The sequence below is a fragment of the Lissotriton vulgaris genome, chromosome 6 (assembly GCF_964263255.1).
Source record: "Lissotriton vulgaris chromosome 6, aLisVul1.2, whole genome shotgun sequence".
Classification (NCBI taxonomy): Eukaryota; Metazoa; Chordata; class Amphibia; order Caudata; family Salamandridae; genus Lissotriton; species Lissotriton vulgaris.
The window spans coordinates 5,830,798-5,902,886 of record NC_141694.1 but is presented as its reverse complement, the minus strand read 5'-3'; the positions used below and the strand labels follow the sequence as shown (position 1 = coordinate 5,902,886).

Sequence of the window (72,089 nt, the reverse complement as noted above, 5' to 3'; positions counted from 1 at the left end):
GGTCCGGACATCAAAGGACTCCAGACCTATATCTGGGGCAGCTCTGGACTGGGTCAGGAGTTGTATCCTGGAGTCGAGAGCCCTGCAGGTGGAATCACGGCAGACCCTGAGAAGAACTCGCTACTTTGAACCCTGAAACCTCGGAGCCCTGCTGGCGCTGCCGCGGCCCGAACTCTCTGAAACCATCTTTGGAGCCCTGCTGGCGCTGCCGTGGCCCGACCTCGCTAAACCATCTTCGGAGCCCTGCTGGCGCTGCCACGGCCTGACCTCGCTAAACCATCTTCGGAGCCCTGCTGGCGCTGCCGCGGCTCGACCTCGCTAAACCACCTTCGGAGCCCTGCTGGCACTGCCGCGGCCCGACCTCGCTAAACCATCTTCGGAGCCCTGCTGGCACTGCCGCGGCCCGACCTCGCTAGACCATATTCGGAGCCCTGCTGGCGCTGCCGCGGCCCAACCCCGCTGAACCATCTCGGAGCCCTGCCACGACGTCGGGGCTCGACCTTGCGGAACCCCCCAGCTCGAGGTCCGAGAGCTGAGCGTCGGGTACCCCTGTGCCAGGCTGGTACTAAGACTGTCCCGCTACCCTATTCCCACAGTTACCGAGACATTAAGGATCCCTCGATCCGTTTGTACATATTGCTGAAAGAACCTGCCTTGATTGCTGATCAAGACTCTAAGAATCTATCCTTGTGTGGTGTCCATTTGTAGTGGTGTGATTGCTCGTCTGTACGATTCTAGGAGAGGAACCTCGTCAGGAGGCCTCTCGACGGCGCTCGGCCAACTCCAGAAGGAGAGGTGGGTCTCGGGGTGGTCGGCCAGACAACTTCTGCCTCCCCCTAGGAGCACCTTTCTAACAGGCTAAAATCTAAATTTTCAGGATCACCGTTAGCACAGATTTCTTAGGTGGCGAACCTGAAACGTTGATGAGCCTGAAACCGGCATATGTTAAGGAAGGAAACTATAGAATCGCTTGGAAACACTTCAAAATTGTTCCAAAGTTCTTTTTGAAGGAAAACCAAAATGATTGAATCCCTGAGCAAATTGATTAATTTCCCACGGTTTACTCTGACTAGTTCACAGAAAGGGAGTCTAAAGTTGAGCACTATGACGTACGAGTCCAGGAATCCGCACAAAATCTTAACCCTCTTTGGTTGTTTAAATAGGGTGGACCTTGCCGGGTAGCAACGCAGCACTCGAATTGGGGTTTTGGGACACAATACGGGTATCATGCAGGTTTGGTGAAGATGTTCACAATTGCATTGAATTTCTCAAATTTTGTCACAGGGTGGTTGTGGTTTGCCCAGAATCACACTATTTCAATCACGTGCTGGAGCTGGGATTACAACCTATGTCCTCAAACTCCATAGTGTTCAGCTAAAGCCAGAAGACTACACCTTCTGCTGTTCTTTACTCTAACTAAACCCATTACTCTTAAATCTCAAACCTAACCCTAAAATTTAACATAGGCCTTTCCCTTTCAAAAACCACAACACTTTTCTTAGCTCAGTCCCTAATGTTTGTTTGAATCTAGCCCTAACATAAACAACAACCCTAACAAAACACTAAACTTTGGTAACCATATTCCTGATAGATCTATAATCTTACCTCAGATTCCTCTCATTAACAGTTTTCAGCTCCAGAATAGTCTGGACATCTTTTCCCCCAGCAGTGTCTCTCCAGGGCCACCGGGTGACGTCATGTGGTATCAGCTGTCACTCAGCCGCCAGGCCTGATGACTGTGGAGTGTTTTAGGTGCCACCTGATGCGCTGGCATCAGTTACTGAAATCTTTTTTTGCACCCCATCAAGTTAGGCTTAGACAAACCAAAAGAATCACTGATCGCAAACTACACAGCACGTCAACACGCTGCTGCACCTTGGGTTGTTATTAATCACAAAGGAGGAGGGCGGGCAGTGCGGAGTCTGCAAGAAGATTATGTATCCACCAGAAATATTGTTACAGAAGTTAGGTCACCTTTACTTCTGATATATACATCTTACCACAGTTTCTTCACCTTCTGAATAACTCCTTACACAGTACCCTCAGGAGGTGGGATGGAGCACTGTGCCAGGCGGTAGTGCTTAGCAAAAGTATGAAAGGATGTCGAAATGACTGCTGGGCTAAATAAAAAAAACGAGAGACGTGGTGAGGACCATGGAAGCGGCCATGGACCTGGTGGAATGGGCACAAATGCCATCCAGAGTATCCTTTTGGGTCTAGTTTTGACAGTGAAATGGAGGATTTGGTTACTGTGTTGGATCCCTTGGCAACGCCTACAAATAGTTGATCATTCACTCTACCATGCCATGTGTGCTTAATGTAATATAAAACTGCACATTTGTGGTCCAGTCTCTATAAAATAGTGTCTCCCTTGTTTGTATGAGGAGGAAGTAAAAAAAAAATGGAATGGTAATTTAGTGATTCATATGAAAACACATGCTACCTTGGGTAAGAAGGACCGTTGGGTGCGAAAGACCAGCTTCTCTGTGTAGAAAGCTGTGAAAGGCAGAGGAATAGAGAGAGTCGGAAATTCTCAGACCCTAAAGGTGGAAGAGAATGCTACCAGCAGCCCTGTCTCCAAGGTCAGGAGTTGAACCAGCAACTATGTGTAGGAAGGTGGAGTATTATGTAGTGTGGCAGGTTAGGCTTCTCTCTGCAATACTTTAACAAAACCCCACAGATGGTCCTTGGATTCACGCTAATAAATTCTTAGCTCAGTCCTGGTAGCGCGACAAAGAGCAGTCGGGCTTTACTAGAGAGCATTTCAGAGTAGCAACATTGACGATAAGGAATTGACACAACTTCAAAGATATCTGACACAAAATTTTTAAAATGAAGTAGATTTGTATATAAATGTAGACTCCAAAACGAAGTAAATCTGATTAGAACAACCAGCGATATCAATGGCCTTTTGGTATCCTGTGGTCCAGATTACATTCTTGGATGTAAGTTCAGTGAGGGGGCCACAATGGTCCTTGGTGAGGGAGAGGATGAGCTGAGTGTCGGTGTAGGAGATGATGTTGAGGTCGTGCTGGCGGGCCACTTGTGCGAGGGGGGCCATGTAGATGTTGAACAGCGTCGGGATGAGCCCTGGGGGACGCCGCAGATAATGTCGGTGGCTTCGGATCAGAAGGGTGGGAGGCGGACGCTCTGGGTTCTGCCGGAGAGTAAGGAGGTGGTCCAGTCAAGGGTCTTCTCTTGGATACCGGCTTCTAGGAGGCGTGTCTTTAGAGTGCGATGTCAGACCGTGCCGAAGGCGGCCGAAGGGTCCAGGAGGATGAGGGCCGATGTTTCGCCGTTGTCTAGTTGGCACCTGATGTTGTCTGTGGCGGCGATGAGGGCTGTCTCTGTGCTGTTGTTTCGTCTGAATCTGGACTGGGACGGGTCCAAGATGTTGTTGTCTTCCAGGTGGTGGGCCAATTGCCTGTTCACGATTTTCTGGATAACCTTTGCCGGGAACGGGAGCAGGGAGATGGGCTGGAAGTTCTTGAGGTCCTTGGGGTCCGCCTTGGGCTTCTTGAGGAGGGTGTTGATTTCGGCGTGCTTCCAGCTTTCCGGGAATGTTGCTGTTTCAAAGGAGATGTTGATGACCTTCCGTAGTTGGGGTGCGATGGCTGCGTCTGCTTTGTTGAATACGTGGTGTGGTCACAGGTCTGACGGAGATCCTGAGTGGATAGAGTTCATGACCTTGCATGTCTCGTCGTCGTTGGACCAGGAGGTCAGGCGGATGGCGCTGCTGGTGTTCGCTGGGGAGGTGGAGTCTGGCATAGTCAGGGCGGTTGTGGTGTTGAAGCTGTCGTGGATGTCAGCGATCTTGTGGTGGAAGAAGATGGCCAGCAAGTCGCACAGTTCTTGTGAGGGCGGGATGTCGTTGGCGCTGGGATTGGAGAGTTCCTTTACGATGCTGAAGAGCTCTTTGCTGTCGTGTGCGGTGTTATCCAAGCGGTCTTTGAAGGAGGATCTCTTGGCTAATCTGATGAGGTGGTGATGTCTGCGGTTGGCGTCCTTGTGGGCTGCGAGGTTGTCTGGTGTGCGTTCGTGGAGCAATATTTTCTCCAGTTTCCGGCATGCGCGTTTGGAGCTCGTTGGTGACTCTCTTGCTTGCGTGACTGTTGGAGGGTTTCTTGAGCGGGGTGAGGGTGTTGGCGCAGTCGTCGATCCACTGTCTGAGGTTGCTGGTTCCGGCGTCTGGGTTGGTGGGTGGGTTCTGGTCGAGGGTGGTGATCAGCCGGTCTTCGGTGACTTTGATCCAGCAGCAGCGAGGCAGCTGTTGGGTGCGTGGTTGGTTTCTTGAAGGTGAAAGGAATGTAGCGGTGGTCGGTCCAGTGGAGTTCGGTGGTGTGCTCGAAGGCGATTTGGGTGCCTGTTGAGAAGACGGGGTCCAGCGTGTGGCCGGCGGCGGGGGTGGGTGCGGTGACAAGTTGTTTGAGGCCGAGGTTGTCGATCAGGGTGGCGGAGTTGGCGTGGTTGTTGTTCTCGAGGTGGAAGTTCAGGTCCCCGAGGAGAATGTAGTCAGTGGAGGCGAGTGCGTGGGTGCTGGCGAGGTCGGCGATGGAGTCGCTGAACTGAGCCCGGGGTCCGGGGGGGTCCTCTGAGGGTAGTGTTGGGGTCAGTGGTGTGGAGGGTGTCGTCTGCGTGGGTGGCGACCTTGAGGGTGGACTTGTGGACGATGGCTATTCCTCCTCCGGTTCCGTTGGCGCGATCCCTGCGGGTGATCTTGTAGCCGTCCGGAATAGCTATGGAGATGTCGGGTGCCGAGGAGTAATTCCACCAGGTCTCGGTCAGGAAGGCCACGTCTGGGGCGGAGGTGTCGAGCAGATCCTAGAGCTCGACGGCGTGTTTGCGTGCGGAGCGGGTGTTGAATATGCTGCGGAGGTGGTTGGGTCCAGTCCTTGGAGGTTTGGTGGCTCTGTCGCAGGTGAAGCTCCAGGTGCGGCAGGAGAAAGGCCCGTGTGTCCGTTTTGGGGTGGCCTGGAAGCAGGTGTGGTTTTGGCCGGCGTTGAGTGCGTGGAGGCTGCTGGCGTCGTAGTGCAGTCTGGTGTCGTGGCGTTTGCGGGGTCCAGGGGTTCTGGCACTGGGTGCGGTCCAGGCGCAGACGGGCTTGCCTTAGGCGCAGCTGCAACCATTTGGAGGGGAGCTGGGAGGGAGGAGCAGCTGGGAGGCGGGAGGTGAGCAGTGGGCACGGGGCGAGGGAAAAATCAGGGGCAGCTAGGGGGACAGAAGGCAAGAAAATGAGCACAATCAGGGGCAGAGGCAGGTAACACTATCACAATCATGGAACAGAGGCAAGAAAAACCAGCACAATCAGGAGGGCAGAGCCAAGAAAAACGAGCACAATCAGGGGGCAGAGGCAGGAAAAACGAGCACAATCAGGGGGCAGAGGCAGGAAAAAACGAGCACAATCAGGGAACAGAAGGCAGGGTCAGGATACACAGGCGGAGCTGTGTGGTGGGGGAGCGACCTACCAGCAATGTCAAGGGTCGCTCCTGTAGTACCCAGTCAAGCCAAGGAAAGCCCTGACTTGGCTCTGGGAGTCTCCAATCCAGAATGGTCTGGATCTCTGGCTGTAAGGGTTGCACTTGGCCCCCACCTAGAAGGTGGCCCAAGTACACAACGGAACTCGTCCCTATCTGGCAATTAGTGGCCTTGATAGTGAGGCCTGCAGCACCTGTGTTCCGGTGATCCTCCCAGATGGAACTAAAGACCGCTATATCATCTAAATATACTGCACTGAAGTTGTCCAGACCTGAAAGAACACAATTCGGCAACCTTTGGAAAGAGGCAGGTGCACTTTTCAGTCCAAAAGGCATTGCCTTAATTTGAAACTGGCCTTTGAGTGTTGAAAAAGCTGAACTCTCCCCAGGGTGAGCTTAATCTACCAGTGCCCTGATGTTAAATCAAACATGCTCTAGAATTGGCTGCACCCAGCTCATCAATAAGCTAATTTGTTCTTGGAATGGGGTGTGCATCAGTTTTAGTAACTGCATTTAAACCCCTGTAATCCACACACAACGGCATCTCTGGTTTTCTGCTCTTTGGTTTAGGTTTGGGGACCAGTACCGCTGGGCTTGCGCAGGGAATGTTAGAGTTCAGTCACCTCTAGCATCTTGCCGACTGCAGACTGACTTTATCAGACAGTCTGTATATTTTATTTCTGCCGTCACCAGTGTCTACATCATGGTTAGACCAAGTTGTATGACCAGAAGTCAAGGAAAACTGGCCTGGGACTTGTCTGCATTCAGACTGCCGTTGGGCAGTACGTCTGATAAAACAACCTCCTTAACGTGACCCCTCCGGTGGGTTGTGTGACAGCAGGTCAGGGAAGGGCTCACTTTCCTCCTGGCCTCCATCAGTGACCACGAGCACAAACATGTCCGCTCTGTCCTGGTGAGGCTTTAACTGATTGATATGGAGAGCTCTGTGCGGACTCCTAGAGGTGCCGAAGTCCACCAAGTTGGTGACTTGCGCTTTCTTCTCCACATTGGGCTCGGGCCTGGTCCACTTGTCCTGGCCTGGAGTGCCCTGGGCGCCACAGGCTCCAACACCCACACCAGCTGACCTGGTTGGTACTCGATCTGTGCTGACTTTTGGTCATAACAGGCCTGAGAAGCATGTGTATGCAGTTTTAAACTGCCATTTCTACCTGGCAAAAGTTTCTTTTAAATACATATGACACCCCTAAAGTAGGCTCTAAATGTTCATAGGGCAGGGTACATGTTATTGATTAACTATACCGGATTACACCTTGATGGGAGCAGGCAATTGTGGAATCCAAGCCTTTTGGACTATATATGACGATGCCTTTTTTTGAATTGTAGTAGAAACATTATTCAGCTTTTTGGGAACACACGCTCGTGCATGTGGTTTTGCTTTCGCCGGCTGCCATTAGCTTTAGCGAGTTTTTTAACAAAAAATAAGCCACGCAAATGGGCAAAGGCGGGCGAATGTCCGGCCTTTGTTACGTCCATTCCCAGTGGTGTCTATTACGCCTGGCACCGTGCGCTCGTCTTGCTGCCGCGCTCCCTCGCCCCCACTCCTCTGTGGTTTAAGCTTGTTTTTAAAAATTGTGGTATTTCAATCTGAAACCAGATAACCGATGGACAGTCTACACCGTTGGCCCCCAGCTAAAACTTTATGCCATAGTGAAAGCTCACAGGGTATGCTGGCGTCGTGCTATGTTATGATTTATGTCTGCTCGGCGCCGAGGATAGTGGCGGCACCTGATATACATCACTGTCACACCTTCTGCAAAGTGCACGTTACCTCCGTATGGTGCCCTTCAACGGTTGGCCAGATATGTATGTGGTAATTTTTTGCGGCATTACTGCTCTCAGCGTGCAGATAGCGAAGCAGCGCAAGCTCTCTTTTTGCTTCCAAAGCCATGCAATGCATTTCAAAACAATATAAATTGACTCGGTATGGCACTTGTGGAGGCAGCAGCGTGGCTGTTACCTTGTCAAGCGTCTGCTTAACACATCCCGGCTGCCGTCAACGCCTGCAATGAGATAAAAGAAAACACTGCAGATCCTGGTCTCTTTGAAGCCCAGTGAGTCAAATGTTACTGCTATTTCAGTCGGCAGGGCACAGGGAGGGCAACCCCCGTCAATACACAGCATTTGCTGCATTCTGCGCCGGGTTTTGCTTCTGTGTATATATTATTTAATCTGCGTTTATGTTTTATCACTTTGCATTTGTTATTTATTATAACTTCATTTAACACAGTGCTTCAAACCACACTTTCTGTTTCTAAGCTCTGTGAAAAGCAAGATTACGACTCAATTTAAATAGTTAAGTTACAAACTTAGTTAGGATGGAAGATTGAAAAGGCTTGGCAAGATTCGAATTTGTGAGTTATGACCTGAAGATGACAGCATGTTTCCGCTTGCGCTTCTTGTTCAAGCAGCCCATCATCAAAAGTGCAGCGCTGCTCACTGGAGAAAAAACAGCACAGAGAGGGCGGTTACTAAAAAGACCGGACTTCTGCTGGTGTCATCGCGTGCCCTGGCTGTAGTGTAAACAAGTCTTCTGTGTGCAACGCAAAACCGCATACCACCACGGTGTAGAGTGATTGATTATTATATTGTATTCGATATTTGTAGAAATCGCCTAAGCCGAAGGCCCGTGGCGCTGAGAGACACCAGAGAAAAGAGACAAAACTATGCATTGGATATGTGCTGAGCTCTCTAACCCACACGGAAAGCACCATTTTTTTTAAAGACATTAACACATTTCCCCTTGTTTGCGCCTGCTTGAAGTTGGTGTTAGCTTTTAACACAAAGCTCGGTCTATCGTAAAAAAATTCCAGCTTTGCGTCACTTCTGGGTTTTCATGCTGATTTCTAAAATGCAAGCCTCACCCTACACCGTGTTGCACACTACTAAAATAGTTTCTGTCTCAGAGCCGCCGCTACAATACTCTACTCATGGTTTACCTCCAAACCCATTAGCTTTTAAAACCAACGGTGAGCTGGTTTTTAAACTCACCATTACAGATCAGCAAAACAATATAACTTTCCCTCCTATAACCTGCTTTAGACATGGAACGAGATATACGGATTTGGTGAAATGTGAGTTTTAATCTTCTATAAATGTGTGGGGAAACAATGGTTCTTCTTTATTTTTAACAATGATGGCATTTACATCGGCTTGTAATTGCTGTGCATGAAAAGTCATGGTTCAAGAATCCACCGGGGTGAGATTTGAGATTTAAACCAAAGGTTAATGTTTTAACACCAAAAAGGTTGTTTACCTCACGTGAAACTCCATCAAAGTCAACAGAGTGGAGCCACAGGAAAAGTGCCTACAAGGTTTTTTTTGCTGAACGCTGAGGTTCACAGAAACGGGATTCCATTAGCTATGGCACCCAGTTCACCATGTATACATTATATGACTTATCTGCCAATGCTTTTGATTTACTCCTCACCATTCATTGTATTTCCATCGGTTTGCTCTCCTTGCCTCCCTGCCTCTTTTTACTGCACGCCATTCGTCTGCCTTACCATTTCCCATCCTGATGCAAAGTGCTCTGATGGCTTCCTGCCAATATTATACTCTATATGCAGACGGCAAATATAACCTACAATGATTGTTATTTAATTCTGGAGGAATAAATTGCCATCTTAAAAATAAGTATGAATAAACGTCCAGTGCCTATTATTGTAAATCCCATTTCACAATCAACCATTATTCACATTTGCAACGAAATAGGTCTTGCATTTATGCGAGTTTGACCTATTGGTATTGTAAATGACAATGTCTTATTTATGTTTTGGTTTTTGAAACATAAATAAAAGGCATTGTCATTTACAATGTCAATAGCTTAAACTTGAGTAAATGCGAGACCTATTGCATTGCAAATGCTTGTTTTTTTCTTGCATTTGGCTGCTCTTCAGCATGGCTAAAAATGTGTAGCAAAGAATGGGGTGTTGTAGATTGGCTCCAAGTGCAATAGAGTGGAGTGTCATGAATTTGTTTAGAGTAGCACAGAGTAGACTGGAGGGACACAGATGCGTAGCACAGAGTGGAATAAAGTGCCAGAGTGGTGTAGAGTGTCATGTCATAGAGTAGAGTCTCATAGTAGAGTGTTGTAGAGTGAAGTGGCGTAGAGGGGAGTGCAGTGTCTGGGCACAAACTGTCAGAGTTAAGTGGAGTACTGTGTAATGCTGTAAATTAGCATGGAGTTAAGCGTCATATAGTTGAGTGTCGTAGAGGGGCACACAGTGTTGTGGAGTAGTGTAGTGTGTTGCGGAGTGGCCTACAGTGCTGTGGTGCAGAGGCGTGGAGTATCAGAGTGGGATTGGCGCTTTAGAGTAAAGTAAAAAAGGAACAATAACAGGAGTAAGGCACGTTAACCCAGATGAGACCGGGCACAATTTATATCAAAAACAATGTCTCAGATGGACAATATTTAAAAGCAAGACAGTTTTAGAGCACAATTGGGGAGGGGAAAAATAGGAGAGGTAGACCACAACGTTGGTAAAGAAAGTGAAAATAAACTATAATTTCATGAGTAGTTAAGCACTACAGTACATAAATACATAATGACCATAACACACAGGATAAGCACTGGGCGTGTAAGTGAGAGAGTGGAGTGGCGCAGTGACAAAAGAGTGTGAAGTACAGCGAAAAAATTACAGTAAAGTAAAGGTGGTCAAAACTGCACTTTGTATAGTGTTTTTTGGTTTTCAGGTAAATAGATTGACCACAACAGCGACTGAGTTCTAGGCTGGGTAGTCGACGGCGTTTCAACCTGAATGATTGCAGGTCATCATCAGGACAACGGCCATACAGTTTAGGGTTGTGCTCTGATGGAAAAGAAAGGAGGGAATGTGGGGGGCGCTAGAGGGCGCACTGCGGAATGGCCGCACTGTCGTGAGGCTCCCGCTGCCCGGAGCTATTATCCGCCTAGAGATCCTGATGACCATCGCTGCGCCCTGATCTGACACCACGGATCTACTGGGATACCGACTGACCACCCACGGTCCAATTCCTGGGCCGTTTGGAGGTTGCTGGCCGAAGTTACGGGGACCCCAAGTTTCCCCGACTTGCGCTCTGGAAGTCTGATGCCCCTTGGCCCGGCGTCGTTGCTCATGCCAGTCCGGGGCTCTGCACGTGTGTTGTAGGCCTTGCTCCGCCCCTCTTCATCGGGGCCCGCTCGCTCGCTGGGCAAGCAGTTTGCTGTCGGACTTATCTCTTGGCTCCTGCATCTGCCTGCCCGTATACCATTGCACACGGAGGCACCACGGATCTTCTTCTTGGTTTCTGGGGGCTCGCTCCTTGGGCCTTGGAGCGGGGACGGCCATTCTCTCGTCGTTGGGTGTGGCGGGGCGCGCTGGCCTGCTCGTGCCCCCACGATTCGAGCCTTTTGCTTGTGGCCTTACCCTTGGTCCGCTTTTGACCCTATTTGCTCTTTGTCCCCCATTACAACTCTAGCGCACCATTATGGGGAAGCCGGACACTAAACAATCCAAACTGTCCTTTGATTCTGGAGGGGCTAGGCGGGCGACGCGATTGCTCCAGGACGCTGGAACTTCGCGGTCCCCCCCCCCCCGAATGTCGCGGATAGTGTCCCGCAGCCGCCGCCGCCGGACTTTGCCCAAATGATGCAGGAGATGAGGCAGGGGTTTGCCACGATAGTGGACAAAGTGGACAAGATATCATCGCGCATGGATGCGGTTGTCCAGAAGTTGGATGTGCACGAGGAGCGCTTGACGGCGGCGGAACAGCGCATTTCGGACCATGATGACACGGCGACCACCCATACCACCCAACTGGCGAGAATGGACAATATCTTGCGTGTCATTGCCGCTAAGAACGAGGAGTTGGAGGCGAGGAGTAGGCGCAACAACGTGCGCATTGTAGGTGTGCCGGAATCCACGAATGTGGGCAAAATGGAGACTTCTGTGGAGAGGCTACTTGTGGGCGCCATTGGTGCGGAAGTGTTCTCATCCCAGTTCATCGTTGAGAGAGCACATCGGACACTGGGACCTAGGCCGGCTTCTGGGGCTGCACCGCGCCCCATTATTGCGCGCCTTTTGAACTATCGAGACCGGGACGCCGCCCTCCAGGCCGCCCGCACTAACAGGGCCCTCTCATTCGAAGGAGTGTCTTTCACCATGTACCCTGACTTCACGCCGATGGTGCAGGATCAGTGTCGTAAGTTCCTGGGGGTGAAGAGGAAGCTTCGGGACCTGCAAGTAGACTACGCCCTGCTATACCCTGCTAAACTTAGAGTGACGCACCAGGCTAAACAGCATTTCTTCACCAACCCACAGCATGCTGAGGATTTTGCGAAGCGCCTCCAGCGCGAGCGGGCAGCTGCGGACCGGGGAGGCGATCGAGGCCCTGAGGACGAACATTCAGCGGCTGAGGAGGAGGTCGCCTGATTGTGGTGACTTTGGACTTTGGCTCTTTTTTTCCTGTTTTTGGAGTGTTCTGGTCGCGTGTCTTTCATATTTAGTTTTGTTGCCCTCCTTCTCCGCATTTGCGGCCTTCCTATTGCCCGCTTTTACTTTTGTTGGAGCGAGGGTCATGTCTTTCATGAGCTGCGTGAGTGCTTGCTGTTTCCTGGGGTCGGGGTGGCACCGCGGGATGGTGCTATCTGATGTTGCGCTCCGGGCACCCACCCCCCCGCGCGGCGCCTGGGGCCGTCTGACGCTTGTTGGCGCGGACACTGGCGTGGCGTGGCGTGAGGGAGTGGTGTCGTGCACCTCTGGAAGGTTCCCCGGAGGGTGTGCCCCATGTGTACCTTTGGTTTGGATTCTAGTCCTTTGTTGTTTGACTGGATGTTTGTTGGGGAATGGGGGGGGGGGTGGGGACGCGTGTGGCCTGACTGTTGGGGTGATCTCAGGTGGGTGGATGGGGCGGGAGTGAAGTTGTCCATGTGTGATTGCTCGGAACCTCTGGGTCGGTACAATAGGTGCTGCTGCTGTCTGGATGTATGGGCGTGGCGCTATGTCTGCTATCTAGGCTGGTTCATTTCTTCATCTGGCGGCACTGATCATGTGGTCCGTTTTGCCGTCCAACTTGGGCCCGGATGCGTTGGCCGCCATTTTAGGCTGCCACGTGATGGGGTGTGCTATGTAAGAGAAACACGTGTGCTAGTTGTGGGTCGCGTGAGATGGATTGGTGGCATGCGGCGTGCAGTATGTTCTGAGTGCGTGTTGCATGGGCGGTTTGGCTGGGGGGGGTCGTTGTGGTTTTGGTTGATTGGTTTGGAGATGGCTGGGGACTGTGCGGAGTGTCTGTGGGGGGGTGTCTGCGCCCTAGGGTGTGGACCTGTTTTTGGCTGTTGCTGGTGGTTGGATGCCCTGTGTTTGCTTATTGGGTCCCGTTGGGCCCTGAAATTGGGTAATGTCGACTGCTGTTATAGATCAGATATCGATTCTGTCCTGGAATGTACGGGGACTTAATGATGCCAGGAAATGTCGTAGTGTGATCCAGTACTTGGACAGGCGTGCTATTCATGTTGCTCTCCTCCAGGAGACGCATCTGCGTCCCGCTCCTTCCCCCAACTTTGGCGGGAGGTGGGCTGCGGCCAGGAGGTTTGCTTCCTATTCTTCTTATGCTCGGGGGGGTTGTTATCCTTGTTAAAAGATCGCTCGCATTTCAGGAACTGGGATTTGTTGGGGACCCTGAGGGGCGATATGTGCTACTGTGGGGGCGGCTTGGGCAGAACACTGTCTTGTTTGTTAATTGCTATGCTCCTAACGTTGATACGCCAAGTTTCTTTGTCACTTTGTGGGGTCATGTTCTTGCTGTGGATGCCACTTACATTGTGTGGGGAGGTGATTTCAATCTTGCATTTCATGCCCCGTCGGATAGATCGGAGGGGAGCCCTCAGTATAATGTACAGGCCAGAGAAGTGTTACGTGGGATTGTGGAAGAGGCCGGGCTGGTCGATGGCTGGAGGTACGCCCACCCTGCCACCAAGGAGGGCACTCATTACACCACACATGCTCGTTCATGGGCAAGACTGGATTATGTGTTTCTCTCTAGGGGGCTGGGAGCTGGCCTACGGGAGGCTACACATCTGGCTCGGACGTATTCTGATCACTGTCCGGTGAAGGTTGTACTATCCGTCCCCGGGTTGCATAGGCCGCGCCCACCTTGGCGTTTGTTTCCGACTGCTTTGCTTGACCCGGTGTTCAGGGAGGAGCTTGGCGTGGAGGTAGAGGCGTTCTTCCCTAGGAACAAAGGCTCTGTGGACAGCGTCGAGGTCATTTGGGAGGCGTTCAAGGTCACTATCCGGGGTGTCACTATTTCTAAAAGTTGTGGAGTACTTCGGCTGATTGTTCGGACCCTCGAGGGCTTGGAGGCAGATTTGCGAGATTTAGAACGCAGGATGCAGGTTGACTCTGATCCCGACCTTCTGGTGCAGTTCCGTACTAAGCTCTCCGACTATGAGGAGAAAGCTGCTAGAGAGGCTAAGCATAGGGGGAAATACTGGACGGCGAGGCGATACTGTGAAGGGGAGCGGCCCGGTAAGGTCCTCGCTGCCCTTACTAGACATCCAAGGCATGGGTCTGACGTGCTGGAATTGGTGTCGCCGGATGGCACTCGCTGCCGAGACACGTCGGAGATCCAGCGTACCTTTCTTGACCATTATAAGCACCTTTACACGACTCAGCAGACGGGAGAGACTTGATACGGCGGATTTCTCGATGAGCTGGCACTCTGTTGGTTATCGGATGGCCATCGGGAGTTCTTAGGCAGGCCCCTGGAGGTGGAGGAGGTCAGGAATGCCATCATGTCTCTGTCTAATGGGAAGGCCGCCGGTCTGGATGGCCTTCCTGCTGAATTTTATAAGTGTTATGTGGACATCATGGCCCCCGTGCTGCGTGAGGTTTTCGATGAGTCCCTGGAGGAGGGGCGTTTGCCGGGCTCCATGCGCAAGGTCGCCATTACGTCGCTGCTTAAGCCGGGTAAGGATCCGTTGGATGTGGGCTCTTATAGACCCCTCTCATTGCTCAACTGCGATGTCAAAATTCTCGCGAAGGTATTGGCAGTGCGACTTGCCGAACTCATGCCCGTTATTGTGCTGCCTGACCAGTCGGGATTTGTGCCTGGCCGTGCTACCTCCCACAATCTTCGCACCTTGTTCTCGCTTGTGTCAACCATTGATCCTACTGTCCCGGTCGCCGCCATCTTTCTCGATGCCACTAAGGCGTTTGACTCTGTTGAGTGGGGCTATCTAATTGATGTTCTTTGTCGAATGGGCTTCCCCAGGATCTTCATCTCATGGGTTAAGCTCTTATACACTGATCCGATGGCGAAGGTGGTGGTGAATGGGGTGCTGTCCCCCTCGTTCCCTCTTACGAGAGGGACCCGACAGGGATGCCCCCTCTCGCCCCTCTTGTTTGCTATAGCCATTGAGCCACTGGCCTGTAGGATTCGTCAGTTTCACCAGCAGAGCGCCTTTAACTGTCTGCAGCGACAGGTCGGTATTTCTTTATACGCCGATGACGTTACGCTTTATGTCAAAGACCCTGAGAACAACCTTAATTCGCTCTTACGAGAGCTGGTCGCTTTTGGGGGGGGTCTCCGGTGTCCATATTAACTGGCGGAAGTCTCAATTCTTCCCCCTCACTGCTGCTGTAGCTAGGTTTCCCCTTGACTACCCTCTGGAATGGTGTGACTCGGAGTTGCGTTATCTTGGCATTGTCGTGTCCTTGGACAGAGAAGAATCGGTTCGGCTTAATTATGGGGTGGCTATTACCAAGCTTGCAGATGATGTCACCAGGTGGATGTCCTTGCCTCTTTCCATGGCCGGTAGGGCGTCCCTTATCAAGATGGTGGTTTTACCCCGCTTTCTTTACCTCTTTCAGAACCTTCCGTATCATCCGGGTGCTTATTTCTTCCGCAGGCTCCGTTCCGAGCTATTGCGTTTGGTCTGGGGGGGCAAGCAGCCACGGGTGGCGTGGGCTACCCTTACGTTGCCCTATGCTGATGGCGGATTCGATGTCCCTGACTTCGAGCTTTATTATCTCAGCGCTCAGGCGCATTACGCTTATCACTGGATGCGCCCCACGCCGTTCATGCCCCAAATTGCTGCTGAACATTGGGTTGCCCACCCGCTCCCACTGGAGGGGATGGTTCTGGGCAAGGTGTCCGACGTGGAGACACCTCGCACGACTGTGACGTGCACGGTGGATGCTTGGAAGCGGGTGGCTCGATTGCTGGGCGTCTCCTTTCTTTATTCGCCGGCTCTGCCTCTGTCTTATCATCCTGATCTGTCGCTGTTGTTGGAAACGGGGTTTCAGCGAATGTGTAAGCGTCTGGGCATCCTCACGTGGGGCGACCTGTTTCATGCGGGTGCCTTCCGTACGCAGGCTCATTTCTTTGGAGCGGCTGCTTGCTCCCCTCTAGAGCTGTTCTACTTCATCCGCTTACGGCAGGGCATGCGTGCTCTGCTTTCAGATTTCCCTTCGGAGCCCGGGGTTACCCTCCCCCTCCACGTGTTGTTGGTCTCAGATGGACGACACCTGGTGTCGAAATTATACGGGGCTATTCGCAGACAGCGTTCGGTCCCGGCCAATCGGGTGCGCGAGCAGTGGGTGGCCGAGTTGGGTGCTCCTATCACCGACGAGCAGTGGAAGTACTGTTGTGGGCTCACGGCCAATGTCTCTTCTAGTTGTCGCCTTAAAATTATTCACTACAAGTTTGTTCAGCGGTACTATTATACCCCGGCGAGGAAACTACGGTTTCATTTGGCGGAAGATGACAGGTGTGCTAGATGTCGTGCGGAAGGCGCTGACTTCCTGCACTTGGCTTGGAGTTGTGCGGGTGTATTAGAATATTGGACTCAGGTTCATGAGGCCCTGCAGATTATGGCGGAGGATGGGGTAGTATTTGACCCCTTAGTGATGTTGCTGGGCTACTCTAAGGACGTGCCTGCCTCTCACCGTAGATTTGTTGACGTGGCCCTGTTGCTGGCTAGGCGCAGGGTTGCTTGTTGCTGGGGTCGTGGCAGGGTGCCGCGCTTTCAGGATTGGGTGACTGACCTCATATACTGTCAGGATCAATACAACATCTATTCTGACCTTATGCCTGTCCGATGCAGACCGAAGGACTTTTGGAGCCCGCTCCAGGTGTACCTCCTGTCCAGAGCTGTGCAGGACTCTGATTCTGATTTAGGGGACCGTGAAGGGATTGGTTGATGACATCTTGATGGGCTGGGATTTTACACTGCACCTGCTGATCTTCCAGTGTTTGGGGTGAGGCTCCGCTGTCTCCTTTCCGTGCGAGCTATTGGGGGCTGTAGTTCCCCTTCTGACAAGTGTATGGATGGTAACTGAGGTCGTATCCCTGTCGGGTACCCTTATTATATGTGTCCCTTGCATCTGCGTTCCCTTTGCTTTTTTTTATAGTGCGCTAATCACCTGTGTCCGTATTGTATTGTTTCATTAGCTTGCCTGTACATGCTGGATCATTGCTCACTAATTTGCACTGTGCATTCCGATGTTGCTCCTTGTATTGACTGGTATGCTGCCCTGTATTGCCTTGTATATCATATTTTTTGGTTCTGACGTACCATTGTAATGGCCATGAATGTCTGTATGTATTGTGTATGCACTTCCCTTGACCCTGCTTGTCTCCAAATAAAGGTTTAAAAAAAAAAAAAAAAAGAAAGGAGGGAATGTGAATAAAGGAGCGGTCCCGGGAAGGTGACTAGAAACGAGAATTAAAACAATTGATGCAGTGGAAATCACCTAACTAAGAGAGGAATGATATCAGGGAAGTTCAAGTACGGCGGGGCATCTGCCCACCCACCAGCTCCCCAGTTTGGCCGAGACAAGTTGATTTATTTACAGGTGTAACGAGTGCTCCATTATTTCTTGTTTGATATGACCGGAGTGACTCCCAGGGACAGTTGGCTCACCTACTGTTTGAGCTGTATAGACAACATGCTCCAGAGGCCTCCCTACAACTTCCCAGCTGCACTGGATCTGCAACTGGGCATGGCTGAGCCCTGCTGGCCTCTGCTAGAGTGTCTTCCTGATCCGCAAGCGGTTCCTCGCCCGGTTCGGACCTTGAGTGGCGTCAGTTTGAATTCCTCCTAAGAAGAAAAGGTGAAGTCTGCTGTTTGGGCTCAGTGACCGAGCCCTTTCGTGCCGGGACTTTGCCACCCACCAAAGCGAAGCGCCAGGGAACCTGGCTGTTTGTGTTACAGCCTTCACCAGGGATGACTGGCAATGCAAGATATGCACTCCAAACAACAGCAACAACAGTCAACGGTGACTGTCAGTGTGAAGCTCCAGCAACGACTGTCCACGACACCCAACCGGCCACCTCTTTGTGCTACATCGAAGACCGCTCACACCGCCCGGCTTCACTTAAAACTTTAAAATGTAATATCTTTGATTCTAATGATTGGATATTTGTCATTCTGATATAACTGTTTTGCTATTTTTTTTATTGGTTGAGGATTTTTCGGGCATTGTGTTTTACATTTATTGCTGTTTGTATGCTGCATAAATATGTTTACACATTACGTCTAAGTTAAGCCTGACTGCCTTTGTGCCTCGCTATCAGACGGTGAAGCACAGGTTAATTTAGTGACTTTTGTAGTTCACCCCGACCAGGACTGTGGCTTTTGTCCGAGTTGGGCTTCCATCCCCCTCAATAGATAACCCGAGTTCGTACAAGCAGACACCTGGGAAATTAGACCACCATAAATAGCTGTTATAATACCTTTATTTAGGCAACACTGCCATAAATGTATAAATAATTTATAGAGATCATTGTATTAGAATGGTATATTAAAAAAATTATTGAAATCATTTACACATTACAATATACAACTGTGCTCCGTTCTTGACCATCAGCAGGATAGAATAAAAGTCAGTGTAAAAAGCTGAATTGTGATTTGTTGCATATACAATTCAGTCAACATTGTTCCCTGCTTAATATGGCCTTTCTTCTCATATTACAAATTCGCCCCAGGAATTTAGCAACAGTACATGCATACAGTGGGCGGGCGTCAGACCGTAAGATTTTAAGAACACAATAAGCGCATATGCCCAGTTGTTGACACAATGGCCTGATGAGGTCCAGCATATGCAGAGCAACCAAAGAGAACGTGCGCAACGGTTTAATCAGCATTGTTACAGGGCGGGCGCAGAGTAGAGTCATTTGGTGCCCATTTGCAGGTAAAGGTTCTCAAGGGGAGCGTACCCACTTTGAATTGGAAATATAATTTTCTGTCCATTGGGACAGATAACTTTTATAAAGAATTCACAAACACCAGTGCAATTCAAGGAACTTCCCTGCCAACCTAGATCTGCGGCTGTGTGGGCATCGACCTGCAGCACCCAGGCCCCGCGCTGCTTTTTCAACTGCTCTCATGATGGCATTGTATGGAAGATGGTAACTCTGAAAGCTCCCTTAAACACAGCGAAGACAAGAGCTTCCTAATATGTGTCAGCCAGCTAATTATATTAAACCGCTCTACCTGCATAACTTCCTGCAGGGCAATGACATAATAATTAAGTTCTAGAGTAAACCATATCCTCCTTCAGAATAAAATACGGGGCAATCTTACCTTGTTGCCTATAACCCTTAACCTCATATCAAGCCACAAAGGAGTGCTGGGCGAAAGGTGGGCAATATTTCTTATAAACTTATTCTTGGAGAGTGTCCGGCCAGAGCACTTGATAAACCCCAAAGTTTGGAGCCATACAGGGCAGATCCCACAGCTTTTGCCTCACATCCTGAGAGCCGGGACTGTTGGTTCATTGAAAGATGCAAAATGCTCTTTGCACATTATGCCAGTGATCTGTCTAGATTTTAAAGTCTTGTTGTCCACATGTTTTTTTCCAGGTCCTAGTTGCAGATATATTAATTCCCAAGTAGTTATGAGTCCACCCTCTCTAAGCACCCTAAAGGTAAGTTGCCTTTAAAGGATTTATACTTATTGAATAACAAACTTGGTCTTATCTGCTTTAATTTGCAGCCCTCTAGCACAGTAAAACTCCTCAAACCAGAGTAGCAGACGTAGAAGCCCACTAGGGAATTTGGAAATTAATAGGGTATTATATATTCACAGCACCACATATGAGGAAAAATGCCATCTCCCTACAGTGGAGCAGCCTCTGGCTCGCCAAGAGCTGTCACTTAAGCGTCCTCCTACCCTGTCAACAATCCAAGAGCAGCCCACTACAGGTCCATAGCCACACCAGGTCCTGCCGCCACCTGCACGACAAACCACCCCAGGTACCAGCCTGGCCTTCACACACTAGCCCCTGAGTGCAACTCTCCACATGGCCAGGACTGATTTCAACGCGCCCACAAACCTTCAGTTCCTGGCAGGACGGGAAAGGTGGTTAATTTCTAATTTAGATCAGGCTCCAGAAGCAGAGCCGCTCTCTCAAGAGGACATCTTGGATAATGGCTCTCTGCCCCCGCCCCTCTTATGCTCCAGCGCCTAGAGCTTTTCTGCTTTACTATGTTTGACTGGTTGACCTGTATCAGGCTACGGCTGAAACGAGGAGACTATTTTTTAAAATTAGCTTTGATTACTGCATGGGAGTACATCAATTTCCACGCTCTCTCTATGAAAAACAAACACCTCGCAAATCCAATAGCTTTAATGGCTGAGACCTATTGGCATTGCCGGTGTGTGTTCCTTTTTGCATTTCTTAACTTGCAATGTTCAGGTGGCTTATGTTGTAACGTAATGAGGGATTTCGTTTTTCAGCCAGGGGGAGAGAAGCATTGTTTTGCCGGATGCATAGAGATAACCCCCTCTAGTGACCCTCACTGATCTCATGGGATCTAACCCTACCTACTAGGGGAAGTTCTACTCCCTTCGTTTTTCCAGGAGCACTGAAAATTTCGAGCCACTGTAGATACAACTTACTCTGTCCTGATGAAGCGCCCTGGATCTCCCCTGAGACCACTAAAGTGCGAAACATGTTGACCAGAACATATGCCCACCAGGGACATATAGTTACTCAGCTACCAAGGGACACACTTTGTTTTAATAATCAAAGAGCGATCCCCTTGATAAAATTAATCACTCTCCCTCCAGCCATTTTTTTAATACACCTTCTAGGACTTCACTGCCACTTACACCCACGCACCCATACGGCTTCATCAAATGATCTCTGAAAAAGAGACGCTTCGGGGGACCCGTAAGGCATTGCAGCGCCAACCCAACGTGGAGCAAAAGCCCAAGGATGAAGCATGACATCCTTAGGGGTGTCTGAGCGCATCAAGATGAGGACACACTGACCCCCTCAGATAGAGTAGCACACGACGAGAGTACCTCTTCCCTTCTTTCTCTACTTAGGAACGGCGACTCCCTTTTGATATAAATTCCTTGGAACATATACAGTTTAGCATCAGTGATTTCTCCCTCACCAATATCAGCTGCTATTACATGTAATGATAGCATATTCACACTTACAGTTTGCTGTTGCCAATGTGGAAATAAAAAATCTTTTCACTTGAAAGCCTTGTCACATTCAGAACATCAAAGTGGTTTCTCGCCATTAAGTGTTAGCTGATGGATTGATAAAGGCTTCTTTTTATTAAATGCCCTACATTAGGAACATTAGGAACACTCACATGGTTTCTCGATAGTATAGTTTTGATACTATTGTTTCAACTGTGGTCCTGAGGTGAAAACCTGATGGGTTTTGCGATGGTTTGACAGAGCAGAACTTTGTCTGTAAGCTTTTTCACATTCAGAACATTTATATGGTTTCTCACCAGTATGTATTCGCTGATGCTCAGCTAAAAACAGTTTTATCTTGAAAGCTTTACCACATTCAGGACATAGATATGGTTTCTCACCGGTATGGGTTCTCAGATGATATGAAAAATCAGTCTTTTGACTGAAAGCCTTGTCACATTCTGTACATTTATATGGTTTCTCACCAGTATGTGTTCGCTCATGTACTGATAACTGGTGTTTTGTAATGAACGCTCTGTCACATTCAGTACATTTATGCGGCTTCTCACCAGTATGTATTCGCTCATGCTTTGATAAATGTTCCTTTTTCTTGAAAGCCCTTTCACATTCAGAACATTTATACGGTTTCTCACCGGTGTGAATGTTCTGATGTATTAATAAATGAGGCCTTTGCCTGAAAGCCTTGTCACATTCAGAACATTTAAATGGTTTCTCACCAGTATGTGTTCGAAGATGAATTATTAAAAGCTGTTTTAGACCGAAAGCCTTGTCACATTCAGAACATTTATATGGTTTCTCACCAGTATGTGTTCGGAGATGAATTGATAAAAGCTGTTTTAGACCGAAAGCTTTGTCACATTCATGGCATTTATATGGTTTCTCACCGGTATGTGTTCGCTGATGGATTAATAAACGGTCATTTGTCCTGTATGCCCTGTAACATTCAGAACATTCATATGGCTTCTCATTTGTGTGAATTCTCTGATGGACTAGTAAATGATGCCTTACTGCAAAACCCTTATAACATTCAGAACAGGTATTTGATTTTTCACCAGCGTAATTTTTTAGGTGAAGTCGTACTTCCTCCATTTTGTGGCTCAGATCTTCAAATGTTAATCTTCCAATAAAAATTCTATGTGTTTATATTATAACTTCTGCCATTATCTCCTTATTTATCAGTATTTTGATGTTCTGTTTTATATCTTTATGGTGAAAGTTTGGTCATTCAATACATTTGTGTGGCCTGTTTACTTAGGAACTTCAGCTTACAGACTCCAAATTCACTTCCTGTTCGAGTTTTGCTAAAAACATACCAGCTCTTTGGTATACAGTGCCAGTGGCCGCCAGGAAGAGATTCTTTTCATTGGAAGCTGCATGCACATTTATGAGAAACACAGGATCTTTGGTAAATTAAAATATTCAGTTTCTCTTTCTTTTCAGGCTTGGTATCTCCAGGTTGAGGCTCTAGTTTGAGATGTCTGTGCATTGTCTCCTCCGACCCTAGATTTCATCGAAGATTTCCTTGTTCAGTGTTTTTACATCTTTTGGCACAGAGGACTTCTTTACAGGCATTGATGTTCTTTTTTACTTCCTTTCTGTGTTTCAATCACCTGTCGGAATAAAAAAAGAAATCTGGCATCAGTGCTGCATGAGCAAAAAATAAAGGAATCACTGGGAACCCCATAACAGACTTATCAGCAAACATTTAATGCATACATAAACCATAAACTACGACTATGGACCCGAATTACAGTTTGGTAGACAGATGGACACTCTTGTCACAAACCTGACAGGTATCTGGTCCACCTTATATAAGTGCATTATGATATAATGAAGTAATAAGAGACATGAGGTCCGTCAGCTTTGCAATGGAATACCCGCCTGTCAAACTCTACATCAAGGGCTATGTTCTTCATGTTAAACAGAGACAATGAGAATTCACAGTGCATTGTGAATTAGAAGACACCAAGCTAATACTTCCCCCTTACGACCACATAAATTAACCAGTAGAAGAAAAAATTATGGGGCATATTATCAAGGGTGGTGATAGGGAATTATCGCTGCTTTAGCTGCCGTTTTTGGCCGCTAAGCTGCGATAATTCTATTGCCATATTAGCAAGCTGCGCTAACAGCAGTTAGCGACAGCTTTTAGGTGATAGCGAGCGGTTTGGGGACCGCTTTGCATGTTAGCAATATTTATCGCTAATGACATGCAAAGTGGGCCAATGGGAGGTGGATAACATGGCTAAGAGCATTTTGTCGCTAATGCGTGAATATCGCTGTATTGTCAGCGATGTTCACGCATTTCGCCGGAAAATTTATCGCTTTGGAGATAAGCGTTGCTAATAGCACGTTATGTCAGCGATAAATTCCGGCGATGCTCAGCGATAAAAAAAAATTGTTGCTAAGCCCATTTAGCGATAAATATCGCTACTTGTTGGTAATATGCCCTTATGTTTTAATGCTCAGCCCACCAGGGTTCATGCCTTGTTCCTATACTTTTGGGTGCATGAAGCCAGATGAAGAACTGTAATTTTTGGCACACACCAGCCCTCTTCTGCAGATCCTGGACACCACAGGCATGGCTTGCACACACCAGCCATGCCCCTGTATGCATTAAATGTTTTCTGATAAGACTGTTACGGGGTTCCCAGTGATTCATGCGCTGGTTAGAGATGAGAGAAATGCCCTAAAATTACAAGGAAATAATAATTCATTCAAATCTGCCCAGCGAAATTTACAGGCACTGAAAAACTTCATCTTGATTCACAATTCCTGGTGTGTGAATTTCATGTTTTGTTGGGATTTTTCACTGACTGCTATACTGTAATTTTCTATATGTGCCATCTAATTTACAAAACCATTTTCACAGTGAACGAAAACACTAAAAATATTCCTCACCGTAGAAACTGCCAATTAGGCTAAATGTTTGAATGTGTAAGTTTAAAAGGTGGACTAATATAACCCTTAAAGATAGTGTTGATTCCGTTTCTCTTCTGGGTATTTATAAAATGCATACCTATCCCTCGCGATAGCAGAAGAATGTACCAAAGTGTTGAATCAGTAGGACAATTGGTACTACGAGGACTAGAACTCCCAAACCACTAGACTCACCTAGGATGACAACTGGCTGAGGCTTGGCATGCCGCAGAAGGGAACAGAGTGGGACCCCCATGTAAAAAAGAATTGTATGCCATGCCCACACTTCCTTTTATTGCAACCCTGCAGGATACAATTACAATATCTGCATGCCATCAATTTTTCCTTCAACTCCTCTTGTTCATATTAGAAGGAACACCAAGTGTTCAATAGAGAAGCACAGAACCAGGAAGCAGTGCAGAGGTTTCCTTAATATTACACATCCTTCCTTACTAATACCCCCCACCCACAAAAATCCCCAGGCAAGCTCTCCTCAATAGAAACATTTTCTATTTACATACATCATGACACACCTCACCCATAATAGATATTATCAATTATAGGGAAAAGCTTTCCACACATGATCCCCACTTAAAGCACTCTATTCCTAATTTACTCAATTATTTACAAATGAATTCCTCAGACTTCTTTGAGGCAAATAGGACTCTTCCGAGCCGGTTCACCTTACCTCTTTTCTTCAGATTCATTTGAGGTTCTACTTGCATGCAGATCGGTTTCAGAAATTCTCCAATATCAAGAACCCAAACAGTTCCATATCGCCTTAACCGCGGCGCAAATTCCGCCGCGGTGCGGGCGGTCCATTGAGTGGGCAGGGCCACGTCGGCCAACAGACGTGCGCAGCACTACCGATGTAGTGCTTGCGACGGCTGTTGCCCGACTAGCTCACTTAAAGGGGTATTCTTTTTAAGAGCCAAGCATTCAACGTGCTACTATATCTTTTCCTTACGTTCACACCATCCATATACGTATGGAAGTTCTTTACCAGCCCAATCAATGACTGCCAGACATGTATAAAGCATGCATGGACTTGTCAAAGGACGCAAACGAGGCATTCGCTTTGCCTGGGGGCTGGTCAGCCTTCTCACATTAGATGCTCTGTGTCTAAATCAGGACCTACCCACCAGTACAATTTCTTAGCTCTGGTCTTCGCATGGTCATCCTCATGGCTCATCTACAAATCATACTGCCCAAGACCACCCAGAGAATGTCTTTCCTTTTCCTAAACAACCATCCATTCCCCTATTCACAAATTACTGATTTCCCAGACTACTCAAGTTTTTTTTAATGAAGATTCCTCATTCAAAGGAATTGTTACCTCGGACAAGACTTTTCCCTCCACATAGTCTTCCATCATTTTCATAGTAATAGCATTTTGCCCTTTATTGCACAACCGGCAACTTGGCATTTGTCTAATCGGTCAATGACACTCCTTCACTGGTAAGGGTATCCTAAATCTGCAACTCCATTCTCATCCCCGGACACATACTCAACTCTGTATAGTATTGAAGGCTCATAGACAGTCTGCCATACATGCAGAAGCATTCTGCATGCTACCTGTTGTAAGGAGATAATACTATGTTATGTTGCTTTGTAGAGTGCAGCTGCACACCTGTGAGGGCATCCAGGTGCTGCACACCCGTGAGGGCATCCAGGTGCTGCACACCTGTGAGGGCATCCAGGTGCTGCACACCCGTGAGGGCATCCAGGTGCTGCACACCCGTGAGGGCATCCAGGTGCTGCACACCCGTGAGGGCATCCAGGTGCTGCACACCCGTGAGGGCATCCAGGTGCTGCACACCCGTGAGGGCATCCAGGCACTTTGTAGGGCAGGCCTGAGGGTGGAGGAGCTAATGCTGGTTTTGTCTGGAAGAGCCCTTTCTTGTAGGGTTTTTTCGAACGTCCATGAGGGAGGGGGAGGTTCTGAGTTGTTTTGGAAGGTCGTTCCAGCTCTTGGCTGTGAGGTATGAGAAGGAGATTCCACCGCTTCTGGTGTTCTTAAAGCGAGGGAGGTGTGCTCTTGCCTGAGATGCAGATCAAAAGGTGTCTAGTGGCTTGGTAGAAGTTGAGGCAAGCTGGACTGGTGTTGTGAAGAGCTTTGTAGGTGTGGGTGAGTAGCTTGAACTTGCGCCTTCTTGGACCGGCAGCCAGTGGAGAATGTGGAGGTGTGGATAGGTGTGGTTGTTTCATATGATGTTCGGTGGAGTCTGGCAGCGTTATGGGTGATTTGGAGTGTGCACAGAGCATGGGCTCAGATTCAGTTGTAGAGGGCATTTCTGCACTCAAGTCCACTTAACAAACTCTTTCCTCCAAATAAGCTGGCAGAATTGTTCCAAACCCTTCATATGCAAACCAATGTCTCTTGCTCAATTAATAAACAACTTTCTTCTGATGGAGAAAGTGTCATGTGAATGCTACCACCACTCCTGTTCGGCTCTCTTTTTAGGTCGAGCCTTGACGCAAGCAATGCGAAGCATTGCTTAGTCTGCTCGACAACTATTGTCACCCGTTTCTGGCAATGTGGACACGAGATGGGCACAAGCACAGATTTTACCTCGTGGGCGCGCACGGTGCCGTGCCCATCGCCTGCCTCAGATTCCCGTGCGCAAACACACACACAGCCACACTCACGCATGCGCACATACACACCCACACGCATACACAGGCACACACACACACTGCATACACACACGCACCTCCCTTAAACAGACACACGCGCACACAGACAGACACACGCACAGACACATCAAACACACACAGACACACGTGCATACACCCCCCCTTCCCCTCCACTCACCGGGCTCTTTCCGCGTGTCCCTCAGCAGCCAGCATTCAGCGTGCAGGGTTCAAGGACGTTCTCCCGGCAGCTCCTTCCTGTTTCTTTCAGGCCCCGCCCATGTCCCAACGAAGGCTGCCTGACTTCCGCTAGCACTCTGTGGCATCACGCTGAACTTGGCTTTCGGTCACAAAGCAGACAATGCCGGACACGGGTGAGTGACGACAATGGTTCCCTACAGAGGTGTTTGGGTGCTGCTTGTTAAAGAAAAGCAGGCAAAACGTTTCACCAGGAAAACACACAAAAGGTGTTATAGTATGCTGCGTTGGAGGTAGAAGCAGCGAACAATTGCTTGGCACCCAGCACACGACGCAGGAACAAATCATTAGCTCCGCGGAGCAGAGGATGCTGTCATCATTAATTTATTGGGCACGGGTCGGATTGTTAAATCTGAATGCACGTAATTGCAAGGCGCTGGAGGCACGGTGCGGTTGGCGCTGCCGCACACTCACATGACTTGGAGCCATTTCAGCCCAAGACTGTGCAATTAGAGTTTTTTAACGAGTTTAATAACTAATTTTTCTTGCAGCTTGGGTGGTCAAATGTTTGCTGCAGTTACGCCACATCGATACTGCATTTTACAACATTTTTTATGCACGTCGATGTTTGTGTGTGTCTGGCTGCAAAGTAGGGACCGTATTATAGCTCCAAATTTATTGGCCCTTTCAGGGATTAGGTGTGCCATCATTTGCTGGCACACTCTTGGAAGGTTTCAAATGTTTCAAAATATTTCACCAATAATAGAAGGACAAATAAAGCCTATTGCCTTTAAATGCTGGAAGTGATGGGAACACATATTTTGAGTACGATTCTAAACACAATATGACCCATTTAATGGACTTCTTCTGATGTACATAATACTAAAACCACTATATTTTGTTATTGGCATCTTCGCAGACCCACAGATTAATGTACTGTATACCATCCTGGGCCGCTCTATTGTTATGGTATGCTACGTTAACAAACTTTAAGCTAGACTGTTGTTTTGTCCTTTGTGTTCAGTTATTTTTAGGGCTGTTCTGTACCCATACAGGACCCTACGAGGACACCACACCATCCACAGTTTATTTGTATTCTTCTCGTGGTGCTTCCTAATGGGTCGAATGAGTACATTTGTGTAGGTGCAGATACCAGTTGCAACTGTGAAACTTCTGGCAAATGTGCAGAAATTCCACAGTTGTGGCGGCCCTATCGCCCTCACTCTTTCTATCTATCTATCACTCTATCTATTGCCATCCCTCTATCTATCTATCGCCATCCCTCTACCTATCTATCGCCATCCCTCTACCTATCTATCGCCATCCCTCTATCTATCGCCCTCACTCTATCACTCTATCTATTGCCCTCGCTCTATCTATTGCCCTCCTTCCCTCTAACTGTCTATCGGCCTCCCTCTATCTGTCTATCGGCCTCCCTCTATCTATCTATCGGCCTCCCTCTACCTATCTATCGCACTCTATCTATCTATCGTACTCACTTTATCGCACTCACCCTATCTATCGCACTCACCCTATCTATCGCACTCACTATCTATCGCACTCACCCTATCTATCGCACTCACCCTATCTATCGCACTCACTATCTATCGCACTCACTATCTATCGCACTCACTATCTATCGCACTCACTATCTATCGCACTCACTATCTATCGCACTCACTATCTATCGCACTCACTATCTATCGCACTCTATCTGTCGCATCACCACAGCATCACTCAGGGGCACCACAACATCACTATGCGCTACCACAGCATCACTGAATGCTACAGCATCACTCAGCGCCACCACAGCATTAATCTGTGCATCCATTCAACAACAACTGGTTCAAATATGTTCTCTCAATGTTTCAAGCTTTATTACAAATGTCACAAAAAAAGTTAATATTTCACTTCTATTCTAGGATTTTCGTCACAACAAAATACACTGAACATAATCTTCACAAAAGTTATTTACAAAAGTTTAAGCTATTGCCATTATAAATTACAATCACTTTAATTTAAGTATTAATTTAAAAAAATTAAAAGCCATTGTTATTTATAATATCAATACATCTAAGTCACATAAATACAACACACATTGCAGTACAAATGCTATAGGTGTCACATTTGCTAAAGTTAAAACTATTGGCATTGTAAATGACAAAGATATTAATTTAGCTATTTTCAAAACCAACACATAAATAAAAAAAATGTCATTTACAATACCAATAGCTCAAACTTTCCTAATGCGAGACCTATTGCATTGCAAATGCTTGTTATGTAAGCTGTTACTACACCCTTTAATGTTAATTAATTAATGTTTGAGCTTGTAAAGTGTACTGCTACCCGTAGGTTTCCTGGTGCCGTATAACGCTGGGGAACCCGTCCTGGCTTTTCCCTGTGGGATGGTCCCTGCTGGGAGTCTCCAAGGTGGAGCCAGGCATCCCCGGCGTTGATGGGGCCGTTGTGGAGATTAGGCAAGCTAATGTCCAGAGTTGCCGAGTGGGACCCCTGATAAGAGTAGGCACCGAAGCGAGAATTATCGAGTCCGCTGACCCAAGTCCACGACCCTGCCACGTCGGGAATTGAACCCTGGTCCCGGCCGACTTCTGCTCCTGGGTCTGCCGCCTCTAACCAGTGAGCCACACCAATCCACCCTTTATGCTAGCATCCTTTGTAATTATACTTTGGACCGCAAATGTCCTTCTTTATAAAAAAAATTAAGCTACCTGCCACTCTTGACTAAACACACGCTGTAACAATTGTCGCTAACTTTTTTGTAACGTTTGCGCTAGAAACAAGACCTTTTTTGTTCAAATCTGCAGATTAGGCAGCCGATGATGGATTATGTGTCTAATGCAGAAAATGTATAATTGTGCAAAAGTCGAAGCAGCCAAACAGTCGCATAATTCCAGTGTCCCTGCTCATACTTCCGACTAGGTCCACAAGTGCTCCTCAGCGATTCCTTCTTTTTGTGTCTAATGGAGTTTATAGTTTAGCGAAACAAGGAAGACTAAACCTTAGGTTACAACCTCACAACACAGACTACCATACCACATAATTACTCTCCATAACACATAATCCCACTCTACATAATTCCTATACACTAAATACAAAATACTTTCTATCCACATTTCACTGCACAACATACTACATAATTCCACTACACACAGTACATCCCCTCCACAAAACATTAGTAAAACACTTTTACAGTTACAAAGCAAATAGCTCGGACTCTTGCAAATGCGAGACCTATTACATTACAAATGCTTCTTTAACTGGTAGTCGTGTTTGCAGAGTGGTGGAGAAAGGGAGCTGGGCCTCCAACCAGCGCTCAGGAATTACGCTGCATAGGACTTACAGGAGGTACCAGAAGGGCTACCTGACCGCCAAAGTCCCTCAGGAGTAAAGTGGACTTCATCCCCCAACCCGTAGTCTGCCAGGAAGCACATTTGCAGAGTGGTGGAGAAAGGTGAGGTGTGACCTCCGAGGACCTCTTAGCAATCCCACTGTGTGGGACTTACTGGATGTAAAAGGTGAACCTTGGGGGCCAACTACTGCGCCTATTACCTCCAGTAAGTTCCACACAGCAGGATTGCTAAGTTCTCATAGCGGGCCACGCCCCCTTTCCCCACCACTCTGCAAACACACTTCCTGGCGTGCTCTTGGTTGAGAATTCAAGTCCCCTTCGCTGTAGGGGGTCCTTAGGGGCCAACTAGCCTACCTGAAACCTCCAATATGTCCCAGATAGTGGGATTGCTGAAAGGTGGACACAGGCCACGCCTGCTTTCTCCACCAGTCTGCAAACGCACCTCCTGGCACGTTCTTGGTTGGGGGATTAAGTCTCATGGAATCTTGAAGGTTCCTAGGGGCCAATTAGCCCACCAGGTACCTCCAGTAAGTCCCACATAGCTGGAGGTACCTGGTGGGCTAGTTGGCCCTCAGGATTCAAGGGGACTTAATCAACCAACTTAGTGCACTGAGCACCCCCGCCACAATGGCAGGAAGGCATGCTGTGCACTTCCATGCACAACATGGCAGGCACTGCGCGGTGCCTGCCACGTTGTCAATGGAACTGTTGGGGGGGGTACCATAGGTACCCCCCAGGTGCACCCCCCACCCACCGGAGTCCTTGGAGGCCCGCAACGGGCCTCCAAAGCAGACTCTGCATGGCCCCCACAGAAAGGCATTGCAAAATGCCTATCTAATATGGCTGGCGGTGTCTGATAGACACCGCCACCATATAAACCCTGAAAAGCGGTGGACGGTCTTTCCGTCTGCCGCGGAACCCCCAGCCATGCTAATATGGCGGGGGGTCATTCTGGTTAGGATGGCGGGCGGATCGCCCCCGCCAGGCCGGCGATCTGCCCGCCATCCTAATGGGCCCCCTAGTATTAGCACACCCACAGCCATGCATGTGCTATGCTAATTTTCAGATGCGTGCTTGGTTCTGCTTAAAGTGTTTGTTTAAAGTTCATTGCATGTGGGCAGTTGCATCTGGACCTGTTCATAGAAGGATGCACCGCTGTGCTGCAGAACATAAACTATGAAAATCACGGTTGTTTTGGATCCATTTCAACAACACCCTTTCGGGCAGCAGCTACGAGTTATAAAAATCATTAACATATCCTGGGCATACCTCTGACATTCGTACTCCAGGTGAAGCATTTTCTTTTTGAATAATTGAACGTGAAAAACTTTTTCACCCTAAAGAACTGCCTAAAAATATTTTTAAGGATTTCTTTAGGATCCTATTAACTATTTGCACACTTTGTCCAACTATGATAACTTATTAAGTTGTGTGTCCTTACATTGAGGTTGAAATGTCTAAATCCTGAGATATAGGTTCTCCGGTGTAGGTGTTCGGATTAATGTCAATAGGTCCTACTTGGGGCGTGGCTTGAATGGCGGCCTGACCAGACGTGGGCTCCGGGGCTCCCCGTTCCTGACCCTCTAGACCCGACTTACAGCTGAGCAGACCCCCCAAAAAGTGGGTGGCTAATCGGCCCTGAAGTGTTGGGCGAGCCACCAAGGGTCCGGAGAGCTGCAAACCCCAAGCGGCCGCTTCCAGACGGCTCTCCACGAGTCGGTCCGGAGGCAGACTCTGCTCCGGAGAATGGCGGCGGCCCTGCCCGAGGCGTAGCACTGAGCCTCCGAGCGACATGTGGCCCAGACAGGCACTCCAGCATCTCACAATCCGGCGCGGCCCAGCCGGATCTACCGCATCGGGAAGCCCGGAGGGCTCGGTTGCAGGCGAAGAAGTGCGGGTGACGGAGTGGAAGGCAACCGCGACTCGGCGCGGGGAGCCGCTAAATTGAGGCCCAGGATCGGGGCCTACTCTAAACCACCGGCGGTCGGCGCCGGCGAACCAGCATCCACAGCGGAGGCCCCGGCCGCGCCTGCGAGAGTCCAGGGTAAGCTGTGGCTTCGCCAGAGGGTCTGGCGGAGTAGCGGTGAGGCGAGCGAAGGCGCAGGCGGCTGGACGGAGGCGGCCCCTAAATCGAGCCCCCGGCTTGAGGCCTGGTGCTGCCGGACTGCGGGAGGCCTGCTAACACAAGTGTGGGCGGCGGCGCGGGAGAGAGCCTGCTGGCGACCCCCAGGACAGCGCAGGACCCCAGTCGCACCCGGCTACAGGAAGCTGGTGCCTCCGTGTCAGCGCTCGCAATCGACCAGGTCATCAGGGAGGACAGGCAGCACTGAAAGTCGGCGCAGGACATTTGGCGGGAGGCGGCGCAGCCGGGACCCGGGCTCAGTGACATTACACGTGCGGGCCCTTGGAGCCGATAGAGGGCCCTGTATTGGAGCAGCAAATAGGGGCGAGACGCAGCCACTACGAGGGGGTTCCCAAACCAACTGCCCACGTGGATGGCGTGATTCTACCCCGGAGGGGACCCCAACTCCACGTCTGGGAGGTTAAGGAGCCTGGCCCTGACTGACTGGAGAGAACTCTTGCGAGCTGGTGTCGCTGGATACCTGGGGCATTGACGGTGGGGATCCGAGACGCTGGACCTCGGGGGTACCTGCCGGGGGACTTGTCTCGGACACTGACTACACCGGAGGGTCCAAGCTGTGACTTAAGCCAAGGAGGGGCGTGTACTCGCAGTCCGCAGCATCACCCCCTTGGATCACCGTTCACTCCGAACGTATTGGAGGACTCATACAAAGCCTTTTGCCCCCTGCTGGCGCCGTTATTAGCCAGACTGTTCAACTCCTTCCAACGTAAAGGCTCTATTCCCCAGGACATGCTAGAGGCCGACATCGTGGTCCTTCCCAAGCCAGGCAAAGACTCGTCCCAATGCGCGGCCTATAGGCCCATTTCGCTACTGAATCTGGACCTTAAGCTATTCACTGGCATATTGGCGGCGCGACTAGGCCCCTGTTTGCCAGGCATCATTGAGCCAGATCAGGCGGGCTTCATCCCGAACAGGCAATGCGCGGACAATACCAAACGCCTGCTTCACGTCATTGACAAGGCCCCTTTCAATAACTCTGATGCGGCCCTCCTATCGGTCGACGCAGAAAAAGCGTTCAATGGGGTGGATTGGGGGTACCTTGACGCAGTCTTGACACGGTTCGGTACCTTGACGCAGTCTTGACACGGTTCGGGATGGGGGACCGCTTTCGCACGTGGGTCGCCAGTTGCTACGCAGCTCCCCAGGCGGTGATCAGCGTTAATGGGGTGCACTCCCAGCCATTTGACATCCATAGGGGTGCCCACTCTCGCCCCTGTTGTTCGCGTTATACATCGAACCCTTCGCACAGAAGGTCAGGGACAACCCGGCCATTGTCGGTATCACGTTTGGCGGGGAACCGCAGACCATAAGTCTTTATGCTGATGATATCCTCGCAGCGATAGAGGACCCCACGAGGTCGGTACTGGCATTCCTGACGGAGATGGAGGCGTTTGGCAAAGTGTCGGGTTTCAAGATGAATGTCGAGAAATCGGTGATCCTACCTTTGGGGCGAAACGCTCGCACAGCTTCGCGCGCTGCTACGGTGGCCTCTCATCCCGTATGTCATTACCTTACCTGGGCATATCCTTGACACCAAGCATGGCCCAAACGGTTGAACAAAATTATATGAACCTGCTCAATCAGTTGCAGGGTGATCTGACACGGTGGCACCAGCAGCCACTCTCTTGGCTGGGGTGCGTAGCGGCCATCAAAATGTCATTGTTGCCGAAAGTCTTGTACTTGTTTCAAACCATCCCGGTGACACCGCCGATAGGACTACTCAAAAAACTACAAGACAGCATACGGTAATTCGTCTGGGCTGGTAAAAGGCCGCGTCTTCGCTGGGACCTGACCATGCGCGCCACGTCGGAGGGCGGCCTCGGTGTTCCCGACTTACTTCGGTACTTCCAAGCAACGCAAGTCCGGTACCTTCTGGAGTGGAGCGACCTGAATCAGAAAAACGATGGCTATTCCAGGACTGAGCTGTGGCCCAAATGTCTTTGTGGAAGGTTCCGTTCCTGAAACGTACCGACAGGCCTTCGTACCTCAAGAGATCGCCCATCACCCGAACAGTGATGCAAGTGTGGGACAAGGTAGCGGTAACAAATGGCCTCACTACCTTTCCGTCTCCGATGACGCCCCTGTTTGATAACCTGGCCTATGAGCCGGGAACGGTCCCTGGGTCATTCCCACAATGGAGGTCATCGGAGTGCAAGTCGGCTGGTCATCTCTTCGACCTTGACGGCTTCATGCAAATGCACACCTTACAAGACTTCTACACGCTCCCCCAGATTTGGCGTTTCCAATATTTCCAGATCAGGTACTGGCTCACCGCAAGGGAGGTGCTGCCCCATGTGAGAAGACATCTCACAGCTTATGAAAAGTGGCTTCACATGAAAAGGACGGATAAACAGGTGATCACGGACCTCTACAAAATGCTCTGTCCGTCCTCATCAACCACGCGCTCCGTGGGCCATAAGCGATGGGAGCGAGAACTGGATCGCTCCTTCACAGACAAAGAGTGGCAGGACATTTACTTCAGGGCCCACCACACTGCCAGAAACGTAGCTAGCAAAGAATCAGCGGTAAAGATAGCATATTACTGGCACTTGACGCCTGCACGATTACACCAAAACAATCCACGCCGGGACCCGACATGTTGGAGAGCGTGTGACCAACCTGGAACACTTACTCACATACTGTGGGAATGCGCTGACTTAAAGGAGTACTGGGTACAGGTGCTACGGGATGTAGATAAATACTAAGACAGAGATCCCCGATTTCCAGCATACACACTGTTAGGTCTCCCCAAAACACTCACATTCCCCCTCAAGTCACTCAGAGGGAAGCAGATGGGACTGGCAATGGGGGCAGCGACACAACACATCCTGTCACTATGGGGCACCACTAGATCACCCACAGACATGGGGTGGCTTCACAGGCTCTGGTACACCATGGGCATGGAGCGGATACAAGCCTCCCTTACTCAGACACGGGACACCTTCCTGGATAGGTGGCAGCCCCTGGTCTCTCTCGTGTCTGATGAATTTAATGAACTCACGTGCCCAAAATACCTAAGGGTGCTGCGCCTAGCAGACGAATTCAGGTGGGACACGAAGACCTCGACCTAACTCTCACACTGTATATGTACCTCACGACGCTGGATAGCTGCATATTGACCACATCAGGGGAAGGGGCACGGGGCAGGGGAGCGGGGGGATTGGGGAGAGGGGGGGGGGGGGAGTTCGTTGTTGATGGGGTTTTTTGATTGCATTGACGGCTGGAATCGGGCCTTTACCCACCCTCATGAACACATTACTTTCCGTCAACGTGGGGCTCGCCCTCGGGAAGGACGGGAGGGAAGCCGGGTAGATGCTTTGGGTGTTCCTTGCATTACTCATTTGCCGACTTGTCATATGTTTGATGCCACAAAATTCAATAAACCTGATTTAAACAAAAAAAAGGTCCTACTTTTTCCACCCATTTTTCCTACAAACTTGTTTTTCTAAACCTCTTCCACCACAACAGTGTAAGACATTCCCAAATCTGTACCTCATGGTTACTCCCCGCGCCACTCCACTAAATACTCCGGTATGACTGTGACCCTTCACCTCCTCATGACCCAATAGTGCCATTCAGCAGCACTCCATCTGATCCGACAATAACCCACTGCAGAAGCCCAACTGACCTCTGAGGGTCACCCCCAGCACCATTTCCACCTGATCCCAACAATTCCCCCAGCAGCACCCCTTCTGACTTGCCTGTGACCTCCCAACAGTACATGAACTCTAACAGCACCGCCAGCCACACCCCGCCCTGGCCACCACTCCCTCAGCTCCAGGCTTCACTGAAACCCCCTGCCGGACGTGTTTGGGTCCACGCCACTCGGCCAGTCCGAAGTTCTCAGGTTCCATTCCATTGGTTTATCACTGAAGTCGTGGCCGGCTGTATGCAAATCCGCTGAGGCTGAGATCCGGCCGCAGGCAGCTCATCACTCTGAACACAGCAGCCTGCTCCTCTCTCCAAATGATCTTGCCGACTTCACCCCACCCTGAAATCTGACACCTACCTTTCCCTCACCCTGAGAGCCGTCAGCCTCTCTCTCCTGTCCCCCTCATTCAAATCTCACGGGATACTGCCCAACTCACACGGAGATCTGACGTACGGTTGCCCATCCCCCAACCGATACTGAAAAATTAGTCTGCTGCACACACCCCCTCACCCTAAAACCTAACCGCTGGCAACCCTACCTCTGATACCTGACAGCGTGTCTTTGTCAGGAAAACTGACAGCCTACTGCCCAACCTCATCCATAGAACTGAGAATCCCGAGGTGAGGTTCCGTGACAATTGTAAGTGGTGCTTTCGACTCGCACGAATATGGTCGAGTCTGGTATCTATGAACCGCAAATGACGAGTTTAGTAAGTGTGCGCAGTTTCGCTGTGCTAACTTAAACCGTTCGTTTGTTATGTGGGTTTTTCATCTGTACCCACGGGTTCCATCTTAGATACAGCATCCATTTTGTCTCTTGCCCTCAAGTAGCCAGCGAACGGACGTTGTCCGCTTCGCGACCCTGGGACTCCCAAGATATTTGCGGAAGCCACATGTTCTTTGTGAGTGTCTTTATGACGAGGGGGATGTTACTGTAAGGCAGATGACGCCGCTTGAGGCTCATCTTGCCGCATGGGCTTATTGTCTCAGCCGTGCATCTCATTAGGCACGTCCCTTTGATGCCTGCATCTCGTGTTTCCCGTTACCTCCCCTTTTACACCCTTTCCGATCTCCCCACTGTCTCCGTCTTCCTCTACACCTGTCCTTGTACCAATTTCGATCTGTTTTACTGCTGATTGGAATTTGCTAATGGTGGGAAGATGGGTTTTTTACAGTTGGAAATCGCCAAATGTTTCCGCACTTATGTTTCGGACCTCATGTGTTTCAAAGTGACCAAAGCGACCCCTCTGGGGGATAATTGTGGGAACCGGGTTGTAAACTTTTGTGTTCAATGTTGTCTTATGGGTAAAAACTGTATAAAAGGAGCGATCTACAGAACCAATTTGAAGCAGTCTCCCCAAGTTGCACGCTGTGTACTTGTCGTGATCTCTGTGTTCCCTGCAGCAAATAAACCTTGAATCGTTGACGCCGAAGGAAGTGTCCCGTGTCTCTGTGACTTGTACGCCGGAGCAGGTTACCCACGAAGGTTTCAGGTGTTGTGCCCTGGCACCGCTGGGTCTTACAGAACCCAGTCCTTCAGTTGGCGCCCAACGTGGGGCTGCATCAGTGGTACCGGTCCAAGCCCGACGATCGTGAGGAACTTCGTGTGAAATCTCCGAGGGAAGGTGCACTCCGCTTCATCGATCCTGTTGTCGAAATAAGTGGCCCGAAGACTTTTCCCGCGAAGATTCCCGCCTCCGGACGGCTGCGACGGACTGCTGCCCTGACTGTAGACCTGTTTTGGCGCCTGGCGTAGACCTTGGTATAGCGAGACGATTGACGGGCCTTCCTGGTGACGCCATCGATTTTTGAGTTAAGTATTTGTGGGTCGCTCCCATAGCTCTTGGTTGTTGACACTTTAGCGAGTGTTTTTGTTGTACACGCTGTGTGAGTGTTTTTGTCGGTGACACTTTGCTAGCGTACTTTGTTGTGTTGTTTGACGACTGCAGCCGCCAAAGACCGAGGGTTTTTGTTCTTTGCTGGGACTTGGTAAATCCCGTAACACTTGAAGTTTGTGAAACTCGGCTAGTGTGCAAGATGCCTGGTCGCAGTACTTTGTTTAGTTGTTTCAGACCTTGTGGTGCGGATTCCCGACTGGAGGACTCGTGTCCGATACCTCCGGTTGGAACTCCTACTTATGACCTATATAGCAAACATGGGCTAGGCCCGATTACCTTTAACGATTATTGGATTAAATATACAAAGAAGGACGGCGACCTTCGTTGGCCACCTCATGGTAGCTTCGAGGCGTCAATCTTAGATAATCTAGAAATGAAGTTGTTCGAACGAAAATCAAGGCCGGCCATGTTTGATGCCTTTCGGTTGTGGCGCAAAGAAGCCCGACAGAAAGAAATCAGACAGACTAAACGTAATCAGCGAGATAATGTTGCTACTATAGTGAAGAAAGCTGAGCAATTCCAGCGTGATAAGGAGGTTAAGGATAAGGAAGTGTTTGAGAGACTACAGCGTATGACCATAGATAAATGTTATCCTGCTTTGCCTACGGAGTCGGATAAGAAGGAAGAGGCAGTTGAGGATCCTTTAATGTCTTATCTTATGAAGTCGCCACCTCCGTACGTACAGGGTACCGCAGCTCCTGTGGTCCCTGCCGTACCTGTTCTTCCACCTATTCCTCCTCCACCTGTTCCTCAACCTGCACCCGTTCTTCCGACTGTTCCTGCTCCTTTGTCTGTTTTTATTCCTACTGCTCCTCCGCTTCCTCATACTCCTGCTCCCGCTACTGCTCCTGTTTTGTTAACCCCTGCTGTCGCTACTGTTTCTACTCCTTCTCTTGTTAGCCCTGTGTCTTATTCTTCTCCCTCTACCCGTAGTCGCAATTCTCCTCTTGCGGCTAGCTTCTTTCAGTCGCTCGGACCTGTTTATGGGTCCGCTGGTTCCGATGGTCCCCAGAGACGAAGTCAGCTTCCTGGAAATAGAGAACGCGTTGCGCTATATAATATGGCGATGGGTTGGATGGTAAATCCACAGAGAAATCCACCACGTGTTGTCCTCGAAACGTTTTGTCAATTTAACATACCAACCCAGAGATACGTGTTTGATGAAATGTGCAAGTTCCTTCATGATCAGATAGCGGCCGATGCGCCTGACGAGGTGCTGACCGCCCTGTCTGAGCTTCGGCTTCAGTTCGCAACTGGACTGATAGTAGATACCAATGTCCGACGTGCTATCGAGCGGTTACTATCTTTTCGTCCCGCTCCAATCCCTCATGCATTGTTTGTTGAGGATATTGAACACCAACCAGACGAGTCTGGCCAATATCCTATGCGCGAAGTTCCGCCGGTTTGGATACCAGCTGATGCTAATGCTAATCCTCCGGTAGTGGCGCATTTCCAGAAAGTGTGGATACATCTCCCATGGAAACGTTCGGAAGTGCTACAGGTGAAGCAATCTTTGCCTGATCCACGCAAAAATCCTACTGGGTATTACAAGGAATTATCGCAGCTTGTAGATGCTACGGTAATGAATCTTGCCGATATCGACATGTTGTTCGGCAATGTCGTACCGCAACCGGTATGGGCTAAGATTCGCCAGCAAGATCACGCAAATGAATTAGGTGGTGATTGGGCTGCCATTTTAGCGGCAGATGCTGGACAAGTGGCTGCTACTAAACCCGACCAGTTGATTGCTGCCCTTCCCCAACGAATAATAACGTTAATGAAGACTCTTATGCCGGCTATGAGGGTAAACTGGGACAAATTGTCAGCTTGTAAGCAAAAGAAAGATGAGAGTGTTTCCGACTTCTTTACGAGGTTTGAGGAAGCATTCATTGACCATAGTGGTCAGGATATGGGTACTGAGGGTGGACAAAGGTTGTTTGTGGATAAATTCGTTTCAAATTTATTGCCCGACTTGAGCAATAAATTGAGAAATTCGGAGAGTGCATGGGCCGTTTCTACCTCAGCTCAGATATTGGCTACGGCACAATATTATGAAAATAGAGAGAAAGAAGAGAATGACCGTGCTGACAAAAAGACGAAAGAGCTGAAAACTAAAGTGTTGTTGCAACAAGCGTATCCTCCGCGGCCAAATCAGAACAATTCCCAACTAAATCGATCGCAGTCGCAATCGAATCGGTCACAGCCGCGTAATGATTCCTCCTCCCAAAGATCATCGTTAGGGTACAATCAATGTGCTTATTGTAGACAGGAGGGACACATTAAATTTAACTGCCCTGTTTTAAACGAACGTAATAGTGGTAATTCGTCTAAAGGAGGTCGTGGTGGTTCACAACAGGCGTCACGTGGTAGAGGTCGTGGTGCTCAGAATGATCGCTCAGATAACTCATCTAATTCTAATAACTGTTTTGATCAACGTGGATCATCGCAAGGACGATCTGCGCAGTACAATGTAGACGATTATTACGTCGATCAGGGAACTGACGACAGTAATTACTAGGACAGCCAAAGGCAAGGAGAGGGAGTGGTATCAGTTCCGGTTGATCAGAGAGGGCCTTACGTCGCAGTTGCTACATCGGGCGTCGTTGAGCCTTTTCTGTTGGACACTGGTGCAGCGAAAAGTTCTATCATGCATTCGAAACTCCCTGGCGCACCTTTGTCTGGCTTAACAAATGTTTCCGTTGGATTCTCTGGCGCCCCCGTTAGCAATCCAGTTTCACGCCCTTTGCCCCTTCAAATTGGGCCACGTGAGCTAGAAGCTCCGTTGATTTTAACCACGGGTTGTGGCGAGAATCTCTTGGGCCTGGATTTGCTTAAACGTTTGTACGCAACTTTGTACTGCTCTCCTGCGGGTGTAAAGCTTACGTTAGGAGAGAGGGTTGTCTCTCCTATGTACTTGTCTCTTGATAAGCTTCCACCGGAATTGAGTTCTCTTCCTGCGTCTTTGTGGGCGACGGGTCCAAATGACGTGGGCCTACTTGATATCTCCCCTTATGTTGTTCAGTTGAAATCTAATGTGCGATTGCCACGTATTCCCCAATATCGTATCTCTCTTGATGGTGAACGTGCATTGTTAGCGATCATTTATGATTTGATCGAGAAAGATGTGATTGAAGAGACTCGGGGAAACGTGTGCAATAGCCCTGTACTGCCTATTCTTAAACGTACGGATCCTACAAAACCGCCTGTTTATCGTTTTGTTATCGATTTACGGGAGGTGAATAAAATTGTGGTTCCTCAATTCCCTGTTGTGCCTGACATCACGGCGCTACTGACTCTGATTCCAGCCACTGCGTCATGGTTTTCGGTGATTGATTTGAAAAACGCGTTTTTCAGCATCCCGATTGCCGAAGAGAGCAGGGACCTTTTCGGTTTCTCTCTCGGTGGACGTAGCTTCCGGTTTAAACGCGCTCCTCAGGGCTACTGTGAAAGTCCATCGATTTACAGTCAAGCCTTGAAGGGTCAACTGGATGCATTTCGGTTGCCGGTTGGTGCGGCTTTGATCCAATACGTCGATGACTTATTGGTGGCTGCCGATACTCAGGACATTTGCAAAATTGCTACAGTGTCGTTGTTGCAACATCTCTGTGAGTTGAATCACAAGGTGTCACCTACTAAACTCCAATATTGTTGTCAAGAAGTAACCTATCTAGGTCACTTATTGTCAAAGGAGGGAAGGAGGTTGACCCCAGAGAGAATTGCAGCGATTGCGCGAATGGCTGTGCCAACAACCCAAAGAGATGTACGTGCCTTTCTAGGTATCACGTCATACTGCAGGCAATGGATTCCTAATTTTTCATTGCTAGCGAAACCATTGGTGGCTCTTACGTGCAAGGATGTTCCAACTCCTTTACCATGGACGGAAGAATGTCAGAAAAGTTTTTCTGAACTACGTGATTCATTGTGTTCGGCTCCTGTGTTAGGTACTCCTGACTATAGCAAGCCGTTTACGCTATATGTTCACGAGAAGGAAGGTTGTGCTTTGAGTGTCTTAACGCAACCTTTTGGTGGTAAGCAGCGTCCATGTGCATATTTTTCCTCGACCTTGGACCCAGTAGCTAGAGCATTGCCGAGTTGTTTACGAGCAACAGCGGCAGCTGCGGTCTCCATCCGACAATCAGCAGGATTGGTCATGGATAATATGCTTACGGTGATGGTTCCGCATGCAGTCGATACTCTTTTAAATCGTACGAAAACTCAGCACTTGACGAGTGCGAGGTTGTCTGGGTACGAGTTGACGTTATTGGCAAGCCATATTCAGATAAAACGTTGTAATGTCTTAAATCCGGCAACTTTGTTACCAATTAGTGCAGAGTCAGATGAAGTAGCAGAACATGACTGCTACTTGAGGACTGAAGAGGAAACAAAAGGTCGAGTGGACCTTAAAAACACCCCATTGGAAGATCCGGATGGCACTCTGTATGTGGATGGGTCATGTTTTAAGTTGTCGAATGGTGATGTGACTACTGCTTATGCAGTTGTAACATTGAATACTGTTGTTGAGACTGCAAGATTGAATCAGAATTCTGCTCAAGCTGCGGAGCTGATTGCTCTTACTAGAGCATGTGTGTTAGCAAAAGGTAAACGTGTGAATGTGTACACCGACAGCCAATACGCTTTTGGTGTAGCGCATAGTTTTGGACGATTGTGGCGAGAGAGAGGTTTCTTGACGTCGCACGGTACGAAGATACAGCATGGCCAGCTTGTGAATGATCTTTTGGATGCATTGACTTTGCCTACGCAAGTTGCGATTGTTAAATGCAGTGCGCATCGTAAGGTGACGGATGATGTTGGTCGTGGTAACGCGTTTGCGGATGAGATTGCTAAGGAGACTGCCCGGAACCTTAGTACTCGAATGTATGTGACGAGTTCGGTTAGGTGGCCTACGGAATCGAGTATGTGTGAAGACACCATCGAAAGTGTGAAAGAAATTCAGAATGAGGCCACCGAGACTGAAAAGGCGAAGTGGAAAGAAAGTACGGGAAAGTTGGATGCGAGTGGTTGTTGGATTGATTTGTCGGATCAGAAAAGATGGTTGTTGCCGGATGCGTATGTGCTGCCCGTTGTGACAATGGCACATGGGTTAGCGCATATTAGCGTGAAAGGCATTTGTAAATTATTGTCGCCTGTGTGGAAGAATGATGGAATTACGAAATGTGCTGAACGATTGGTGAAGAATTGTATGGTGTGTATGATGTATAATCCTGGCAAAGGAACCCCAACTCCTCCCGGCAGTTTTGCTCCCCCTTCGTATCCCTTTGAGGTGATTCAATTGGACTTCATCCATATGGAGCGATGCAATAACCTGAAATACGTTTTAGTTGTGGTTTGTGCATTCTCCCGATGGATTGAGGCCTATCCTCTCAAAGACAATACTGCTTTGTCTACTGCGAAAATCTTACTGAAGGAATATTTTCCTCGGTATGGAATGCCTAGAGTCGTGTGGTCAGATAACGGAAGTGAGTTTGTTGGAAGTGTGATGAAGAGTGTGTGTAAGGGCCTCGGAATAAATCAAAAATTCCACAGCGCCAATCATCCCCAGTCAGCTGGATTGGTTGAAGGGTACAACGGCACCCTTAAACTAAAGCTAGCGAAGATTCAGGCTACGACTGGTCTTTCGTGGCCTGACGCTTTGCCCTTAGCATTACTGTCAACTAGGGCGACTGTACACTCCCGAGTAGGGCTTAGTCCCTACGAAATAGTGTTCGGCCGTCCTGCGAATGTGTGGGGGGTTCCTAGGCCAGGAATGTTTTCTGATCTTGAGTATCCAATGTTGATTGACTATTTACATGACTTGACTGCTAAACTGAGGTTAATTCACCAACAGGTTTACGACGCATTGCCGACGCAGACGGAGGGTCCAGGCCACCAGCTCCAGCCTGGAGACTGGGTGGTGACACGCAACTTTTCACGCAAGAATAATCTGGACCCGAGGTTCACCGGACCTTACCAAGTGCTCCTGGCCACGAGGACTGCCGTTCGTCTTGAGGGGCGTAAAAATTGGGTGCATGCCACCCATACTAAACGAGTCCCCATTCCTTTGCCGGCAGACCCGTGGGTAAGGAGAGGCATTGCGTCTACAGAAACAGAAACATTGCCGGCGTTTGTACCTTTCAGCGACGCGCAGCTTGTTGGAGAATCCTCAGCGCAGCAGAAAGACACTGTTGAACAATTGTCAGCAAAAGACTCAAGACCAGAACAATCGACTGATCAGCAGGACGCTGTCTCTTCAACGGATCCTTTGTTCGACGAGCAGACACGTCCCGGGAAACACCGATATTCTTTGCGATCCCGCACTAAGGACAAATAAAATATTTTGCTTTGATAACTTTGAAAACTGCATTATCCCCGTTTCCCGTGATCAGCTTGAACATTCGTATCACTGAAATTTTTGTATATATATTGAGCTTTTTCCTTGTATCTTTTTACTTCCACAGCCGAGAGACTTTGTGCTTGTATATACATATTGTGTATTGAAGGCCGTAGGGCCGCGCGCGTACTTCCTTCTGGATAGTAGGTCTTGACGCTAGGTTAAAGGCCGTCGGTTCCTAGGAACTCCTAGGGATTGACTATTGCTACACAGAACGAAGTGCGTCAAGAAACGTTGCGGACGGTCGTAGGGAATGGCATTCTCGAAGCTGAATGATTTGGAGGGAGCTAAGGCGCACAGGTTCAAGCTGCAGCAACTCAGTCGTACCAAATGTTTCATATTTCAACTGTTTGTATTGTTTTTGACTGCTTCTGCATTATTGGCTGGTGGGGTGTATTACACGATGTCTTACTTCTTACCTGCTACACCTACTCCTACTCCCTACCCTAATCTCACCTCTACTGCTTCTCCTCATTCCTTTCACATGTTACCGGAACACGAGCAGGCTAGACGTGTAGAATTTCGCAACAATTCCTTTATTCAGCTCCTTCATCAGCATCAGTTGGTGGTTAACACTACTAATTGTTGGGTGTGTGGGTTGATGCCACATACTACGGATAAGGGAATTCCATATCTGGTGTTACCGTATAGTTCCCAAGGGTCAGCTCGAGCATTTCAAACAATGTTTCGAAGCGCACTGGGTTTCCACCCCATTCGAGAACCACGTTCTCCCTACTCTGGGCCTACCTCGTATCAGAAACCTTTGTCAATAGCAATAGAGGATTTAGATAGCGATATCTATGATCCTTCGCTTATTCCCGAAGAAGAGGTACAAGCTTATAGAGTCCTAAGTAGAGGTGAATATAGTGTGTTCACTAGCGAAAAGCAGCTTAAAAGCTCGCCTCCAATATGGGTCGTACCCCACACTGGTAATTTTTGTCTTATGGGTCGTGGTCGAAGATCGCAAGCCCGACTTGGAGCAAGTGCTTGCACCGAAAATTACATTCTGCCAATGTTCTCGTCCCCTGTGTTTCTGGCTGCCAAGGGTACATACTTTATCTGTTATGATCGTGCATATGCATGGTTGCCCGCTGACTTCATGGGCTCCTGCTTCATTGCAAATCTGTTGCCTCCGACGTTCACTGTAGACGCCGATTATCACAAGACTAGAGTTGTGAGAGGCGTAATTAGCGAAGAGGATACTGCCGGTCAAGAGGCAGGAGACTTTTTCAAGGGTTTCCTCCCGTTTTGGGGACCTATGGTTAACAGTAGGAACCTGAGACAGTTGACTCGAGTGGTAGAATCGACAGCTAATATTACTGCCAGTGCCCTTGGTAACATCACCACAGAACTTCAGGCGGAGAGACTTATGACGTTACAAAACCGTATGGTTTTAGATGTCATCTTAGCAGATCGCGGTGGGGTATGTAAGGTGATCCATTCGAGCTGCTGCATTTTTATTCCAGATAATGCTCCAACTGTCTATCAAGCCATCTCGAGGTTGCATAAGATCTCCGAATCCATACACGTGGATGTAGGGGATTGGACGCTGCTAGGATGGTTTTGGGGCCTGATGTCGACTTGGGGTTGGAAAATTCTGATGATCATCGGAGTTGTGGTAGTGTTCCTGTTCACGTGTTGCCTTTGTGTGCAGTGTGGTCCTGCCTTATGTGGCCTCTGTGCTACAACGTGTATGAGACAACCATCTGTTACCAAGGGGACTCGATTGGACAGAGCTATGCTACAGCAACATCTCGATGGTCTGATGAATATCGAATATGACTCCGACTAGTGCTTGCCTACATGAGGGCAAAAGGAGCGTCTGAGGTTCCGTGACAATTGTAAGTGGTGCTTTCGACTCGCACGAATATGGTCGAGTCTGGTATCTATGAACCGCAAATGACGAGTTTAGTAAGTGTGCGCAGTTTCGCTGTGCTAACTTAAACCGTTCGTTTGTTATGTGGATTTTTCATCTGTACCCACGGGTTCCATCTTAGATACAGCATCCATTTTGTCTCTTGCCCTCAAGTAGCCAGCGAACGGACGTTGTCCGCTTCGCGACCCTGGGACTCCCAAGATATTTGCGGAAGCCACATGTTCTTTGTGAGTGTCTTTATGACGAGGGGGATGTTACTGTAAGGCAGATGACGCCGCTTGAGGCTCATCTTGCCGCATGGGCTTATTGTCTCAGCCGTGCATCTCATTAGGCACGTCCCTTTGATGCCTGCATCTCGTGTTTCCCGTTACCTCCCCTTTTACACCCTTTCCGATCTCCCCACTGTCTCCGTCTTCCTCTACACCTGTCCTTGTACCAATTTCGATCTGTTTTACTGCTGATTGGAATTTGCTAATGGTGGGAAGATGGGTTTTTTACAGTTGGGAATCGCCAAATGTTTCCGCACTTATGTTTCGGACCTCATGTGTTTCAAAGTGACCAAAGCGACCCCTCTGGGGGATAATTGTGGGAACCGGGTTGTAAACTTTTGTGTTCAATGTTGTCTTATGGGTAAAAACTGTATAAAAGGAGCGATCTACAGAACCAATTTGAAGCAGTCTCCCCAAGTTGCACGCTGTGTACTTGTCGTGATCTCTGTGTTCCCTGCAGCAAATAAACCTTGAATCGTTGACGCCGAAGGAAGTGTCCCGTGTCTCTGTGACTTGTACGCCGGAGCAGGTTACCCACGAAGGTTTCAGGTGTTGTGCCCTGGCACCGCTGGGTCTTACAGAACCCAGTCCTTCAGTGGCTACCACCTTACCCCGAAAACCTGCTGCCTCACACCTTCCCTGGTAGCGGACAGCCTGCTGACCACCATTCAACCCGAGAACATACAGCCTGCTACCTCACACTGGGAACTGAGTCTGCTGCCTCATACCTAAGGACTGACAGTCTGCTGCCTCATACCTCACCCTAAGGACTAACAGTCTGCTGCCTCACACCTCACCCTGGGGACTGACAGCTTTCTGACGCACAAAGGGTGCTGCCTCACACCTCGCGCTGAGGATAGACAGCCTGCTACCTCACCCCTGACCCTGTGAACTGACATTCTGCCACCGCACCCTGAGGACTGACAGCCTTCTGCCTCATGATGCTGCAGGGCTGCTGCGTTTCACGATGCTGCGAGTCTGCTGTGTTTCACAATGCTGCCCGTCTGCTGCGTTTCACAATGCTGCGGGTGTCCTGTGTTTCAGCGTGCTGTGTTTCATGGGTCTGCGGGTCTGCTGTGTTTCAGCGTGCTGCTGCTGCAAGTCTGCTGTGTTTCAGGGTGCTGCGGGTCTGCTGTGTTTCAGGGTACTGCAGGTAAGCTGTGTTTCTGCGTGCTGCGGGCAGTGTTGTTTCAGGGTGCTGTAGGTCTGCTGTGCTTCTTGGTGCTGCGAGTCTGCTCTATTTCAGGGTGCTGGGGGTCTGCTCTGTGTGTGCTGCGGGTCAGCTGTGTTCCAGGGTGCTGCGGGTCAGCTGTGTTCCAGGGTGCTGCGGGTCAGCTGTGTTTCTGGGTGCTGCGGGTCAGCTGTGTTTCTGTGTGCTGCGGTTCCAGGGTGCTGCAGGTCAGCTGTGTTCCAGGGAGCTGCGGGTCAGCTGTGTTCCAGGGTGCTGCGGGTCAGCTGTGTTTGTGTGTGTTGCGGGTCAGCTGTGTTTCAGCGTGCTGCGGGTCAGCTGTGTTTCAGCGTGCTGCGGGTCAGCTGTGTTTCTGGGTGCTGCGGGTCAGCTGCGGTTCCAGGGTGCTGCAGGTCAGCTGTGTTTCAGTGTGCTGCGGGTCAGCTGTGTTCCAGGGAGCTGCGGGTCAGCTGTGTTCCAGGGTGCTGCGGGTCAGCTGTGTTTGTGTGTGTTGCGGGTCAGCTGTGTTCCAGGGAGCTGCGGGTCAGCTGTGTTCCAGGGTGCTGCGGGTCAGCTGTGTTTCTGTGTGCTGCGGTTCCAGGGTGCTGCAGGTCAGCTGTGTTTCTGGTTTTTATAGCATGGGCGCTGGCATTTGCAATGCAAACGGTCTCACATTTGCGAGAGTTTAAGCTATTGACATTGTAAATGACAATGCCTTTTATTTATCTGTTTAAAAAACAACACATAAATAAAAGGCATTGTCATTTACAATGCCAGTAGCTCAAACTCGCGTAAATGCGGGACCTATTGCATTGCAAATGCTTGTTATCGGACAGGAGGAGTGCGTAATGCATGATGGGGGTGAACTCTGTTGGGGGGTTTGTTGGCGCTCACCCACTTTCCCACGCTGTTCTCACTAGTCTCTTCTTTTTAGCCTTAGAGCCAACGCGCATTTCATCATGAAGGGGTGTACCCCATGACTTCCTCTGGGTTAAAAATATAATAGAAAATTTAATACTGGTTGCGGTGTGTAACTTAAAACACATTACATCACACGTGTTCTAGTGCTCATTTTGTAATGAGCTAGTTGGCGGTAATCTGTGAAAACCCAATGCTCATTTGCATATCAATATATTCACTCCTTGTTTTGGGTGCCCCCAATGGTACCCCCAATTTTAAGTCATATTCTTGCATACAGCGGTGCTTATAAACTTGTGAACATTTAAGGTGGAGTCTTACAAGATGTGGTACACTTCCAAATAAACAGCAATCTATCGCATGACGTGCATCACCGTAAGTTCCATGAGAATGACGTGGAGCTTTACCCAGGTGAACCCATCGAATACCTATCTTTCCAGTAATACAGCTTGTGCGTTCAATCCAGCAGTCAAATATATGCCATATATTGTCAATATTAAACCATAATGCCAAGCAAACCAAATCGCTGCTATGGTGTTCATCCTACCTTAATTCCGCGTGTACGTCCAGCCTGGATATTAGGTGAACACAATCCTCATAGGGTGTATCTGTGCAAAATAAAAGTATTCTATTAGATGTCAAGTTGACAAAACCCAAAATATGGGGCATTCACCATGTTATTATGTCATGTCTCACATCCGTCAGTAATCATAAATCAGTATTTTTATTTTTACAAATTCAGAACTGTGCCAGTCATGGCATTAATATCCAAATAATGCTACAAATTACTGTCTTCCTCTTTGTAGTGTTCTCAATAGTGTTCTCAATTACTTTAATAAATTCCCAAAAAAGTATATATCTTCAATATCCACTTATTCAAAATGAAGGGAGCAAAAATCTTAACCTTCTCCAACCAATTCTGTTGCTGACAAGTGGTTAGGTGACCGTCTTTCTCGATGTGGTGGGGGATCTACTTGAAGATCTCTCGGAGTTGGGGTAATGTGTGAAAGCAGGATGATGAGAAGGCATAGATCTGGTGGCTTATAGTGAGCGAGGAGTCCTGGGTGATGCAGAGGTTCTGCACGTTGTCTGTTGTTGAGGGTGTGGGGCAGGTTCCAAGTGCTGCTGAGAGCCAACAGGAATCGTCCCAGATGGAGGGGCTGGAGACCATGATGAGGACTTCGGTCTTCTCGGAGTTGAGCTTGAGGCCGATGTTCTACATCCAGGCGGCGACAGCCTTCATCCAGCTGTTGGTTCGTTGGCGAGGGAGAGAATCAGCTGGGCTTTGTCGGTGTAGGAGATGATGTGTAGTCTCTGGTTACTGATGATGGCTGCGAGCGGACCATTCATCCACTCATCCATCCATTTACACTTTCATTCATCCATCTATCCCTCCAGCCATCCTTTCTCTTGTCCATCCATTCTTTCCCTCATTCACCTGTACACCCCTCCTTTCACTCCTTTGTCCATCCACCCTTTCACTCTTCCATTCATCCTTTCACTCAGCCATTCATCCTTTCACTCAGCCATTCATCCTTTCACTCAGCCATTCATCCTTTCACTCTTCCGTCCACTCACCCTTTCGCTCAGCCATCCCTTTCCGCTTTCACTCACCCAGCCTTACATCCACCATTTTAGCCCGTCCACCCATCACCCATGCATCCAGCCATCACCCATGCATCCACCTTCAGTCATGCATCCACCTTCACCCATGCATCCACCCATCACCCACATGCATCCACCCATCACCCACATGCATCCACCTTCACCCATGCATCCACCTTCACCCATGCATCCACCCATCACCCATGCATCCACCTTCACCCATGCATCCAGCCATCACCCATGCATCCACCTTCACCCATGCATCCAGCCATCACCCATGCATCCACCTTCACCCATGCATCCACCATCACCCATGCATCCACCTTCACCCATGCATCCAGCCATCACCCATGCATCCACCTTCACCCATGCATCCACCTTCACCCATGCATCCACCATCACCCACATGCATCCACCTTCACCCATGCATCCACCATCACCCATGCATCCACCTTCACCCATGCATCCAGCCATCACCCACATGCATCCACCTTCACCCATGCATCCACCATCACCCATGCATCCACCTTCACCCATGCATCCAGCCATCACCCATGCATCCACCTTCACCCATGCATCCAGCCATCACCCACATGCATCCACCTTCACCCATGCATCCACCATCACCCATGCATCCACCTTCACCCATGCATCCAGCCATCACCCATGCATCCACCTTCACCCATGCATCCAGCCATCACCCACATGCATCCACCTTCACCCATGCATCCACCATCACCCATGCATCCACCTTCACCCATGCATCCAGCCATCACCCACATGCATCCACCTTCACCCATGCATCCACCATCACCCATGCATCCACCTTCACCCATGCATCCACCTTCACCCATGCATCCAGCCATCACCCACATGCATCCACCTTCACCCATGCATCCAGCCATCACCCACATGCATCCACCTTCACCCATGCATCCACCATCACCCACATGCATCCACCTTCACCCATGCATCCAGCCATCACCCATGCATCCAGCCATCAGTCATCCATCCAGCCATGCATCCAGAGGGGGTTCATACTCATGCATTACGCTCAGCGCCTGCAGGTGGCGCTCTTGTTCCTGTTGTTTGCTCTTTAATACGCCACGAGCTGGGCCCAGTATTCTGGGCGCTTTACAGGAGCCCCGGTTCCATTACAAAGGTCTGATGTCTCGTAGGCACGTGGGGGGATTGTCATGATCTGCCCAGGATCATTGAGAGCCTCCCCCCCCGGGGGCGCCTGTACTAACCCGCTGTGATACCTACCAGCCACGGGGTCGAGGCTCCCACCGATTGTCTCTTCCGGGTTCTCCCTACAGGGCCGCGTTACTCCACCCTGCGGGCTCGGATTGGCTAACAACCTGCCACAGATAAGCAGCGCGGGCTCGGATTGGCTAACAGCCTGCCACAGATAAGCAGCGCGGGCTCGGATTGGCTAACAGCCTGCCCCTGATAAGCAGCGCGGGCTCGGATTGGATAACAGCCCGCCCCTGATAAGCAGCGCGGGCTTATATTGACTGTTAACGTGCTCACTGGCATTGGCTGTTTATTAGAAGCAGTGTGGTTTCCGATTAGCAGCAGACTGCTGGCTCCCATTGGTTGCTGCTCATGAGCAGCGCGGGCTCGGATTGGATAACAGCCCGCCACTGATAAGCAGCACGTGCTCGTATTGACTGTCAGCGTGCTCACTGGCATTGGCTGTTTATTAGAAGCAGTGTGTTTTCCGATTAGCAGCAGACTGCTGGCTCCCATTGGTTGCTGCTCATACGCAGTGTGAGTTTGGATTGGCTGTCAGCGTGCTGCTTCGGATTGGTCGCTGCTCGTCGGGAGCTGACCTCCCTGTGGACAGTCTCATTCTCTCTCGCAGCTGCCAGGTGTTCACGCCGAATGCGTGACATTTTAAAGTTTACAGTGTACTTATGAGTAACATTCGACAGCCAAATGTGTGACACTTGGAGAGACACTTTCTCCCAAGCAGTGAAGTTAATGGAAAAGATAAGCATAAAGAAGCAGGGAGCAGTTGTGTAAAATATCATGAAACTGCTTCAACACCCTGAAAGGATGGTCGTAACTTTTTTTTATTTCTCTTTTCACTCTGTAAATATGTGATATATACTTGTCCAAGCCGAGTCGCTAGTAAAATGGAATCCTGAGAAAATGTACTATTTGTATATATATGTATATAGAGATAACTCTAACCACTAGTATATTAAGTTGACCTTTGTACTCATTACCATTCCTATGTGATTCCTAGAGAATATCCATTTGTATCTCTTCCTTGAGTGACTTTACACATTGTACATTTGCAAATTTTTTTCCTGGTTGTATCTTTTATGTAACTCATTGTGACCGTGGGGTGGGGGCGGACCGGAATAACAGGTGTGGAGGCCGTATGTAGTGGGCTATCTCTTAGCCGATTTTTATTATATTACACAGTTCGAGGATGAGGCAAAAGGGAGAACAGAGTCTTTGATTGGTCCTGGCTCCGGCGTTGAGCTGATGGTTCTTCGCACAGGGAGGACGCCGGGTTGTAAGATGGGTTGGTTGTTCCAGTGAGGTGTTGGTCGGCTCAGCAGCGGGACGGTGGCTCCTCGGAGGTATGGAAATAAGAGAAACAAGCATTTACAATGCAACGGTTTCGCCCTTGGAAAAGTTTGAGCTATTGGCATTGTGAATGACAAACTTTATATTTATGTGTTGGTTTTGAAAACAGATAAATAAATGGCATTGTCATTTACAATGGCAATAGCTTAATCTCTCGCAAATGCCATTTTAACGTTCCAAGCACATCAGCCAGCGTAGTGAGGCCAAGCTGTGATAGAAGACTGTCCCGGGAAATATGGCCCCTCAGGACTAAAGGCCTGCAATATTAACTGGACTCTTCCCAGGAGCGACTCGGAAAATAGTTGTGCTTGTTGAAAGAGATAACAACTACAGCACTAATACTCCCTCCTCCACCACCACTTCCTGGGCACATGTGGTACCATCCGCCACCAGTTCCTGGCGGTCTGTGTGCACTGGTGGCTCCCACTGCCCTGCGCCATTACCTGGTAGCTCTTGGTCTTTAATGGCACCCACAGTGGGCACACAACACGCCTTGGGGATGTTGGCATTCACAGAATTGACCAAAGTCTGCACAATGGCGTGGTTGGTGGAGTTCAGGTGGTCAGCCAGGGGGAAGGGACAGTCCCTGTGGCAGTAGAAGGCGTGGTAGCCAGGTGGCGCCACGATCCAGTCATTCCAGCCCACGTCGCTGAAGTCCACATAAAGGGGGTGCCTCCTGCAGTTCGATTTGAGGCGTTTCCGCTGACGTTGGCGGGCCTGTCGCTTCTCCCTCTTGTGCAGAGGGTGGCCCTTCCCATCGTGGCCAAAAGTTACTAGTAGAGGCCGGACCTGGGCCCAGCTGTGCTCGTCCTGGTGCGCAGAGCGCCTCACGCGGACATGTCTTTGGGACAGGCCCGTGTCACTTTGTAGGTGCCCCACCTCCACCACCACAAAGCCATGGTTGGGCTGCCCGTGCACCATCCACCGCAGCACGGCCGGGGTGACGTCAAAGCTCTCCCAGCTGCTGGCGTTGTGCTGCACCAGCCGCGTGTCCAGCAGCCTGGTGACCAGGTCCCGGTGGCCGGGGGGCTTGAGGATCTCATAAATATTAATACGGTGCAGATTACTGCTGTTCCTTTCAGAGCTGTCCTCGACCAGTTTGCGGAAGATTCGGAGTTCAGCCGAGGTGATAAACTCCTCATTAGGGATGGAAGTCAAGTTAAAGAAGAAACGCTGCATTAGCTTCCCACTCGCCTCTGGCAGGCCTTCCAAAACTTCTGAGTTGATTAGGAAATAGAAAAGAAAAAACACCAGTCAGTCAATGAAATTAGCACAGGGGCCAGTAATTGGCTTCCTGCTGCAAGCTTAGCAGGGGCACATTTCACACCACATAATGAAGCATACGAACCCCTTACAACCCCCAATAAAGCCGCAGTTCTAAAATTCATGATTTTTGTACATGCAAGCACACATGGCACCCGACAGAGCCATCAACCGCTCTACCCCTGGATGAAGCAGTGGTACACTCTGCATTCCAGGTGCGCCTAATGATGGCTGTTCAGAGCAGAACATTACTGTGGAATTCGAGGACTTTGGAAACAACATGCTAGCACTGTAGAAAACAAGTTTACCGACAGCGATTACAGCAAGCTGACGTTAAGAAGGAATTTGAGTTAAAAAGGGCCAAATGCAGCAGCTACAATTTAAGGAGGCGAGGGAGTCACCCATACCGAACCATCTATTTTATGCTCAGAATTAGATGGTGCGGTGCATTTTCCAACAGATGCGCCCCCATCCCCCAGGAACCAGGGATTGTGAAAACTATACCCACTTGCCCTGATCTAAAAAGCACCCTAATGGTGTTTTAGCAACATTAGGGTTTATAAAGCGCGACCGTTGTACAGACCCCGAGCATGGAAATCCCCAGCGGTCCACGGGGCTCACCTCAACACTACCCCCGCCAAGCCCCCTCCAAGCGGGGCTACACTGTAAAGACTAACGAGGTGAAAATGTGAAGGCATGGCAAATTAAATGCACAGTGGTCTGAAGGGCAAAGAGTGCACTTGGCAGTGAGGTGCGAGGAGGCGGGACAATGCGCGTCCGCGTGGGACCCGTGGGCCTCGCCAAGAGGCCACAGGGGAGCTCTGGGCGACCAAGAAAGCCTGGCCCAGCTCGAAGCGCTGCTTAAAGCCATATGCATATTTGTTTTCGGCCAAGAGGAATGGAAATGTGCGAGACCTCTCGGAGCTGCAGACTCTTACAATACCTCCAACCCTCGCAAACCCAGCAGGGGGCGCCATCAAAGCGAAGCCCCAACCTTCGCTGCCAGGGAGGACTTTTGCATAACAAACCCCTGAAAGTCTGCGCTTCTCTGAAGGAGCGAGCCCCGCCTCGTATTAAATAAGCACTTTATTTAGAGTCCAGGGTAAACAAACTGCGAGCCATTTTCTTTCCGCGCGCTGTGAAAATGACAATATCCACTGGAGGGCTGGAAAGAGGTACCAGGAGGGCTGGCGTACCCCGTTTGAACCTGCTGCCAGCCCCGCCTCGGACCCCTCCAGTAAGGGATGCACGTAGGAGACGCGTCCCCGGGGATTACACAGTAAATTTCGCACTCAATTCTAAGCCAAATGAGCATCTTAAACAGGGAAGCATGAATAACTATAAAAACCTATCCCAGGGCGGCGTGAACACCCGAGCAACACAGCACTCACCGTGGGCGGAGGCGCGGGGCTGCAGCTGTCCTACTCGGCAACACCTGCCCGGCAACGTCCTCCGCTTCTTCCGGGGCTCCCTCCAGGCAGGCCACGGGAGCCCCGCGTGGGCCGCCATACTTCTTGTGGGCCGCCGTCTTCCTTCTTCCCCTGGGCGGCGGGGGGGCGGGCACTTCCGGCCGGCCGCGCTAGGATTGGCCGGCCGGCTGAAGAAACCCCCGGGCGGGACGGGATACCACAATTTGTGAGGACACGGGGGGGGGCGGGATAGGACGAGGGGGGCGGGCGGGAGAGGACGAGGGGGGCGGGAAAGGACACGGACGTCGGGAGGGAGGCGGGAAACGTGGGGACGGCGGGAGGAGGGACACAAGGCAGGACAGCAGCAAGCACGGCCCGGCCGGACACAAGGCAGGACAGCAGCAAGCACGGCCCGGCCGGACCAGATTCGGGGGCGTTCCCGGCGTCGCGTGACGTCGGCAAAAGCCAAAGAATCTCGGGAACGCCCCCGTGTCTGGTCCGGCATTGACGGACAGGCCCCTCGTCCAATGGCTAGGCTCCATTTATGGAGCTAGCCAATGGGACGGGGGGGCGTGTTCCAGAGTGCTTACTGTACTCAATAGATTTCTCTGGAGGCGGAGCCTAACGGCTTCGTCCCCCAGCGAAACCTAAAAAGGGCCATTAGTTCTTGTCCTCAGGACTATATATTGCCATCCACCTTAACCGGGGACGTGTGGGAAGTCGAGCGAACGTGAGGTAGGGAGGGGAGGAGTAAGAGATGGGAAGAGGCAGCACGGGTAGGGAGAAGGGTGACTCTGTGCCGGGCAGGTGAGGGGTAGTATATACAATAGTGTCAGTGATAACAAACGGGCTATATATACAATATCTCACAGTGCTAGGTGAAAGGTGAGGGAGGGTTTACTGTACACTACTATTTACACTCAAGGGGAGTCAGTACTCACTTGGCCCGCCGCAACTCTGTCCGCGAGTTGCGGCCGCTCTCCAGCTTCCTCCACCAGACTCCACCAGTACTCCGTCCAGACGTCGTCTTCTCCTTCCGCTTCTTCGCTCGGCTCCCGGGGTTCTACGCACGCTGTCTCCTGCCAAAGTCTTCCTGCTTGAACGCCCTGTTGTCCTCTGTTCCGGCTTTTCTGGGGTCCGCCTCTGGGCTGTGGGAGGGACTTCAGGGGTCACGGGAAAGCCCTTCCGGTATCCCGCTCGTCGTGACTGGTTCCTGCAACAAAGAGGAGAGGGGTAGAGTCCTGGTTGCTATGGACGCCCGTGGATCGGAGGACGGGCGCCGGGACCGCGAGGGAAGACGCGGCATCGCCGAGGTAGGGTTTGTGGCCCCTTCACACTCATGTAATCTTAAATCCTTATGTATCGCAACTGGTTTTTTTGTAAAGCGCTCTAACACCTTCGGGTAATGTTTGCGCTATAGAAAATTGCATAAAATAAAATAAAATAAATAAATAAAACATGTCATCAAGCCTTGGTCAGGCAGTGGGCGGCTCATCAGAGCTCCCAAGGCACTGCCTGGGCAGGGGTGAGGGTGAAATCACCGGCCCATTGGTGCAAGGCTTTCCAGCATCCACCATTGCAAGACGACCAGACCACAGACACTGCTGGGTACATGTCACCTTATATATCAAATGCGCACCTATTTTTGGTTTCTACCAGATGATCATTTCCAATGACCATGTATCCCCTCGTACAAAGAATACTACAAAATATTTGAGTTACAATTCTCAACCAAATGACTAATTTACGCATTTCCATCTGTGCCATAAATTTACTGAACACAATGAACCACGAGCTGCGATCCCTGAATCAATTGAGCTCATTTAATTCTTGACATTTTCTGACAGGGTCAAAAGTATGACAACTGTATAATTCTCTAATTTATTCCAAAATATACTTGAATTGACGGTTGGAGCGACTCATGTCACAAGGCGTCCTGCCCTTGTCAAACACACCACATAATTACACTGCACTCAATGCAACATACACTCCAAATACAACTCAGTGCCACATAATTACACACCACATAATTACACTGCACTCAATGCAACATACACTCCAAATACAACTCAGTGCCACATAATTACACGCCACATAATTACACTGCACTCAATGCAACATGCACTCCAAATACCACTCAGTGCCACATAATTACACGCCACATAATTACACTGCACTCAACATCTAAGTCACGTAAATACAACACATATTGCATTACAAATGCTATAGGTGTCACATTTGCGAAAGTTAAAACTATTGGCATTGTAAATGACAAAGCTATTAACTTTGGTATTTTCAAAACCAACAGATAAATATAAAATTTGTCATTTACAATACCAACAGGTCAAACTTTCCTAATGCGAGACCTATTGCATTGCAAATGCTTGTTAGTTTATGCTATATTTCTTGTTGTACACGGGTTGCTCGCCCAAAGTTTGTATACATAGCTAATTTCCTTGAAGCCTTAGTAGACCCTATCATGTGACTAGAGTATAGAACCTCAGTGATTGGAACGTTTGCCGATCACGTGACCGGAACTGCAATTCCTTCATTTACTAGTAAATATTTGGCGCGTAACTGTGAGAACGCTGAGACGAAACAGTTGCATACTCCGTGCTTCAGACCCGATGGTCGCATGTAAGTAAACCCGCCGCTAGGCTGCGAGTTTAAAGCTACGCGATAATGATCTGAACGATAGGCATAGGGATGTCCCTGAGGTAGTTAGTTATTAAACAGTCATTTTTTACGTTACAGACAGACATCGATATTTGATAGTTTAAGGCCTTCTCAACATGGAAAATATACTTATCATAGCATGTAATGTTTAGCTAATCATGAATGTATTGCCACATTGATTATGTGCGATTTTGATTATATATGTTCTTTGACGGTGTTAATGCAATTTAGTTGACATTGAGACTATTGGACGGTGAATTAATCGGTCCTGTTTCTTTTCATTTTATAGTCCCCTGACGAAGGGTCTATACTTTTCGACCCGAAATGCATTGGGTGTTAAAGATTTATTGACCATTGGCAAGATAACCTTTAATGAACTGTGTTACAAAACCATCACAAATGGAAAACTAAATGGAACTTTGATTTACAAATGTTGGAATAAACATGGATGAAATTTAAAAAAAATGTTGTGAAGAAACCCGAGTGTTTTATTGCAAATTGAGCGCACTCATTTGTGGGAAGGAGTCTCTTTCCACACCATAGACTGTGAACTGTATAATTCTAATCATAGACACTTGCTAGTTTATTTTAGTCTTTATAATTATTTAAACTTGTAAGTTGTAAATCGCTGTAGAATGGAAGATGTGAAATGCATAAAAACACGTTGTCACAGAATTTCCTGTGGGCACTAAACAGAGTTTTTATTTATTTATTTTTACTTATTTAATGCATTTTTATACAGCCTGGACTTTACCCAAAAGTGTCAGAGCGCTTCACTATAGAACCAAGTATGTTACATGAGGAGAATTTGACATATTTACACATTACAGACACAAACGAGGAAGAACAAAAAGTAAAATAAAACAATAGATGGCAGTCACACAAAAAACACATGAGGATGACGATCGTACAGGCATAGATTTCAAATGTATAATATTGAGAGGGCTTCCCTGAGGGACATGAAAATAAATGTATTCGTTCTGGAAGTGTTTTCGGAAGAGAAGAAAATAGAGGTAATTTTTAAGGTCCGGCTAGAGATGGTGGTCCGGAGCTGAGGTGGAAAAGCGTTCCAGATTCTCACCGCATTGCCTGAGAAGGATTGAGCCATCGATCTTTCCCTTTTGAAGGTGGAGGCTCAAGCAGTACATTTTCCACATTACGAGAAGGTCGAGGGCCTCCAGAGATTTTAAGTTTATTCACCAGGTTTCGAGGGGAGGAAGTGTGCAGGGATTTGTGAGTGATACAGGGAGTCTTGTAGATTGATCTTGCTTCGATGGAAGGCCATCGAAGAGAAGACAAAATGGGTGTGATGTGGTCACGTCTTAAGGCCCCAAAGACAAAATGAGCCACTGAATGGAGAACAGATTTAAGAGGGGAAAGGTGGGATTTGGGGAGTCCAGCAAGAAGAGAATTGCAATAGTCCAATCTAGAGAGAACCAGAGATTGGACCAAGGTTTTTAGGTCTTGCTCCAGAAAGAAACATCGAATCCCCCAGAGAAGGCGCCTTCCGAAGCCTCTGATGCCTCTGGGGCTATTCTGAAGCCTCTGGTGCCTCTGGGGCTATTCTGATGCCTCTGGGGTTATTCCGAAGCCTCTGATGCCTCTGGGGCTGTTCTGAAGCCTCTGATGCCTCTGGGGCTATTCTGAAGCCTCTGATGCCTCTGGGGCTATTTTGAAGCCTCTGGGGCTATTCCGAAGCCTCTGACGCCTCTGGGGCTATTCTGAAGCCTCTGATGCCCCTGGGGCTATTCCGAAGCCTCTGATGCCTCTGGGGCTATTCCGAAGCCTCTGATGCCTCTGGGGCTATTCTGAAGCCTCTGATGCCTCTGGGGCTATTCTGAAGCCTCTGACGCCTCTGGGGCTGTTCTGAAGCCTCTGATGCCTCTGGGGCTATTCTGAAGCCTCTGATGCCTCTGAGTTCTGAAGCCGCTGATGCCTCTGGGGCTATTCTGAAGCCTCTGATGCCTCTGGGGCTATTCCGAAGCCTCTGATGCCTCTGGGGCTATTCTGAAGCCTCTGATGCCTCTGGGGCTATTCCGAAGCCTCTGATGCCTCTGGGGCTATTCTGAAGCCTCAGATGCCTCTGGGGCTATTCTGAAGCCTCTGATGCCTCTGGGGCTATTCTGCTGCCTCTGGGGCTATTCTGAAGCCTCAGATGCCTCTGGGGCTATTCTGAAGCCTCTGGGGCTATTCCGAAGCCTCAGATGCCTCTGGGGTTATTCTGAAGCCTCAGATGCCTCTGGGGCTATTCTGAAGCCTCTGGGGCTATTATGAAGCCTCAGATGCCTCTGGGGCTATTCTGAAGCCTCTGGGGCTATTCTGAAGCCTCTGATGCCTCTGGGGTTATTCTGAAGCCTCTGATGCCTCTGGGGCTATTCTGAAGCCTCTGATGCCTCTGGGTTCTGATGCCTCTGGGGCTATTCTGAAATCTCTGGGGCTATTCTGAAGCCTCTGATGCCTCTGGGGCTATTCCGAAGCCTCTGGGGCTATTCTGAAGCCTCTGATGCCTCTGGGGCTATTCAGATGCCTCTGGGGCTATTCTGAAGCCTCTGATGCCTCTGGGGCTATTCTGAAGCCTCTGATGCCTCTGGGGCTATTCTGAAGCCTCTGATGCCTCTGGGGCTATTCTGAAGCCTCAGATGCCTCTGGGGCTATTCTGCTGCCTCTGGGGCTATTCTGAAGCCTCAGATGCCTCTGGGGCTATTCTGAAGCCTCTGGGGCTATTCTGAAGCCTCAGATGCCTCTGGGGCTATTCTGAAGCCTCTGGGGCTATTCCGAAGCCTCAGATGCCTCTGGGGCTATTCTGAAGCCTCTGGGGCTATTCCGAAGCCTCAGATGCCTCTGGGGTTATTCTGAAGCCTCTGATGCCTCTGGGGTTATTCTGAAGCCTCAGATGCCTCTGGGGCCATTATCTGCTGCCTCTGGGGCTATTCTGAAATCTCTGGGGCTATTCTGAAGCCTCAGATGCCTCTGGGGCTATTCCGAAGCCTCAGATGCCTCTGAGGCTATTCCGAAGCCTCAGATGCCTCTGGGGTTATTCTGAAGCCTCTGATGCCTCTGGGGTTATTCTGAAGCCTCAGATGCCTCTGGGGCCATTATCTGCTGCCTCTGGGGCTATTCTGAAATCTCTGGGGCTATTCTGAAGCCTCAGATGCCTCTGGGGCTATTCTGAAGCCTCAGGGGCTATTCCGAAGCCTCAGATGCCTCTGGGGCTATTCTGAAGCCTCTGGGGCTATTCTGAAGCCTCAGATGCCTCTGGGGCTATTCCGAAGCCTCTGGGGCTATTCTGAAGCCTCAGATGCCTCTGGGGCTATTCTGAAGCCTCAGGGGCTATTCCGAAGCCTCAGATGCCTCTTGGGTTATTCTGAAGCCTCAGATGCCTCTGGGGTTATTCTGAAGCCTTAGATGCCTCTGGGGCTATTCTGATGCCTCTGGGGCTATTCTGAAGCCTCAGATGCCTCTGGGGTTATTCTGAAGCCTTAGATGCCTCTGGGGCTATTCTGATGCCTCTGGGGCTATTCCGAAGCCTCAGATGCCTCTGGGGTTATTCTGAAGCCTCTGATGCCTCTGGGGCCATTATCTGCTGCCTCTGGGGCTATTCTGAAATCTCTGGGGCTATTCTGAAGCCTCAGATGCCTCTGGGGCTATTCCGAAGCCTCAGATGCCTCTGAGGCTATTCCGAAGCCTCTGATGCCTCTGGGGTTATTCTGAAGCCTCAGATGCCTCTGGGGCCATTATCTGCTGCCTCTGGGGCTATTCTGAAATCTCTGGGGCTATTCTGAAGCCTCAGATGCCTCTGGGGCTATTCTGAAGCCTCAGGGGCTATTCCGAAGCCTCAGATGCCTCTGCGGCTATTCTGAAGCCTCTGGGGCTATTCTGAAGCCTCAGATGCCTCTGGGGCTATTCCGAAGCCTCTGGGGCTATTCTGAAGCCTCAGATGCCTCTGGGGCTATTCTGAAGCCTCAGGGGCTATTCCGAAGCCTCAGATGCCTCTGGGGTTATTCTGAAGCCTCAGATGCCTCTGGGGTTATTCTGAAGCCTTAGATGCCTCTGGGGCTATTCTGATGCCTCTGGGGCTATTCCGAAGCCTCTGGGGCTATTTTGAAGCCTCTGGGGCTATTCCGAAGCCTCAGATGCCTCTGGGGCTATTCTGAAGCCTCTGATGCCTCTGGGTTCTGATGCCTCTGGGGCTATTCTGAAATCTCTGGGGCTATTCTGAAGCCTCTGATGCCTCTGGGGCTATTCCGAAGCCTCTGGGGCTATTCTGAAGCCTCTGATGCCTCTGGGGCTATTCAGATGCCTCTGGGGCTATTCTGAAGCCTCTGATGCCTCTGGGGCTATTCTGAAGCCTCTGATGCCTCTGGGGCTATTCTGAAGCCTCTGATGCCTCTGGGGCTATTCTGAAGCCTCAGATGCCTCTGGGGCTATTCTGCTGCCTCTGGGGCTATTCTGAAGCCTCAGATGCCTCTGGGGCTATTCTGAAGCCTCTGGGGCTATTCTGAAGCCTCAGATGCCTCTGGGGCTATTCTGAAGCCTCTGGGGCTATTCCGAAGCCTCAGATGCCTCTGGGGCTATTCTGAAGCCTCTGGGGCTATTCCGAAGCCTCAGATGCCTCTGGGGTTATTCTGAAGCCTCTGATGCCTCTGGGGTTATTCTGAAGCCTCAGATGCCTCTGGGGCCATTATCTGCTGCCTCTGGGGCTATTCTGAAATCTCTGGGGCTATTCTGAAGCCTCAGATGCCTCTGGGGCTATTCCGAAGCCTCAGATGCCTCTGAGGCTATTCCGAAGCCTCAGATGCCTCTGGGGTTATTCTGAAGCCTCTGATGCCTCTGGGGTTATTCTGAAGCCTCAGATGCCTCTGGGGCCATTATCTGCTGCCTCTGGGGCTATTCTGAAATCTCTGGGGCTATTCTGAAGCCTCAGATGCCTCTGGGGCTATTCTGAAGCCTCAGGGGCTATTCCGAAGCCTCAGATGCCTCTGGGGCTATTCTGAAGCCTCTGGGGCTATTCTGAAGCCTCAGATGCCTCTGGGGCTATTCCGAAGCCTCTGGGGCTATTCTGAAGCCTCAGATGCCTCTGGGGCTATTCTGAAGCCTCAGGGGCTATTCCGAAGCCTCAGATGCCTCTTGGGTTATTCTGAAGCCTCAGATGCCTCTGGGGTTATTCTGAAGCCTTAGATGCCTCTGGGGCTATTCTGATGCCTCTGGGGCTATTCTGAAGCCTCAGATGCCTCTGGGGTTATTCTGAAGCCTTAGATGCCTCTGGGGCTATTCTGATGCCTCTGGGGCTATTCCGAAGCCTCAGATGCCTCTGGGGTTATTCTGAAGCCTCTGATGCCTCTGGGGCCATTATCTGCTGCCTCTGGGGCTATTCTGAAATCTCTGGGGCTATTCTGAAGCCTCAGATGCCTCTGGGGCTATTCCGAAGCCTCAGATGCCTCTGAGGCTATTCCGAAGCCTCTGATGCCTCTGGGGTTATTCTGAAGCCTCAGATGCCTCTGGGGCCATTATCTGCTGCCTCTGGGGCTATTCTGAAATCTCTGGGGCTATTCTGAAGCCTCAGATGCCTCTGGGGCTATTCTGAAGCCTCAGGGGCTATTCCGAAGCCTCAGATGCCTCTGCGGCTATTCTGAAGCCTCTGGGGCTATTCTGAAGCCTCAGATGCCTCTGGGGCTATTCCGAAGCCTCTGGGGCTATTCTGAAGCCTCAGATGCCTCTGGGGCTATTCTGAAGCCTCAGGGGCTATTCCGAAGCCTCAGATGCCTCTGGGGTTATTCTGAAGCCTCAGATGCCTCTGGGGTTATTCTGAAGCCTTAGATGCCTCTGGGGCTATTCTGATGCCTCTGGGGCTATTCCGAAGCCTCTGGGGCTATTTTGAAGCCTCTGGGGCTATTCCGAAGCCTCAGATGCCTCTGGGGCTATTCTGAAGCCTCTGGGGCTATTCTGAAGCCTCAGATGCCTCTGGGGCTATTCCGAAGCCTCTGGGGCTATTCTGAAGCCTCAGATGCCTCTGGGGCTATTCTGAAGCCTCAGGGGCTATTCCGAAGCCTCAGATGCCTCTGCGGCTATTCTGAAGCCTCTGGGGCTATTCTGAAGCCTCAGATGCCTCTGGGGCTATTCCGAAGCCTCTGGGGCTATTCTGAAGCCTCAGATGCCTCTGGGGCTATTCTGAAGCCTCAGGGGCTATTCCGAAGCCTCAGATGCCTCTGGGGTTATTCTGAAGCCTCAGATGCCTCTGGGGTTATTCTGAAGCCTTAGATGCCTCTGGGGCTATTCTGATGCCTCTGGGGCTATTCCGAAGCCTCTGGGGCTATTTTGAAGCCTCTGGGGCTATTCCGAAGCCTCAGATGCCTCTGGGGCTATTCTGAAGCCTCTGGGGCTATTCTGAAGCCTCAGATGCCTCTGGGGCTATTCCGAAGCCTCTGGGGCTATTCTGAAGCCTCAGATGCCTCTGGGGCTATTCTGAAGCCTCAGGGGCTATTCCGAAGCCTCTGATGCCTCTGGGGCTATTCCGAAGCCTCTGAAGCCTCTGGGGCTATTCTGAAGCCTCTGATGCCTCTGGGGCTGTTCTGCTGCCTCTGGGGCTGTTCCGAAGCCTCTGAAGCCTCTGGGGCTGTTCTGCTGCCTCTGGGGCTATTCCGAAGCCTCTGATGCCCTGGGGCTATTCTGAAGCCTCTGGGGCTATTCTGAAGCCTCTGATGCCCTTGGGGCTGTTCTGCTGCCTCTGGGGCTATTCTGAAGCCTCTGGGGCTATTTTGATGCCTCTGATGCCTCTGGGGCTATTCCGAAGCCTCTGATGCCTCTGGGGCTATTCTAAAGCCTCTGGGGCTATTCTGAAGCCTCTGACGCCCCTGGGGAAGTCTGTCGAAGTCATTAACAAATAAGTAACAAAGCCTCTCAAGAGACTACTCTGTGTCCAATTAGCAGCGACCAATCCGAGCCAGCAGGCTGTCAGCCAATCCGAATCTGCAGAGGGGAGTAACTCCTCCAGGCTTCAACCCGGAGCCCCAGACAGTGAGAGCCCCAGACAGTGAGAGCCATGGACAGTGGTGAGAGCCAGGGACACTATTGAGAGCCTGGAACAGTGAGAGCCTCGGACACTATTGAGATTCTTGGACAGTGATTGCCTGGGACAGTGAGAGCCTCGGACACTATTGAGATTCTTGGACAGTGATTGCCTGGGACAGTGAGAGCCTCGGACAGTGTGAGCCTCGGACAGTGAGAGCCTCAGACAGAGGAGGGAGCCACGGACAGAGGAGGGAGCCTCGGACAGAGAGAGCCTCGGACATTGAGAGCCTCGGACACTATTGAGAGCCTTGGACAGTGGGAGCCTCGGACATTGAGAGCCTGGGACAGGGAGAGCCTCGGACAGTGGGAGCCTGGGACAGGGAGAGCCTGGGACAGGGAGAGCCTCGGACACTATTGAGAGCCTTGGACAGTGGAAGCCTCGGACAGTGAGAGCCTCCGACAGTGTGAGCCTGAGACAGTGAGAGCCTGGGACAGGGAGAGCCTTGGACAGTGTGAGCCTGAGACAGTGAGAGCCTGAGACAGTGTGAGCCTGAGACAGTGAGAGCCTGGGACAGGGAGAGCCTCGGACAGTGAGAGCCTGGGACAGTGGGAGCCTGGGACAGGGAGAGCCTCGGACAGTGAGAGCCTGGGACAGTGGGAGCCTGGGACAGGGAGAGCCTCGGACAGTGGGAGCCTTGGACAGTGAGAGCCTGGGACAGGGAGAGCCTCGGACAGTGTGAGCCTGGGACAGGGAGAGCCTGGGACAGTGGGAGCCTCGGACAGTGGGAGCCTCGGACAGTGAGATCCTGGGACAGGGAGAGCCTTGAACAGTGAGAGCCTCGGACACTATTGAAAGCCTTGGACAGTGGGAGCCTCGGACAGTGAGAACCTCCGACAGTGTGAGCCTGAGACAGTGAGAGCCTGAGACAGTGTGAGCCTGAGACAGTGTGAGCCTGAGACAGTGAGAGCCTGGGACAGGGAGAGCCTCGGACAGAGGAGGGAGCCTCGGACAGTGAGAGTCTGGGACAGTGGGAGCCTGGGACAGTGAGAGCCTCGGACAGTGGGAGCCTCGGACAGTGAGAGCCTGAGACAGTGAGAGCCTCGGACAGAGGAGGGAGCCTCGGACAGTGAGAGCCTCGGACAGTGGGAGCCTTGGACAGTGAGAGCCTGGAACAGGGAGAGCCTCGGACAGTGTGAGCCTGAGACAGTGAGAGCCTCGGACAGTGAGAGCCTCGGACAGTGGTGAGAGCCTCGGACAGTGGGAGCCTCGGACAGTGAGATCCTGGGACAGGGAGAGCCTGTGAGAGCCTCGGACACAGCAGCGGGCGGTAGGTAGCTCAGCGGGTTAATGCCCGTGCTGTGGCTCCAGGGGGGCGGCAGGGCCGCCTCCGGGGTTATAAAGAATAGTTTAAAAATATGGATATATATAATTATTGTTTGTATCCGTGTGTGCGGGCGCGGGAAGAATACTATTGAGATTCTTGGACAGTGAGGGCATGGGACAGTGGGAGCCTCGGACAGTGGGAGCCTGGGACAGAGGAGGGAGCTTCGGACAGTAAGAGCCTCGGACAGTGGGAGCCTTGGACAGTGAGAGCCTGGGACAGGGAGAGCCTCGGACAGTGTGAGCCTGAGACAGTGAGAGCCTCGGACAGTGGGAGCCTCGGACAGTGAGATCCTGGGACAGGGAGAGCCTTGGACAGTGAGATCCTGCGACAGGGAGAGCCTCGGACAGAGGAGGGAGCCTCGGACAGTGAGAGTCTGGGACAGTGGGAGCCTGGGACAGTGAGAGCCTCGGACAGTGGTGAGAGCCTCGGACAGTGAGAGTCTGGGACAGTGGGAGCCTTGGACAGTGAGAGCCTCGGACAGTGAGAGCCTCGGACAGTGGTGAGAGCCTCGGACAGTGGGAGTCTCGGACAGTGAGATCCTGGGACAGGGAGAGCCTGTGAGAGCCTCGGACACAGCAGCGGGCGGTAGGTAGCTCAGCGGGTTAATGCCCGTGCTGCGGCTCCAGGGGGGCGGCAGGGCCGCCTCCGGGGTTATAAAGAATAGTTTAAAAATATGGATATATATTATTATTGTTTGTATCCGTGTGTGCGGGAGCGGGAAGAGCCAGGGCAGCGCGGGGGGGGGGGGGGGGGGGGAGGCCTGGGCAGCTGCCCCCCCCCCCCCGTGAGAGGCCCCAGTGCCGAGCCCCTCCCCGGTCACATCAGAGACTTCAGTGCCCCCCTTTTGTCCCCCCTCATGCCCGCTCAAGCCCCCCACCCTCCCCCCAGCATGGTCACATCCGAGGCCTCCGCGCCTCTCCAGGGGCAGTGGGCGCTATTTCCAACCAATTACAAATATCGTTGTAGGGGGGGGGGGGCTGCCCTCCCTGCCCAGGGGCGTGGGGGCATCCTGGGGGGGTGCAGTTTTAACGTTGGAAGGCAGGGGGGGGGGCAGATGCAAAGCCAGCACTTGTCTTGGGGGGGAGCGTGGGGAGGGGGGCATCATCTGTGCCAGCGCAGGGGGGCAGACCGCCAGGGCGGGGTGCAGCGCTATCTCTTCCTCCCAGGGCAGCGCCCCCACAGCGCTATCTTCCAGCACAGCGCGGGTGGGCGCTAGGCGGGGGCGGCCCCCGGGCCCCCTCCTGTGTGAGAGGCCTCAGTATCCGCCCTCCTGCCCCCACCGCAGTCCTTTCATGGGAGGGGGGCCAGGGCCAGTCCCGGCGCGGGCTCTAAAACCTGTGATCCTGGGCAGATCATGAAACCTCCGCAGACCTGTGTAAAGGGACTGGGGCTCCTGTAAAGCGCCCAGAAACCTTCGGCCGAGCTCGTGGCGCATTCAAGAGCAAAAAAAACAGGAACAAGAGCGCCACCTGCAGGCACTGAGCGTAATGCATGAGTGTGAACCCCCTCTGAATGCATGGATGGATTAATTGTATGGGTAAATGAATGGATGGCTGAGTGAACTGGTGGATGGACAGAAGAGTAGAAGAGTAAGAGGGTGGACGGACGGCTGGATGAGTGAAAAGGTGAAGGACTGAGTGAAAGGGTGGATGAGTGAAACAATGGATGGACAAGAGAAAGGAAGGGTGGATGGATAGATGGGCGGAGTGAAAGGGTGGATGGATGGATACGTGGAAGAGTGGCTGGATTAAAGGAAGGGTGGATGGATGGATGCGTGGAAGAGTGGCTGGATTAAAGGAAGGGTGGATGGATGGATGCGTGGAAGAGTGGCTGGATTAAAGGAAGGGTGGATGGATGGATGCGTGGAAGAGTGGCTGGATTAAAGGAAGGGTGGATGGATAGATGGGCGGAGTGAAAGGGTGAATGGATGGATGCGTGGAAGAGTGGCTGGATTAAAGGAAGGGTGGATGGATGCGTGGAAGAGTGGCTGGATTAAAGGAAGGGTGGATGGATAGATGGGCGGAGTGAAAGGGTGAATGGATGGATGCGTGGAAGAGTGGCTGGATTAAAGGAAGGGTGGATGGATACGTGGAAGAGTGGCTGGATTAAAGGAAGGGTGGATGGATAGATGGGCGGAGTGAAAGGGTGAATGGATGGATGCGTGGAAGAGTGGCTGGATTAAAGGAAGGGTGGATGGATAGATGGGCGGAGTGAAAGGGTGAATGGATGGATGCGTGGAAGAGTGGCTGGATTAAAGGAAGGGTGGATGGATACGTGGAAGAGTGGCTGGATTAAAGGAAGGGTGGATGGATAGATGGGCGGGGTGAAAGGGTGAATGGATGGATGCATGGAAGAGTGGCTGGATTAAAGGAAGGGTGGATGGATAGATGGGCGGAGTGAAAGGGTGAATGGATGGATGCGTGGAAGAGTGGCTGGATTAAAGGAAGGGTGGATGGATAGATGGGCGGAGTGAAAGGGTGAATGGATGGATACATGGAAGAGTGGCTGGATTAAAGGAAGGGTGGATGGATAGATGGGCGGAGTGAAAGGGTGAATGGATGGATGCGTGGAAGAGTGGCTGGATTAAAGGAAGGGTGGGTGGAAGGGGGAAGAAGGGATCTTTGAGCTGCATCACAGAGAAAAGGTATCAACCACTTTACTCCCAAAGCTCCAAACCTGCCCCTTGCACCCCTGCACCCCCAGACTGAGCCGCTCGGGTGCCAACAAGACACCCCTGCGGGTGACGGTGCGCTTTACAGCACATGTAAGTGCAGCCGCGTCTGACTCCACTAATGCACCCCTGTACCCCGACACTAACCACCCGGGTTAGGTGCCGGCACCTCGATGGTGGTGATAACCCCAAATGTCTCAGAAGTCCGAAAAAAGTTCCAACGAGATGAGCTGATGAGGCTGTGAAGTAGGCGATGTCCCCTAAGTGAATGCAACAGTGCTTAATTTGAACCGGTGCTCGGCACCGACACTTAATTGTCAACACTGGCGCTTATGACAGTCTGCCACAGGGAGGCGCTGTCTGGCTACTTTAGAGATGACCCCAGCAACAGTCCATTATTAATTAAATATACATGAAAAATGACAATAACCTGCGGCACAACTCAATCTCTTATAGCTTTGGGGCCTGGAATATTCTGAATTGTCCCTCTCTTTGGAGTGTGATGGTTGGAAGTTGTGTTACTATCATCGGCAGCCTGGCAGGGGCAATGGAATGCTGGCGGTTTAGTGCCCCAGCCCCACCCATCCCTGGTCTGTAACTTGTGGGGGAGAGGGGGATGGGGGGGGGGGGTTCCCTTCTTTTGCCTCATGCCAATCTGCTTCTGTTTTATTTCCTCTTCTGAGTGAAGCAGCCTCACTGATTTTAAATTAAAATTCAGGAGACGCAACAGACCATCCAAACCAAAGACAGGTGACGGGGAGCTTCAGGTGTGGGGGGGCCCCAGCTGACAGGCAGACAGACACCGATACACGTACCTTATTATTTATTTATTTTTTCTAATTCACCTTTTCCCCACTTTCTTCCAGGTGTAACCCCATTCTTCGTTCCCCTTTTGTTCCTCTTCGCTCCACCTTTCTTTCTATATTGTTCCTGTTTTCCTTTGCCCTTCATCTCTATGTCTCTGTGACTTTGTGTAGCTGAGTGCCACGTTTTTGACCTAATAGTAATTTTATTATTAGGATAATTTCTTTCTGAATCCACGGTTTTGACTTAATAGTAATTTTATTAAGGTTAACATTTCTTTGAGCCAAATCGCCCATTCTTTCAGCCATAACTGTAAACCATGGCATAAACACCAATGCCGGTTTTAGTAATTGTATTCTGTGTCTCCACGACATATACGCTACACGTGGAGATGGCACCATTGACAGAAGCGGGTTACTCCCAACTCATGAGACAGGGAGTTTGCGCCGGCATACGGCGATCCAAGCAGGACCGAAAACAGAGTCCGGAGATTACGTGAAGTGGTCCGCCCACGGATGAACCCCAATTGGTCCGGACAGGCGATTAAAGGGTGTAGGGGCTGTAGCCGGTTGGCGACCAGCTTCACAAGGATTTTAACATCTACGTTTATTAGGGACAGTGGTCTAAAGGATTCCATCTCGTTCTCTGGCTTCCCAGGTTTCAGCAAAGTTATTATTATTGCTTCCCGTATGGTTGGTGGGAGTATGCCAGATTCCTGTGCCTCTTCCTATAGCGCAATGAGGTGCGGCGCAGGCTCTTTGGCATATGTTTTTTAAAAGGCGGTGGTTAGGCCATCTGACCCAGGGGCTTTGTGTAGCAGCAGGCTTTGAATTACCTTGGACACATCCTCCACTGTAAACGGGGGGGCGTGGCTTGGACGCCGATCGGGATGGCGGCGTGAGCTTGCAGCTCCGCGCAGGGTCCCGCTATTTCTCCTGAAAACCGCACCTGGGGCGACCCCTGGTTGGCGCGACTGGCCTACGAAGAGTTGGGGAACCACTGGAGAGCGGCGGAGAGCACTTTGGGGTCCGCTGGTCCCACGGAGACCTAGTAAGACGACGTTCGAGGTGTTGCCCGGAGTGTGAAGAAAATGGCGACGGCACGGGTCGATGGTCTCTGAACCGAAACTGAGTGGAATTGGCATCGGCTTGCGGGGTGGCCCGCCTATGCGAGACCGGAGTCGCAGGAAATGCTGGTGCGGACCTGGGGAGCGGGGAGTCTGGTGACCAACATTGGATCGGGGTACTGGGGGAGAGCACTTGTCTCTACTTCTCCCCCCTCCCCCCCTCCCCCCGGATCTGGCGACAGTGGGGCGGACGCGCTAGACCTTCTGATCCTGAAAGTTGCGGACACTGCGGAGGCACTCTGTCACGATCGTTGCTGATGCGCTCGTCCCCCTGGGCAGAGGTTATTGGGACCTGGTGAGGTCTGGGCATGCCCGGGTAGAGGCGATGGAGACACCTAAGATGGCGGCTGCGGGTGGAGCGGCCATCACGGAGCAGGGCCAGGAGGACTCGGCCGAACTATCCCAGGTTGGCGAGGCCTCCCCACCGATGATGGACCAAGAGCAGAGACTTAATCGGCGCCTGGATGCTATTCTGGATGCCATCACCTCGACCAAGGAGGCATTGCAGCAGGACATTGCGCAGGTTGCTACGGGGCTGGGGCTCCTGAGAGCGGATCATGCCAAGTTGGCGGATAAGGTTAAGGACCATGAGCAGCTGCTATTGGACCTGAAACCGGCGGTGGTGACCGCGGAACATAAGATAACGGACATCCTGACCCGGCTGGACATGCTGGAGCGACGGGCGGAGGATGCCGAAAGCCGCAACAGACGGAACAACGTGCGGGTCGTAGGCCTGCCGGAGAGAATTGAAGGGGAGGATGCGGTGGCCTACATGGAGGAGTGGTTCCAGACTGTGGTGGCACCGGAGGGACTCACTTCCTTCTTTACGTTGGAGCGAGCACACAGGGTGCCGGCTCGCCCACCAGCGCTTGGCAGCCCCCCCAGACCGATGGTGGTGAAGCTCCTTCATTATAAGGACCGGGACCTCCTAATCCAGAAAGCTCGGGCCTCAGGTCCATATGAGGTGGAAAACAGCAGAGTCACGATCTTCCCGGACTACACTCAGGCGGTCCAGAAGAATAGGGCATCCTTTCTGGCGGTGAAAAAGGAGCTGAGGGAGGAGGGCATCCAGTACTCCTTGCTCTTCCCGGCCAAGCTGCGGATAATCTTGGACGGGACCACTCACTTTTTTCAAACTCCGGATGAAGCGTGGCTGTGGTTGGAATCATATAGAGCTGGCACGGACAGGA

The 72,089-nt window shown here is 50.4% G+C and overlaps 2 pseudogenes across 1 annotated transcript; both read right to left on the bottom strand.

Moving 5' to 3' along the window:
* Nucleotides 1–18,176: 18,176 nt before the first annotated feature.
* On the bottom strand, nucleotides 18,177–51,267 carry LOC147706671 (uncharacterized; annotated as a pseudogene). The gene is made up of 3 exons (XR_015296586.1): nucleotides 51,220–51,267; nucleotides 48,896–48,956; nucleotides 18,177–22,526 (listed from the first exon to the last, which is right to left on the bottom strand). The product of XR_015296586.1 is annotated as an uncharacterized LOC147706671 (transcript).
* A 1,617-nt stretch (nucleotides 51,268–52,884) lies between these two features.
* LOC147706670 (bone morphogenetic protein 2 pseudogene) lies at nucleotides 52,885–53,960 on the bottom strand (annotated as a pseudogene).
* Nucleotides 53,961–72,089: the final 18,129 nt, after the last annotated feature.